The sequence below is a fragment of the Solanum lycopersicum genome, chromosome 1, assembly GCF_036512215.1.
Source record: "Solanum lycopersicum chromosome 1, SLM_r2.1".
NCBI lineage: Eukaryota > Viridiplantae > Streptophyta > Magnoliopsida > Solanales > Solanaceae > Solanum > Solanum lycopersicum.
In genome coordinates this window covers 72,132,128-72,204,216 of record NC_090800.1, presented here as the reverse complement: position 1 = coordinate 72,204,216, position 72,089 = coordinate 72,132,128, and the positions used below count along the sequence as shown (strand labels likewise).

The 72,089-nt window shown below is 33.9% G+C and overlaps 2 protein-coding genes across 2 annotated transcripts; one reads left to right on the top strand and one right to left on the bottom strand.

Moving 5' to 3' along the window:
* The first annotated feature begins 48,987 nt into the window (after positions 1-48,987).
* On the top strand, positions 48,988-59,044 carry LOC101245581 (serine/threonine-protein kinase PBL27). The gene is made up of 5 exons (XM_004229165.5): positions 48,988-49,581; positions 50,286-50,485; positions 50,695-50,884; positions 57,268-57,659; positions 57,870-59,044. The coding sequence occupies exons 1-5, from the start codon at positions 49,455-49,457 to the stop codon at positions 58,494-58,496; spliced, it is 1,536 nt and encodes a 511-aa protein (XP_004229213.1). The 5' UTR covers positions 48,988-49,454; the 3' UTR covers positions 58,497-59,044.
* A 1,452-nt stretch (positions 59,045-60,496) lies between these two features.
* LOC101245879 (ISWI chromatin-remodeling complex ATPase CHR11) lies at positions 60,497-71,613 on the bottom strand. The gene is made up of 25 exons (XM_004229166.5): positions 71,147-71,613; positions 70,386-70,511; positions 70,179-70,285; positions 69,441-69,547; positions 66,408-66,505; positions 66,127-66,306; positions 65,824-66,045; positions 65,244-65,378; positions 64,769-65,051; positions 64,602-64,675; positions 64,278-64,498; positions 64,105-64,192; positions 63,878-63,971; positions 63,601-63,789; positions 63,443-63,474; positions 63,265-63,341; positions 63,090-63,179; positions 62,871-62,940; positions 62,722-62,776; positions 62,541-62,599; positions 62,064-62,229; positions 61,386-61,564; positions 61,087-61,302; positions 60,911-61,012; positions 60,497-60,814 (listed from the first exon to the last, which is right to left on the bottom strand). Exons 1-25 carry the CDS (start codon positions 71,342-71,344, stop codon positions 60,785-60,787), a joined length of 3,198 nt encoding a protein of 1,065 aa, XP_004229214.1. The 5' UTR covers positions 71,345-71,613; the 3' UTR covers positions 60,497-60,784.
* Positions 71,614-72,089: the final 476 nt, after the last annotated feature.

Here is a 72,089-nt window from a genome sequence, read left to right as displayed (position 1 = left end):
TCCATATTTGATCCGTACTTTACCCATAATATACCCATATTTTAATGAATAAAATATAAGTATAATCCCAAATATTATTTATATTCAAAATCACTCTTTCAACCTATATTTTATGGACTATTTAAACAATTCAATAAAAATTAAGCTTAAATTGCCAGCACGATTTACCATCAATCTCTAATGGGCAACTTTCACATATAGCAAACAAAAAAATCATATTTGTATAATATAGCAAACTTTGCATAATTGCGCTCCATAGCAAACATAAAAACTGTATATTCGCTATACATATAAAAGTGTATAATTCGCTGGCCTATTTCGCTACAATTGTATAATTAGCTTTGCATACAGTTGAATCGAATTAAAATGTATGTATATTGCATAATTATAAGTGTATAGCAAGAAGATATATGTTTTTCTCGCTTTATACAAAAACAGAAACACAATATATACACTTCTGTTGTATAAAGCTTGAAAAAATTGTATTTCACTGCAATTGTATAATTCACAATTGTATAATTCTTTGGCCTTTTTCTCTGCAATATTTGAAGTAAAATGTTTGTAAATTATATAATTAAGTGTATAACACGAAGATATACATTTTTGCATGTGTATATACAATTTTCTCTCGCTTTATACAAAACAGAAACAGAAATTATACACTTCTGTGTATAAAGCGAGAGAGGCGAGAATGGGAGAGTGGCGAGCGAGACTTCTGGGAGAGAGACGCCTGGCAAATTTTTGTCAATGTTTGATATGGAGCACAATTAAATCAAACCCTAGCTATTCAATTTAATTTAGGTTATTAGTTTGTTATTTTATACAATTTTCCCATCTCTAATTGCGATCGATATAAGCGGATATCTATTTTAGTTAGGCCTCATTGTAATAAAGACTTTATATAAGCCCACTTTTATTTGGATAAATTAGACAACATGTTATACTTCTTATATAAAAAAGTAGCACTTTTAAATAAGTCATTTATTAGGGAAATTTACACATATAAGTAACTATATATGAGTTAGTTAGTTTAAGTATACATATAGCTATAGTTTGCCTTAATTAAAATTCGCGATAAATTTTTAGTAATAATTACGTTGCTTAATTTTTTTAATTATGTATAATTCTTATATTTATATAATTCGAAATTGTATAATATTATTTGTATAACTTTTGTATAATTCAGAATTTGTATAATATAATTTGCATAATTGTTTATACTTCTGATGTCTGTAATTGTATAAATTTGTTATTTTGAGTTTATACAAAAGTAATTGAATTATACAAATGTACCCGAAAATTACGCAAAATTTGGCCTATCTTCATCTTCGTATTATTCTTCTACTTCTTCTTCTTGTTTTTTATTAATTCGTTTCTTTTCTTTCTTTAAGAAAAAGATTAATCTACCTCAAACGTGAATTATTTCACGAATTATATACTAAAAGGCTCGAAACATCGAGATGATTTCATATCTAAAATTTGAGACAATTTAAAAGTAATTTTGAGTTGGTCGAGATTGATAGTAAATATATGCTTCATATATATTCAATATATACTTCATGTATAGTTAAACTATGTTCAGTTTATCGTGTGTATCATAATATACCGTTAATGTATAATTCATATATAAATAAACTTTATTCTATAACCAGTCTCTATGTTTTATGACTTTTGATGAACCGTAACTTTTGACTATTTCTTATGCAAATAAACCATGAGTATATTTGTTATAAGTTAATTACTTTATTATACACAATATTTGAAACTAGCCCATTTTATTTTTGTTAGGTCTAATTGTCTACCTAATCTTGGGTCCATTCAACACATTCTAATATTAAAGACACAAATATATGTAAAGGACCTATAAAACTCAAAAGTAAAAGATATTGAATTTCAAAATAAATAAATTAGTCATATAAAAATACTTCATAACAAAAATAATTTCATACTCAAGAAAATTAAAATTTAAAATATTTAATTAAGAATATCATTTTATTACAACCCTAATTGATATAGTATGAGTCTATTACTTATTGGTATATATCTACTTAATTTGCATTCTACTATGTTTAGTATAAGAGGGTTTGCAAAGCGAGTGTAATGACTTATTAGGTGTCAGAGTTAGGTGACAAAAGATAATTAATAAATGTTTCAATTATGAATCTATTTATTTTATACCAACTTATATAAATGTAATTGAAATTTATGAATTGTTGTACTTTTTAAATACTTTCTCCATTCACTTTTAATTATTATTATGTATAGTTTTCTTTTTTAAAATAAATAATAAGAATTTTGACTAATATTTTACGATGTATCTTTTTATCATATTGATATATAGAAAATGACAATTCTACAGTATTTTTTATATAGTTTTTTGATATCTAGTTTTTTTTTTAAAAAAAATTATTGAAATATTTATACTAATGAACAGAAAATAAGGTTAGTAAAAGATGGAATTGTGTTTGACAATTAGTAAAAAAGGAAGAAGAAAAGTTACAAATTATATGAAAGCACACTACAAGCAACAAATTGAAAGGTTAGGTAATGAGAATATTAGAAATTAGAAACATAATAGAAAAATCATTATTCTTGTATAATTAGGCTTAACATTCATATTATGATTGAAAAATCATTATTCTTGTAACACAGATAATATTGTATTTATACATTCTAGGGCTAGTGGATAAGAAAAGGACAAACTAATAAATTATAGGTTAATTAACACCACTTATGAGTGACCCTAACCCAAAAATTTTCCACCAATATGACATACTTTAATCATTAAAACCTTGTGCATCTAGTCAAGGATAATTTTAAAATAAAAATATTTTTAAGTTTTCATTTCTTGAAGAAAAAAGATCACCGTAAAAACATTTTTCCTTTTTTAAATACTTTCCCATGCACTTTTATTTTTGGCAAATTACCACTAAACAATATCTAGTAGCCTTTTTTTAAATATAAAAAAATATCAATAGAAATAAATGCAAGCAAGAGGGTTAGGTCTTACCTTACTAATCCTAAAGAAATACCTAAGGTCTATTACCTAACAAGCATGAAGAAAATAAGAGTTAGAGAGAATTAGTATTTTCTGATCACCTCAAAGTTTGTAATACACTCCATGATGATATTACAAACGAGGATGCTTAAATAATGTAAAAATATGTTAATCAAGAAATAAGTTAGCGTGTATTCAGAGGAAATATTTTTTTAGAAAAATAAAAAAATGACTTCGCTAGCTACATCGAATGACATATTTCACATATCCTCTATATCCTCCTAAGACCATCTCCAATCCACCTCTATTTTACCCTCCATTCTCTTTATTTGGAGAGTAAAATAGAGAAGGGACACTCCAATCCATCTCTATGTCACTCTCTATTTTTCAAATATAGAGAGGTGAATAATAGTTCTCCGAATTTGGAGAACTACTATTCACTCTCTATTTTACTTTTTGACTATTTTAATTATTATTTTTATTACTTTCTAATTAACATATTATTTTACATATAATGTCATTAATTAAATATCTAATATTCATACTTCTTTTTAAATGTAATATAATATTTTAAAAAGCATATTATTTAATATATTGTACTTTCATCCCGAATTAATAGTATTTTAATTTTTTCTAATTTTCATAAATGATATAATTTGATTTATTATTAATTTTCACTATAAAGGATAAACACAATTAAAATGATAAGATGAAAATTTTAATTTAAAAATAAAATACATAATATGATAATTTAAATACAACATAACAATACAATACATAACATTATAATTTAATACAAGATAAAATACAACACATAACATAATAATAAATTCGGAATGAAGCAAGAATCATGCCGAAAAAATGTTGAACGTACATTTGGAGTTTTACAATCATGATTTGCAATTATTATAGGACCGTCACATTTTTGAGGAAATGAAGTGCTACATGAATAATAACTACATGTATTATAATGCACAACATGATAATTGAGGGTGAACATGATCTTAATGCACCAATTCAAGATGTCGTAAAGGTTTCAATTCCAACGACGAAAATGGTAGATGAAAATCTCTGATTTGAACAATTTTTAGTTATACATAAAAAAAAAATAAGGATGATAATGCTCATTTTGAACTCCATATGCATTAATAAAGCATTATAGAAGCAACGTTATAATTTCAAAAATTGAGTGCTTATGCAATTTTATTTCAATCTTATTAGAATTTGTCCATTAATTTGTATGTTATAGCATATTTTCTTCAAATTTATGTTATTTAAAAATTTAAATAAAATATCATTTTATATTGAATAAAATTTTTTGAAAAAATAAAATGTTGCATCACATGAAAATTATATAACGTAATTATTGGGAAAATAAATAAGGAGTTTATATTATGAAATAAGAAAATAAGAATGAAAAATAGAAATAATAATATAATATTGAGGAGAGAAAAAAAAGATTTCTTTTCTGAGAGTAAAATAGAGAATTTGGTTGGAGTTGCTTGTCTGAAAAAATAAATAACTCTATATTTGGAGAGTAAAATAGAGGGTAGGGTTGAAGATGCCCTAAACACCCCATTATCACACCACCCTAGGTCCAACACATAGGGCCGGCTCTATGCTATTGAAAATAAGGCTTTTGCCTTAGGCTCCAAATTTCGGGAGTCCCAAATTTTTGTCAAAAATAAATAATGTGTTAAAATTTTTATTGAAAAATTGATTATTTATGACAAAAAGTATTTTTTTTAAAGTATATCATCTGATCCTCTTTAACCTCTTTTGTGTTTTGTAAAAAATAAGAATTAATAGTGAAAAGTGTTAACAAATAGTGAATTACAATTTTTTTTTAATTTCTTTTTAAATATTAGTTTCAAACATTACTACAAGCATATTAAAATGAGGTATACCAAGTCATCAATTTCTTGAGTCAAATTCTATAATTCTAGCTCTTATCTTTATTTAATATTTGTCAACTTATTACTTGTGTCATTATGTTAACAACACATATAATAATTGTCTCACTGAAATGACTTTTTTTAATGTTGAGTTGATAAAATTTTACCTAAAACTAAAAAACTGAACAATATTATATACATATATTTTCATTTATATAGTGTAAGAAAAATAATTTTTGAATAAATATGTATATAAAGTTTATTTATATTTTAGGCCGCGAATTAAATTTTACTTTAGGCTCCAATTACGTTGACCCGCCCCTGCCAACACACATAATAACAGATAGTATTAAATAAATAGTATTAAATAATATTAGTATTTACTGTGTACTAAATCCTAGTCCTATTAGGATTAGTACTCCTTAATCCTAGTCCTATTAGGATTACTACTCCTTCCTATATCTCCTATATATATCTCCCATGTAGTCCCTTATTAGGTTAACACTTCAATACAATCAATATTCCTTCATGGTATCAAGAGCCAGAAAACCTAGATCTTCTTTTCTCTAGGTTTTTTTTTCTCTCTTTAGGGCACCGATCGTTCCCTCTCTTCTCTTGTGTAGCGGCAGCCATGACAATCGAGGTGGATCCTCTCGATTCACTTCCTTCTGGCGTTAAACTCCTTCTCAGGCATCTTCATGCCCTGATTCCCGAAAAATTATCAGACATAAATTACCCTACATGGAAAATCACCGTTCTTACAACCCTTGAGGCCAATTACCTTCTCACATACATCGATGGAAGCACAGAACCGCCGCCGACAGTCATCACCGCCACGGACAAATCAGAAAAAACCAATCCTGCCCATGCCGCCTGGAAAGTCGTGGATGGCCAGATCCGATCATGTTTGATTGCGGTCATCTCTCCCACGGTTCAGAAACACGTCCGATCCTACACAACTGCTTCAGCCCTGTGGACGGCCCTCGCAACACGCTATGCATCAATTTCCCACTCTCATATTTTTCAATTGCGTGATCGTCTCCACACAATTACCAAAGCCACGAAAACTATGGCAGAGTATTTATACGAGGTCTCCACCATCATCACAACCCTCGACATCGTGAACGAAATCATTCCCAAAAAAGATCTCGTCATGTCCGTCGTTCGGGGGCTCCCATCAGCTTACTTCTCCATTAAACAGGCGGTTCGCATCAGTCCAACGCTCGTTGACCTGGCTACTCTCTCCTCGTGGCTAAAAAGTGAAGAAATCAACGTGGATCTGGAGAGAAAACTTCTTCTCCGAGAAGCCGCTGTTATGGAGCCGACCACCGCCCTCACCGCAAGCCAGAACTATCGCGGGGGGCGTGGTGGCGGCCGGCGGGGGAGCCGCGGCGGCTACGGCATAAACAGCGGAGGCCGCGGGCGCGGCGGTCGGCAGGGCAGTCATCCGCCGTACGACGGTCAGCAGCACGACAGCAACAACAGCCTGCACTCCTTCGGCAGCGGCGGGCAGGGCACTTACGAGCGGGATCGTCCAACTTGTCAAATTTGTTAGAAAATAGGACACACCGCTGTTCGTTGCTGGTTTCGGTATGAGGAGAGCCGAAATAGTGATAATCGTGCCAATTATGCATCTCAAGCCGGCCCTTCCTCTGAATGGCTGTTGGATACTGGGGCCAACATGCACGTTACTTCTGATCTATCCAAGCTTAACGCTCCAAATCCATATCATGGCTCCAATGGTATTACTGTTGGCAACGGTGAGTCCCTTAATATTTCTCACACTGGCACGATACCATTAAAACCCCCACCGCTATCTTTCACCTAGGTAACCTTACCCACGTCCCTTCTATTAAAACCAATCTCCTTTCAGTTCACCAATTCACAAAAGACAATAATTGCTCACTCTTGTTCACCTCTAATGATTTTCAGATCCTAGACAATACTACCAAGAGGGTGATTTTTCAGGACCCCTGTAAGCATGGTCTGTACGTTCTTCCTGGCACAAGTTCGTATGCCTACCCAGTTTCAGAAAGCGTTCCTGTGGCTCCGGTGGCTCTTTCGGCTGATGGTCACAGTCTGTTGTGACACAATCGTCTGGGTCACCCGTCTACCCAGATAATAAATTCTTTAATGTCTCAATTAGGTTTTTCTTCCATTCATGTAAACAATTGTGACTCCTGTTCAATTGCTAAATCTCATAAATTACCTTTTACTTTATCCAAGAAGCGTACAACTGCACCTTTTCAACTTATTCATTCTGACCTATGGGGTCCTACTGCTGTTCCTTCATTACTGGTTTTCACTATTATATTTGTTTTGTGGATGATTTTACAAAATACACTTGGTTGTACCCACTAAAACACAAATCACAGGCATACACCACCTTTGTCACTTTTGAAAAAATGGTCAAAACACAATTCAATTCTCATGTTAAACTTTTTCGAAGTGACAATGGAAAGGAATATGTAAATAACATCTTTGGCCAGTTTCTGCAATCCCTGGGAATTATACATCAAACCTCATGTCCATACACTCCCGAACAGAATGGGGTAGCTGAGCGTAAGCATCGCCATCTCATTGAAACGGTGGTTACTCTTCTACATCAATCTCATCTCCCTGTCTCCTTTTGGGTAGAAGCTCTAGCCACCGCAAACTACCTTATTAACAGAATGCTCAGTCACACCCTCTCCAACAAATCACCCTATCAACTCCTTTACCAAGAACTTCCCAATTATACCAACATCCGCGTCTTTGGGTGTCTTGCCTACCCTTTGCTACGCCCTCATATTACTCACAAATTACAACCCCGATCCCGTCTTTATATTTTTTTGGGCTATCATCCTACCTCCAAAGGTTATTGCTGTCTTGACCCACAAACTCACAAAGTCTACATATCTCATCATGTCAAATTTATCGAAAATGAGTTTCCTTACGAGTCTATTTCCTCCTCCACAAATACATCATTCATTGGCGTCCTTTCCCTTTTTCCAACATACTCACAGGGTCCCTCACCACCTTCCCCCACACCTCCACCCACTACCCAACCACCCCTCATCACCCCTTCGACCGTCACCCACAATACACCCGCAACCACCACTCACACTCACAACCAATCCGAACCACCCCATACCCACAACATCTCCAGCCCGATCCGTTTTGGATCCTTTCCGGCCACACTCGAATCACCACCGCCCGTGCCACCCCCCAATACTCATCCCATGTTAACCCGTGGCAAAGCCGGTATCTTTAAACCCAAAACCTTTCAGGCTACTATACTACCAAATACACCCCTTCCCGATAGTGAACCAACAACCTACTCTGTTGCCTCAAAAATGCTTATTGGCGTCATGCTATGTATGACGAGTTTAAGGCTTTGACTGATCAGAAAACTTGGATTCTTGTACCTAAGCCCCATGGGAGGCACCTAGTGGGCTGTAAATGGGTGTACAAAATTAAACACAATGCAGATGACAGTATTTCCAGGTACAAGGCTCGTTTGCTTCTAAAGGCTACAATCAGGAGTATGGGCTTGATTACTCCGAGACATTCAGTCCTGTTATTTGGCAGGAAACCATTCGCCTGGTACTGTCACTCGCCGTGCGCAACAATTGGATCATCAATCAGTTGGATGTTTCCAATGCTTTTCTTCATGGCATGCTTGATGAAACTATCTACATGACGCAACCACTGGGCTATGTTGATTCCCGCTTCCCTCAACATGTTTGCAAACTCCAAAAGTCTCTGTATGGGCTCAAGCAAGCCCCCCGTGCTTGGTACACACGTCTAAAAATGTTCCTCCAGGGACTCGGCTTCACGTGTTGCGTACACGACACGAGTCTGTTTACTCGACATTCAGCACACGATACAGTCATTCTTCTTGTCTATGTAGATGATATCATTATTACAGGCTCTACTGCAACTCTCATTCAGGATGTCACTCGAGCTATGCATACTACCTTCAAAATGAAAGACCTTGGCCCGTTACATTATTTTTTGGGAATGGAGGTTTCTCGGACAGGCATCGGCTTGTTTCTTCATCAGTCAAAATATGCTCGAGATCTGTTGCAGAAAGCTGAACTGGAAAAATGCACCAGTCAACCAACACCGATTGCAGTCTCTTCATCTACGAATGGAGCCGACACCTCCTTTGCCGATATCACCCACTTCCGCAGCCTCATTGGGGCCCTACAGTATCTGGCCATTACCCGTCCTGACATCCAGTTTGCTGTCAACCGAGTTGCTCAGCACATGCATCAACCAAGTGAACATGATTACCATTGTCTAAAACGCATTCTCAGGTACATTTTTGGCACTCTTGGTCGTGATTTACTCATTCGACCCGGGGATTTGGAGCTTCAGGATTTCTCAGATTCAGGTTGGGCGAATGATAAAAATGACAGAAAATCTACATCGGGGTTTTTCGTTTTTTTGGGGCCGAACCTGATCTCCTGGTGTACAAAAAAACAACCCAAGGTCTCTCGGTCCTCGACTGAAGCTGAATACCGCGCCCTTGCTCTTCTTGCTGCTGAGACCATGTGGGTCACATATATTTTTCGCGAACTCCGCGCCACTCACACTGTTCCTGCTCTCTATTGTGACAACAAATCAACCATCTGTGTGGCCTAGAATTCCGTCCTACCCACCAGAATGAAGCATGTTGATACCGATTGTCTCTGTGTTCGCGATGAAGTTCAGGCCGACACCATGACTGTGCAGTATGTACCCACTGAAGAACAACCGGCTGATATTCTCACCAAGCCTCTCCCGAGACGACAACACGATTACCTCAGTTCCAAGCTTCCGTTCGCTTCCGCTCAGCTCAGCTTGAGGGGGGATAATAACAGATAGTATTAAATAAATAATATTAGTATTTACTGTGTACTAAATCCTAATCCTATTAGGATTAGTACTCCTTAATCCTAGTCCTATTAGGATTAGTACTCCTTCCTATATCTACCATGTATTTCCTTATTAGGTTAACACTTCAATACAATCAATATTCCTTCAACACACCAATCCACCCTCACATTTTATGACATTTTTCTAGATTATATAAGTTTACTTTTTTTAAGATAATATTCTATGTGTTTATACATCAAACACAAAAAATGAAAGAAAAAAAACGCACTTACGTTCATGAAAAGAAATAAAAAAACAAGAAGACATTTTTAATCGTACCAATCACACCCTTAGTAGTTAGTGTTATAATTATTAGAAGTACGAAAAACGACAATAACATTACCTTTCGAAATTAATTAATTAACGTACAATTTAAGGTGCTGTCTTTTCTAGTTATTTTGGAGTTATTTTGGAGTGCTGTTTTTAGTTTTTCAGATTAAAACACGTTTTTATTTGTACAGCCTAAAATGTAGGACCAGAATGTCCCTAACATAAGTTGCAGTCTTTTTCTAGTTAATTAATGTTTATGTTACTTTGCAAGTATGTGCAATATGAATTGTACAAGCGGATTATTGTCAATTCTCACGTCTAGAAAATGAGAGTAGCGAAAATAAAAATATTGAAATGTATCTGTACCATAGTTAGACGGAGTATAATTAGGAGCGAAGATATTCAAGATAATGTTAGAGTAGCTATTGAGGTAGATAAGATGCGGATCGAAATGAGATTGATATAGTTCATGCATGTGAAGAGAAGATGTAAAAATGTCTTCAAAAAGAGGTGTGAGAGGTTGATTATATATGGTAAATTTGAGGAAAAGTAAATTAAAGGTAGACCAAAAAAATATTGGGAAGAAATGATCAGACATGATACACGTTTAGCTTAATGAGAACATATGACCCTTGAAAGTTAGTAGATATGTATTTTAAAACTTGCTTTCAAATGGTTTGCTTGAATTGAGGGCTATCAAGAACAACTACCTTCACAAAATAAAAATAAAATTTGTGTACGTACCATCCTTAATCACTAGTATTTGTAAAATTATACTGAATATATTATTGTTATGGTGTTATTTTTAACAAATTGAAACCCCTCGATTGATTGTTGCTATACCACTAACAGATGATGCAGATCGATATTTAGTTAGAATTTTATTTCCCATTTTCCCATTATCCAATGTCAGAGCAGGAATTTTCAATAAGGGGGTTCAAAATTCATAGAAATAGACACACAGAATAGCCAAAGGGGGCACAACATCTACTATATATAAATAAAATATTATTTTAACCATATATAAATAATATAATTTTCTGTCGAAGAGAGTTCGGATGAACCACCTTGTACTAAGATGGCTCCGCCCCTGAGTTTACCCAATATAGTTATTACATAATGACTCAATAGTTCCTTTTCTAATAAGAAATTAAAAAAAATAATATATATATATATATATATATATATATATATATATATATATATATATATATATATATATATATATCACTATAACAAAAAAGATTATTAGCGGCAATTAATTCATAATTGTCGCTAAATATGTATTTTTAGCGGCAATTGTCACTCTATGTGTATATCCCTAAAGTCTTTAGCGATATTGGTTTTAAAACGTTAACACTCTTTATTAATGTCAATATTTAATGCCGCTAAAAATTATTTTTGTTGTAGTGTATATAGGCTCAACGAATTTTTATTGAATTTAATTAATTTTTTTTATTATTATTTGTTCATTTGTGATAGTAACTATATAAAGGTAGTTCAATCGATGGTCAAGTAGTTCATCTATAGAAAGTTAGATTTGTATGTACAATTTTTCTATAATTTTAGTTTTTGTGTCTTTAAAATCCTTAATATCAGTGCAATGCTTATAGGAGCTTTGCGTTTAATCTATGCTCTCTTATATTATATCACACAATAAGTGTTGCAATTATGTTGTTTCCGTTTTGTTACTTGGTTGTTAGTGGCATCATGACAATTGCATTTGCTAGAATCTAAATAATGTAATACTAATTACCTTTATCAAAGAAACAAGAATTATACAGAGAATTTAATAAAACTTTATTTGTGTGTAGAAAAGCTTGCATCAAGTTCTAACATTTTGATTTTCTTCTACATTATTTAAAAAAAAAAAACTATGTATATGCATACAATTTACCTGAAAATTGAGATTATTTAAACTTGATTTCAAAGTGAAGATTTTAAGCATAATTTTACTATATAAGCGAATTGTTGTCTTGAAATATCATTTAGTAACTTTAACCATATTTTTAAATCTTGAGAAACGATTAATGCACCTCTATTTATGAGATGGTGATTTTTAGAGAATTTCAACTAATACCTAGCTAGCGTGCATGTCGGTGACGTGTCATGTGAGGATGACATGAAAGTGAAACTAAATACACATATCATCCCTAAGAGATACAATTTTAGTATCTCTAATATTCAAGGCAATGGAAAGATCGATGATGGTGTCTAAATCATATAAGTGCCGGATAATAAAATGGAGGCTTACCTTGAAAGTCCTGCGATAAGAATGTACCACCAAACTTAAAGAAAATTTCAAATATAATGGCGGTTAGGTCAAATTTTTTCCAGTAGTAGACGTGGCATCTATCTCGAGTTGTCCTATCATACAACTTTTGTTATTCTTCGTTATTTATATTGGGCTTCAGTTATCACATTAGTTGATTATGGTTGTTGCTCCTTCTTGAAATATTATGTTATGTTTTATTTATTACTTTATTGTTAAGAGAGCTTATAAACTAAACATGTACTCTTTTAATATTTCAGTTTGTTAATTAGTTAGTTAGGTAGTTATTTAGTTAGTTAAATACAAGTTAGTTAAATAAAGTAGTTAGACTAAGTAGCTTCTTTAATACATAAATGTAATTGTATATATAAGGATGTAGGTTCATATGTACAGATTACACGGAAATATACAAATCTTCTTCATCATCATTCTCTCGTCTCTTCTTCATCTTCTTAAAGCTCATTGATTGAGATTTTCTTCATATGGTATCAGAGAACAGGAGAATTTGAATCTCTCTGTCAAGCTGTTCATAATCTGAAGACAAGAGGTTAAAGAATCTTGAATTGAAGATCAATTGTCTGTCTAAATCGAGAAATTGGGAGCTGTTAAACTCGATCAATCATGCATTCAACTGGAGATGGAGCTTCAAGTGAAGTTTAACAACAAACAGTTACAAATACAGCCAAAATCGATCACAATCATCCTCTCTTTATACATCCTTCAGATACTCAAGGTTCTGTTCTAATTTCAATTCAATTATTGGGTTCTGAAAATTATTCTTTGTGGAGCAAATCTTTAAAACTTGTGTTACTTGGAAAAAACAAGTTAGGATTTCTACTTGGAACATGTAAAAAGGAAATGTATTCTGAATGCTTACATGATGTATGGGATAGATGCAATGCAATTGTTCTTGGATGGATTATCAATACTGTGTCTAAAAGTTTGATTAGTACAGTAATCTATGGATCTGATGCTCATTCAGTGTGGGAAGATTTACGTGAAAGATTTGATAAAGTAAATGCATCTAGGGCCTTTTATCTTTACAAAGAATTAGTTACTATGTCACAAGGAACTTCTTCTGTGTCAATCTATTTTTCAAGACTAAGAGAGTTGTGGGATGAGGCTTAAACTTTGATTCCTTGTCCTTCATGTGCCTGTCCTGAGTCTAAACAATACATAGAGCATTTGCAATTTCAAAAGTTGTGGCAATTTCTGATGGGACTTAATGAGTCTTATGCTCATGCAAGAAGCCAAGTTCTTATGCAGATTCCAGTTCCAAGTGTAAATCAGACTTATGCTATGATTGTTAGTGTTGAGAGTCAAAGAATTCATGGTGCAGGAAATACATTTTCACCTGCAGAAGCTGTATCTGAAATAGCATTGATGAGTAATAGAATGCCTCTTAGTTCTTCTAATTCAGGAAATGGTGGATACTATAACAATAATACAACTTCCTCAGGAACAGGAAGAGGTGTTTCTAACTTCCAGAATAATGGATATAGAAATAAGGGGTATGGAGATGGAAGAACTAGTTACTCTGCAGGAAAGTCTCAACTCTACTGTGAATTTTGTCATTATAAAGGTCATACAAAAGAAACCTGTTATAAGCTTCATGGTTATCCAAAGAAGAAAGGAGGAGTATCTTCTTATGCAAATAATGCTTCTACTGGCAATGAGTCTGGAATGATTGTCTCAACTTCAGGTTCTAATGCTAGAACAAATGAGTCATCTAATGATACTACTTTAGGACAGGGTGTATCAATGTTTACTCAAGAACAATATTATGAGATCTTGCAGATGCTGAGAAAAGGGAAGAGTAAGGAAGTGGATATAATGGCCAATGTAGCTACTGCAGGTGTATCTGGAACATCAGGTAATTTTACAACTCTAATGTCAGATATGTCACATATTAACTGGATTATAGATATTGGTGCCTCCAATCATATGGTTCACTACTTTGGTTTAATGAGTCAGTCAACAAATCTTGATGTTCAGGGTGGTATGAGAGTTAATTTACCTACTGGTGATCATGTGTCTATTAGTCATATTGGTGAATCTTTGGTTCTTAAAGACAAAGTAGTAAAGGATGTGTTGTTTGTTCCAGAATTCAAGTATAATCTTCTATCAGTGTCACAACTAACAAAACAGTTGAAGTGTGCAGTAGTATTTTTTCCTGATTTTTGTATTTTTCAGGATCTCTTCAATGGAAGGGTCCTGGGGATTGGTAAAGAGAATCAAGGATTGTATATCCTAAAATACTGCTGTCACAACAAAGCCTTCAAATGATCAAGTATCTTCTGGAGAATGTGCAAAGGAAGCTGCATATAAAAGGATTAGGCCTATTAGTTTTAATTCTACTGCTGATTCTTTAAGTAGTCTATGGCATAAAAGACTTGGACATGCTCCTCTCAAAGTGTTAATTAGAATAAAGGAATTGAACATTGTATCTGTACATGAGCATCATTGTTCTATATGTCCAATTGTCAAGCAATCAAGACTGCCTTTTCCTACTAGTCATTCTCATTCAGTTTCAGTTTTTGACATTATACATGGTGATGTATGGGGACCTTACAGAGTGCCTAATCATGATGGTAAAAGATATTTTTTAACACTTGTGGATGATATGTCCAGGTATACTTGGATTTTTCTATTACACACTAAGTCTGATATTGTGGTAGTGTTAAAAGATTTTGTAAACCTGGTAAGAAATCAGTTTGGTGTAGGCATTAAGTGTATAAGAACAGACAATGGAACAGAGTTTGTTAATAATCAAATGGATGATTTATTCAAGGCTAATGGCATTATACATCAGAGTTCATGTGTGTATACTCCTCAACAGAATGGAGTAGTTGAGAGAAAACATAGGTCTATTCTTAACATGGCAAGAGCACTAAGGTTTCAGGCTGGTGTACCTCTACAGTTTTGGGGATTTTGTGTTACTACTGCGGTATACATACTAAATAGATTACCTACTGTGTTGTTACAAGGACAAAGTGCTTTTGAAAAATTATTTGGACAAGCTCCTAGTCTTCAGCATCTTAGAGTATTTGGGAGTCTATGCTATGCTACAGATCCTAAGATTCTAGACAAGTTTTCACCTAGAGCTGTTCCAGCTGTGCATATGGGGTACTCAATGAACAAGAAAGGTTATATCTTGTATAATTTGACTTGCAAATCCTTCTTTATAAGCAGAGACGTTGTGTTTAAAGAAGACATATTTCCTTTCAAGAATCTTAAATCCTTTCCAGACCATTTGTTTCCTATTTTGGATATTCATGATAGTTCATATACTGAGTCAGCTTCTGATAATATCTCTATTCAAGGTTCTAATCCTACAACTTCTATACAGCCTCAGACTTCCTCTAATATTACAGCACCATTAGTTCCTCTAAGAAGATCTTCTAGACAATCTAAGCCACCTATTTGGTTGGACTCATATGTGACTCAAAGTGCACAAAATGCATCTTTATATCCTATGTCACAATATGTTACTTATTCCAAACTAGCTCCTACATATAGAGCATCACTTGCTACATATTCTACTATCTCTGAACCTCATACATATAAAGAGGCATGTCAAGATACTCATTGGGTGAATGCTATGAGAGATGAGATTAATGCTCTAGAAGACAATAATACTTGGTCTATTGTTCCTCTACCTCCAACAAAAGTTCCTATTGGCTGTAAGTGGGTGTTTAAGGTTAAGTATAAAGCATCTAGAGAAGTTGAGAGATATAAAGCCAGGTTAGTGGCAAAAGGGTACAATCAAAAGGAAGACTTAGACTATACTGAGACATTCTCACCAGTAGCAAAAATGGTTACAGTAAGATCAGTAGTGGCTTTAGCTGCTTCATATGGCTGGTTTATATTTCAAATGGATGTACACAATGCTTTTCTTCAAGGAGATCTTCCTGAAGAAGTGTATATGCAGATTCCTGAAGGTTTTGCAAACCAGGGGGAGAAAATCATGGTTTGCAAGCATCATAAGTCCTTGTATGGACTGAAGCAGGCACCAAGGCAGTGGAACTTAAAGCTAACAGAAGCTTTAGTTGATATGGGATTTTCACAGTCACATTATGATTATTCACTCTTTACTAAGAACATAGGTAAAGATCTTCTAGTCATCTTGGTATATGTTGATGATCTCCTGGTTACTGGGAGCAGTTTACATCATATACAACAAATAAGAGAGGAGTTACAACAAAGGTTCAGAATGAAAGATCTTGGTGAGCTTAAATATTTTCTTGGAATTGAATTCTCCAAGTCTAAAGAAGGTATACTAATGAATCAAAGGAAGTATGCTTTAGGACTTGTGTCTGAGTTGGGATTAGCAGGTTGTAAGCCTTCTTCTACACCCTTGGAGTTCAATCACAAGCTAACTTCCACTGTGTTTGATGAATTCATTGGAAAAATGCTAATGCAGAAGACTTACTTCTTGATGACTTTGGAAAATATCAAAGGCTGATAGGGAAGTTATTATACTTAACCATGACTAGGCCTGAAATAGCCTTTGTAGTACAGGTACTCAGCCAATATATGCACTCACCAAAATCATCTCATATGGAAGCAGCACTCAGAGTAGTGAGATATATAAAAGGAACTGCAGGTCTTGGATTGTTTATGCCAAGTAACAAAGACAATGAAATGGTAGCCTATTGTGACTCAGACTGGGGGGCTTGTGTAGAAACAAAAAGATCAGTTACTGGCTATATGATTAAACTAGGAGGAGCACTAGTATCTTGAAAGTCAAAGAAACAAAGCACAGTATCAAGGAGCTCTGCAGAAGCAGAATTCAGGAGTATGGCCACTACAGTTGCTGAAATAGTGTGGTTGAAAGGCTTATTCAGAGAGTTAGGAATGAACATAAAGTTGCCATTAAAGGTATTTTGTGGTAACAAAGCTGCTATCCAAATAGCAGCACATCCAATTTTCCATGAAAGAACTAAACATTTTGACATAGATTGTCATTTTGTAAGAGAGAAGATACTTGAAGGGCTTATTCAGACATAACACTTAGGAACAAGATAACAACAAGCTGATATACTTACCAAAGGGTTGTGCAAACCTCAACATGAAGAACTGATTAACAAGCTAGGATGAAAAATGTATTTTTCAATTCTTAGCTTGAGGGGGAGTGTTAAGAGAGCTTATAAACTAAACATGTACTCTTTTAATATTTTAGTTTGTGAGTTAGTTAGTTAGGTAGTTAGTTAGTTAGTTAAATACAAGTTAGTTAAATAAAGTAGTTAGACTAAGTAGCTTCTTTAATACATAAATGTAATTGTATATATAAGGATGTAGGCTCATATGTACAGATTACACAGAAATATACAAATTTTCTTCTTCATCATTCTCTCGTCTCTTCTTCATCTTCTTAAAGCTCATTGATAGAGCTTTTCTTCACATTTATATACCTCATTACTTTTGTTGTTTTGTTATTCATTACTTGAGTTGAGGGTCTTTTAGAAATAGTGTCTCTACCTCATCGAGATAGTGATAAGATTTGTGTACACTCTACCCTTTCAAATCAATTTTTAGGACTATATTGATTTGTTGTTGTTGTTTCAACTAATAAGTCATGATTGGAATTATGTTTATTAGGCCTGTATGAGAAGCTTGTAAAAAAAATATTATTCGAGAAATGAATTAATGACCCTAATGAATTGCTCTTGGACCGACTCGCACAACCTTAAATGCGTCTCGTATAGCCTTAAATCTGTCCCGCCTCACATCTGCCCGCCCCATTGACATCTCTACTGTTGCAGCTGCCTTGAAATTCATAAGGAAAAATGGTCTTTGAGAATTGGTAAACCCCATGAATTTCTCTTGGATTTATGATTCACCTAATAAATCAGCATGATGGATTTGAAATTATCTTAAAATATAACACACGAAAATTTTATTTAACCATGAGTTAGCTTGATTTATTTATATCGCCTATGAGTTGGCAAGAATTAACTTGACTTGTATCTATTAAATGTCATCATCGACCATAGTAAACAAATATTGATTATTTCTCTTTTAAGTGTGGCTTTGCGGTATAGTTGGTTTTGAATCAGATTATTAGTTAGTCCACGTTATTGCTCATAGGACTCATTATATTATTGTGCAATTAAAATTTTCAATTGTATTCGATTTATTTATGGTTTCTTGGAGGTTATGTAGATAGAGATATCATATCATAAATTATTATATATAGTCATTATAGACTTATTAATTATGACACATTGTCACCGCTATGTATAGTTGAATTTACATTATTTATATACCATCTTTATTATTATTTCATTTAACTAATTGCTGTCTTAACTTATATATTTGTAATAACTATTACAATAAGTGGTAGGATAATTTTGTGAACTATCATATTATATTTATAAGAAATATATTTATAAAAAAATAAAACAAATTTACGTATAAAAAACAATATAAAGTTTTTTTTTTATGAATTACAAAATACCTTTAATATCTAAAACATGACTCTAGTCAATAAAAGTTTTCAGTGTCTTGTTTAATATTAGTAAATGTCGTCATTTATAAAGAATAAGGTTAAAAAAAAGAAGTTTGGTAGCCTCTTTTTGTTTTCATAAAGTCAATATAATTTTGGAATTATATGATCAAAGATTCATGGATCATGAGACTATTCTTTTTAGTTAAATTATTTATTCTTTTTTTAAAAAAAAAAGTGTAAAAGGGTGTCGGTAACTTATTATTTATTTATTTTTCATTTTTTATAATAAAAATAAAGTGAAATTAAACTGACTATTAATTAAGGTAATGTTGGAAAATAATTTATCCATTTTTCACGGCAGGATCCATTATTGACTGATTAATTAGATTTTGCAAGGCTGTCTAATTATTATACTTTCTATTGGTTTCCACCCCATATCCAATATCCATTTTGTGGTTCTTCAAGTGAAAATTTTCAAATGTCATAACATGTTTAATATTATCATTCAAGTCTTGTTTTCGTATTAAACTCTGCATTGAATCTAATTATTTAGCAAAAATTAAAATAAAAGTGCTAATATATATGTATGTAACTCTAAACGAGAAAAAGAAAGGAGAATGAACAGAAAAAAAAAATTGGGAGGTTATCAATAACGAAGAGTTCTTAAAAAATGAAGTAAATAATACTTTTGACTGGATATATTTTTCAACTTATTTTTGACTCTTTTCGTTTGGTTCACGTTCAATTATGTTAAAATTATAATATAGAGATAATTTATGCAGTAAATAATACTTTTGAAATGTTTATTTACTGTGAATTATAATGGATAAAAGTATAAGATGGAAATTAATAACTTAATTAATATGGTGTTTATCACTTTATATATTTTATCTCAATATTATTGATATAATAGATACAAGTGCTCGTGCTAGCACAGTCCAATATCTATTATTTTTTGTCTCACTTTATGTGATATAGATAAAATGTAGAGAGTCAATTAAATTTTGATATAATTTTAAAATATTTTAAATTGTTAATTGTTGTAAATTTTAATACTTTTTACGTAATTTTTAAATAATTTATGTCACTTCCCTTGTCCCAATATATGTAGCACAAATAGAATTTCAAGTATTAATATGTTGTTAATAATTGAGATTTATAATACTTTGTACATAGTTTTCAAATTAAAATAATAAATATTACTTTTTTTGTCTCATTTTATGTGACAAATAGATTAATTTTATAAATCAATCGAAATTTTTTATAAGCAATCAATTTTTTGATTAAATTTTAGATTGTCAATTAGCATTATTTTGTAGTATTTTTAAACACATTTTTTTGGATATATAAGAAAATTTTAAAATAGACAAACAAATTAATTCAAAAAAATAAATAAAAAAATATATATGTAAGTGTGAAACCACATTGGTGAAGCAGGCATGTCGATTGATGTCTTCGTTACTTTGAAATGTTTATTATTGTTTGTGATGAGATTTGATCCGATGGAAAATTCATGTGTTTTGACATTGCAACTCATGCATAAGGACATTGAAAATTGAGAAAGTAAAAAAGGTAAATACCTATAACGGATTACTTTGATATTCACATGATATAGGATTTGTTCTACATAGGGTAGTACTATATATTTAAAAGTGACTTTGCTACTCTTTATCTTAATTTTGAGTGTGATGTTGAAGTATATGTACTTGTTTTATATATATTGTTGTTGAAATTAGCTTAAAAATGAGTAGTGCATGTGATAATTATCGAATCGGAGCACTTTAAGATGATCCTTGTCATCGTTTAGAAATTGGATCAAACAACAATGATGTTGTTTATATGTTTCTTACTCATTCTTGTTTTGTTTTTTTTTGTTACTTCTATTGTGTATGTTTTGAGTTAAGAACGAGCAATTGGTATTTGTAGTGGATCAATCATTTCCGCAAGATTGTGAGGTAGTTATTTGGTTGATTTTGTTTGGAAAAATATTAAAATATTGATATTAGATTGAAATTATAAAGTAGTAAAGAGCTTATCACAAAAACTGTATCGTGGCAAGCCACTACCTTGAAAGGGATTTCGGCTCGACTCCGGTGCAAATCGCTACAGCCTCGCTCCCCAAGGTTCCACAGTTCTCTCAATCACGTGCACTCGTGGCTAAGAGTTTGGAGGTTGCTCAAATCAATTGCTCAAAAAATATTCTAAGGATAAGAAGAGGGAGGAAAATGTTTTTCTCTTCTTTTTATTTAAATTGATAGTGTATTTAATATGTTCCCCAAAGCCTCTTCTTATATAGGATTGCAAGAGAGGGAGTTGAAAAATAGAAGAGTTTAATATTCACAAACATACTGCCAAGGTTAATGACATTAAAAGTCATTACATCACTTTGGTTTTTGGAAGGATGTATCTTCTCATTTGAAACGTAATTTGCATTTGTCTTGTTGCATTACATTTAGTTAATAAAGTTAGAGTAATTAACTCAACATTAGTTAACTCAACAATCCCCCACTAATGCAAAGACAAATTAAAGGGTAAGAACAAATTTTGAACAAAAGGAAGGAACATGTACTTAAGTGTCAATATCTTTCAATTTGAATTGACACGTAGTGTTATGAGACAACAACTAATATCCACAAAGTGAAGTACTCTTGAACTGAGCAGATATGAATTGAGACCCTCATAACACATACCATATCCTTACATTTTAAGCAACCTCCGCGATACAAATAAAGTACTTTTATGGTCATGCACACACACCTTGGGTCTTATGAGTTCTCTAGAAAGACGATCCAAGTCTTTCATAAAAGGCGACCACACCTTTACACTCACATAGGTGACTCCATCAAGTCTATCTCAAATAAACCACCTTACGGCTATAGAATCATTAAGAGCAAAATAAACCCAACCTTATAAAACACTGCCTCACGCCATAGGGATGAAAAATGTGGTGTATATTGAGGCCCAACAGGTCCACCACATTACCTCAATCAATGGGCTTTAGCCCTATCCCCCTCGACGTTTCAAGGATTATTTTCCTTGTCAAGCCCTTGTTCATAGGATCCGCCAAATTTCTTTCGAACCTTACATATTCCAAGGAAATAACACTCTGTTTCAACAATTGTTTAACTGCACCATGTCTGATGTAAATGTCTCTTTTTTTCATTGTACACACTATTTTTAGCGATTCCAATTGCTGCCTGTGAGTCACAATGAAGAGAAACTGGTGAAGTTTGTCTTTCCCACAAAGGCGTATCTGCCAAAAGATTTCTCAGTCACTTAGCTTCTTGCACTGCCAACTTGAGAGCAATGAATTTTAATTCCATGGTAGAATGTGTTATACCAGTCTGTTTGGAAGACTTTCACGAAATAGCACCTGCACCCAAAGTAAACACATAGCCACTGGTGGAGCCAACTTCATCATTGTCAGTTACCAAGTTTGCATCACAAAAAACTTCTAAAACAGCAGGAAATTTGTTAAAATGCAAACACTAATTAATAATACCTCTCAAATACCTTAGCAACCGATGAAGAGCATTCCAGCGTTCACTACTGGGATTATGAGTATATCTACTCAATCTACTAACAACATAAGCTATATCAGGACGAGTATAGTTCATGAGAAACATTACACTCACAATTATTTTAGCATATTCAGTTTGAGAAACACTAGATTCTTTATTCTTCTTCAAGTGTATGCTAGGACCATAAGGATTTCTAACTAGAACTATATCAAAACAATCAAACTTTTTCAACATCTTTTCAATGTAATAAGACTGACCCAATGAGAAATCATTAGGAGTTCTTTTGATTTTAACTCCCAAAATCACATCAACTTCACCAAGGTCTTTCATTTCAAATTTATAGTCTCGTTAATAACATTCACATTAGGACCAAAGATTAACATGTCATCTACATATAAACATATAATTACACAATCTGAACCTATCATCTCTGAATAAACATATGTATCAGATGAATTTACAACAAAGTCATTATCCACCAATGTGATATTAAATTTTTCATACCATTACTTAGGTGCTTGTTTTAGTCCATACAAGGACTTTTTCAGTTTGCATACTTTATCCTCTTGTCCTGGAACCACAAAACCCTCAGGTTGAGTCATATAGATCTCTTCCTCTAAATCACCCTAGAAATGCTATTTTAACATCCATTTGATGTACCATTAAATCATGAATAGCGGCTAAAGCAATAAGAGTTTTAATGGTAGCTATTTTAGTCACAGGAGAATAAGTATCAAAGTAATCAACACCTTTCTTTTGGTTAAAACCCCTAATCACAAATCTAGCCTTACATTTATCAATTGTACCATCAGGTCTCAATTTTTTCTTAAATATCCACTTGCTACTTATGGGCTTACAATCTTCAGGTAAATCATACAAGTCCCAAGTGTGATTAGAAATTATAGAGTCTAATTCGCTTTTAATAGCCTATTTCTAAAATATGATATCTATTGATCTCATTGCTTCATCATAAGTCTTAGAGTCTTCTTCTATTAAATAGATAGACACTAATTCGTCATTTAAAATATTAATATCAAAATTTTTAGTTAAGAAAGTAGTGATAAAATCAGGATCAAAACTTGTCTCAATTCTATGTCTCTTACTTTTTCTAAGTTCATTTTTATGCTCATTACAAATAACCCTAGAAGAAGGTACAACATGAGAATTAATAGACATAGACATAGAATAATTATTTTGAACATCACTCGACACATTGTTTATCAAAGGAAAAATATGCTCAAAAAATTCCGCATCTCTAGATTCACAAATAGAATGATCATTTAGAGACAAATCTATATGCAGAACTATTTTGAGCATAACCAATAAAGATAGTATCAAAAGTCTTAGAACCAACATTTACTCGTTTAAAATCAGGTATACCAACCTTAGCCGAACACCCCCACACTTTCAGAAATTTCAAGTTAGGAGCAAACCCTTTCCACAACTCATATGAGATCTTGTCTAACTTCTTATGCGAGACTCTATTAAGAATATAACATGAAGAAAACATTGCTTCTCCCCACATATTGTGAGATAGACCAGAGCTTAAAATCATAGAGTTCATTATTTCTTTAAGGGTTCTATTTTTTCGTTCGGCTACACCATTTTGTTGGGGAGTATATGGAACACTAACCTCATGTATAATACCATTTTTCTCACAAAAGTCTTCTAGAGTTTTAGTACTATATTCACCACCCCTATCAGATCTAAACCTCTTGATTTTCCTGTCTAATTGATTTTTCACTTCTGTTTTGAATTTCAAAAACATGCTTTCAGCTCATCTTTAGACTTAAGAAGATATACCTTAGTGTATCTAAAAAAGTCATCAACAAAAGTAATGTAATACTTTTTTCCACCTTTGCTAACAGTGTTCCTAAAATCTGCTAAATCTAAATGTATTAGTTCAAGTAATTCAGACTTTCTACTAATAACATATTTTAAAGGTTTCTTGGCATGCTTTGCTTCTACACACACATGACATTTAGAAAAATCATCAGTTTTTATCATAGAAATTAATTCCATTTTTCTGAGTTTTTTAATAGAAGCAGTATTGACATGACCTAGTCTACGATGCCACAAATTGATAGACTCAACAATATAAGCATAATTTGAAATACTTTCATTATTGACAATCTATTGAACAATGTTCAGTACAAATAATCCTCCACTAAGATATCCCTTCCCAACAAAGTCTCCTCCACGAGAAATAATTATTTTATCAGCTTCAAAAACAAGTTTAAGGCCTACTTTGTCGAAAAGTGCTCCAAAAACTAAGTTTCTACGGAGGGAGGGAACATACAAAACATTGTTCAAAGATAATGTCTTTCCAGAAGATTATTTAAGTAAAACTTTTCCTTTATCCATTACTACAGCAGTAGTGGAGTTACCCATATATAGACACTCTTCATCAGTAGACTCCTCAAAGTCATGGAATAACTCTTTATTGGCACAGAAATACATTGAGGCGCCTATGTCTACCACCCAGTCAATTTTATTTGCCACCAGATTTGCCTCAACGACTACAGCAACAATCACTTCATTACCCTCAGCAAGATTGGCTTGGACATCACTTTGTCCTTCCTTCTTTGAGTCTTGCCCTTTTCTTTGATAGCACCTGGCAGCTCTGTGATCAACTTTTTCACAAACAAAATAAGAGCCCTTAAATTTTTGAATTTGACTCTCCAGCTTGTTGAATTGATTTTTATTCTATATAAGTTCCTTTTTTGAGACTTTCTTTTGTTTGCCTTTAAACTTGTGTTTCACAATAGTACCAGAAGATTCAACAAGATTAGCTTTAGAAGAATTAAGAGAAAGTTCTTTCATCTTATCTTTGAGACGGTTTGCCTCTTTATTTCTCATGTGACTAATAAGTTTTCGGAGGGTTACATTCTTTTTCTTATGTTTTAATTGATTTCTATAATCACTCCAAGATGGTGAAAATTTTTCAAGCAAAACATTAGCCTGAAATATCTCACATATCTTCATGTCCTCGTTGAGAACATCAACAGTCAAGTTCTCATATTCGTGAATTTATTCCATTATTGACTTATTATCAACCATTTGAAATTTAATTCATTGGCCAACAACATATGTTTTCTTTCCTGCATCATAAGCACCATATTTCTTTTCCAAACTATCCCATATTTCTTTGGCAGATTTATAGGTAATAAATAAATCAAATAAAGAATTGAAAAATATTTTTTTTCATTCTGAGCTTGCCAAGCAAAGCTTCATGTTGAGGTTTACACAACCCTTTAGTGAGTAAATTTGCTTCCTGATATTTGGTCCGTATATGCTGAGTCTGAATTAGTCCCATTAAGATTTTCTCCCTTACAAAGTGACAGGCCATATCAAAGTGCTTAGTTCTCTCACGAAAAATTGGATGATCTGCTATTTGAATGGTAGCTTTACTATCATAGAACAGTTTCACAGACATTCTGATTTCTATTCCCAACTCTTTGAACATCCTTTGTAACCAAACCATTTCAGCAACTGTGGTGGCCATGCTTCTAAAACTCTGATTCAGCAGAACTCCTTGATACAGTGCTTTGCTTATTTTATTTCCAGGAAATTACAGCATCTCCAAACTTTATTATGTATCCAGTAACTGCTTTTCTGGTCTCTACATAAGCCCCCCAGTCAAAGTCACAAAAAACTACAAGTTTAGACTCCTTTTTATTTGGCATAAACAGCCCAAGCCCTATTGTTCCTTTTACATATCTTACCACTCTTAATGCTGCTTCCATGTGTTTTGGTACATGCATATATTGACTCAAAACTTGCACCATAAATGATATATCAGGTTTGGTCATAGTCGAATATAACAGCCTCCCTATTAACCTTTGATACTTACTATAGTCCTCAAGTAGTTTGTCTTCAGCATTGCTTTTTATGCCTGTGCACTCATCAAACAGATTAGAAGTCAAATTGTTATTAAATTCTAATGGAGTAGCCACAGGTTTGCACCCTGCTAGTCCTAGTTCATACATTCTTTGATTCATGAGAATACTATCAGCAATCTTGGAAAACTTTATACCAAGAAAATACTTCAAATCTCCAAGGTCTTTCATCTCGAATCTATTTTGCAGATCTTTCCTGGTTTGTTGGATAAGACTAAGACTGCTTCCAGTGATCAAAGATCATCAACGTATACAAGAATAACAATAAGATCTTGTCCAACTTTTTTTGTGAACAATGAATAGTCATAATGAGATTGACAAAAACCCATCTTAATCAGTGCTTCAGTCAGTTTCAAGTTCCACTATCTTGGAGCTTGTTTTAGACCATATAAGGATTTATGAAGTTTGAAAACCATATGTTTCTCCTCTTAGTTGGCAAACCCATCAGCCACCTGCATGTAAACTTCTTCAAAAAGATCACCTTGAAAAAACGCATTGTGCACATCCATTGGAAACAAGAACCAACCATATGAAGCAGCAAGATCTACTGCAGACCTTACTGTGACCAATTTTTCCACAGGTGAAAAGGTCTCAGAATAATACAATCCCTCTTGTTGATTGTACCCTTTCACAACTAGCCTAGCCTTGTATCTCTCAACCTCTCCTGAGGCTTTATATTTGATTTTAAAAACCCACTTACACCCAATAGTTACTCTACCAGGAGGAAAAGGCAAACAGAAAAAGTAAAATTATCCTCAAGGGCAGTAATCTCAGCCTTCATGGCATCCACCAAATGAGAAACCTTACATGCCTCTAGATAAGAATTAGGTTCAAATAATGCAGAAAAAGTAGCAAGGGAAGCTCTGTATGAAGGAGACAATCTAGAGTATGAAACATAGTGAGATATAGGATATAGACAAGCACACTTGGCACTGGGAGTACTATAATTGTATAACAAAACAAGAGGCTTTGTGACTCTTGTAGACCTTCTTAGTGCAGTATCTGGGACACATTCACTAACTTGGCTTTGTTCATGAGGACCAAAAGTAGTTGTAGGAACATCTAATGCAATAGAAGAAGACTGATGTACAAAATCATTAGTCACAGTAAGAACTGGAAAAGAAGCAGTAGGAGAGGACTTTAGATCTTTGAAAGGAAATACATCTTCCTTAAAAACAGTATCTCTGCTGACAAAGAAAGTTCGGAAAAAGGCCTAAAATATCCTTAAAGTATTGAAAATGGTACAAAATTACCCTTCATCCACCTATTGGCTCCAAAATACCCTTTTCATCCACCTATTGGCTCCCAAATACCCTTGTCATCCACCTTTGGGTTCAAAATTGACCATTTTTTTTAATTGTTTTAAAATTAAACTCTTTATATATATTTTTAAAACACTTGGCATTCAACTATTGGTCATAATATAATTTATTAATATAATTTATAAGCTAACCCACTATCCACACATTATTAACTAAACCTCACCCAATTAATAATCCAATTATAATATCAAAATCGTCATAAACACTACTAAAACACGATGAAATTATAGATTCTTGAAAATGACATCCAAAATTATTCGAGTCTGAATCAAGCCCCAATTAAATTTAGGTTGAGCCGCTTATTTAGGAGGACACTTTCTTTCAAAATTAAATTAGAAATTTGTGATTAAAGGTAAAGAAGTAATACATCCCGAATTAATTCATGCACTTTTTTTAAATATAATTTTATAAATATTTATGATTCGTTTTAAAACCTTTAGTATATTATTTTGATAAAAAAAGTTACCTGTGAACTAACATCACATAATTGAGATGTAAGAATATTTATGATGAACATAGTCAGACTTTTAAGTTTATCGGTAATTTTTATTTAGACACTTGAATGTATGATAATTTACTTCTGTAGATATTTTCGCCTCAAATTTTTAAACACTCAATTGGCAGTAGCTAATCTGTTGTTGCATTAATAATATGACATGTTTATTAATTTAGAGGGGTTTAATTATTAATGGGTGGGTAGTGGATTGATTTATAAATTATACTAATAAGTTAAGTTATAACAAATAGTTGAGTGTCACGTATTTTAAAAAATATTTAAAGAGTTTAAATATAAATCCGTTAAATAAGTGGTCAATTTTGAACCAAAAGGTGGATGACAAGGGTATTTTGGACTCAATAGGTGAGTGGGAAGGGTATTTTGGAGCCAATAGGTGGATGGAGGGTAATTTTGTACCATTTTCAATATTTTGAGGGTATTTTAGGCCCTTTAATTTTGAGACTCAAATCATACAAGACATATCCTTTTTTATATGAAGAATATCTCATATGTACAGCAGGAACAGCTCTAGGAGCAAACTTATCTAGATGTCTTGGATTAGTAGCATAGCATAGAACACTCTCATATGGTGAAGTGTAGGAGGTTGACCATAAAGTTTTTCAAAGGGAAAGAAACCTTGTAAAACCACAGTAGGCAGTCTATTTAATAAATACACTGCTATAGACACCGAAACCCCAAAATTTCAAAGGAACACATGCATGAAACCTCAATGATCGAACCATGTCACGAATAGACCTGTGTTTTCACTCAACAACACTATTCTGTTGAGGAGAGTAAACACAAGAACTTTGTTGTATTATTCCATACTCCTTGAACATATCAGCTACTTGAGAATTAATAAACTCTGAACCATTATCTGACCTCACACATTCTATACTTACCCCAAACTGAGTTTTTATCATACACACAAAATTCTTCAGTATAACAAGGAATCAGCCTTATTGTGCATTAAAAAAATCCAAGTGTATCTGGATAAATCATCTATCAAAGTAAGGAAATACCTCTTGCCATCATAATTTTGAACTCTGTAAGAACCCCATACATCAGCATGTACAATATCATAGACTCAGATGTAGACAAACTATGAAGAAATGGTAACATTGGCTGTTTAGCAAGTGGACATACAATACAACTAAAATCTTTCAAAGAGATATTATGAGTACACTTTATTCTATTAAGAACTTTCAGAGGGGCATGTCCCAGTCTCTTATGCCAAAGTCCAGTCGAACATACACTTGTAGACAAAGAGGAAGTAAAACTAGTGGAACTATGGGCGTTATGAAAATTGCTATTTTGACTATTACATGAGAAAGAGCATGCAGCAGTAGAAACTGATCTTGGTTTGATGTCTGAAGTAAGCAAATATAGACCTTGATCTTCTTTACCAATCCCCAGGACCCTCCCATTGAAGAGATCCTAAAATACACAAAAGTCAGGGAAAAATACCACATCGCAGTTGAGTTGTTTTGTCAATCGTGATACTGACAAAAGATTGTATTTGAACTCTGGAATAAAAAGAACATCATCTACTACTTTATCCTTGAGAACTAATGATGTACCAATATGACTTATTAAAGCTTGACCACCAGTAGGTAAGTTAATACCAGAACTTGTACACTTAGTCAATAAATCTAGATGATGAACCATGTGATTTGATGCGCCAGTATCAATAATCCAATTATAACTACTCGTAGAAGGCATGAAGGTTGTGAGTGTACCTGATGTGCTAGTAGTAGCAACATTGGCTACATTATCCACGTCTTTTCCCTTGTTAATCATATGAAGAATTTGGGAATATTGTTCAGGGTGAACAATGACTGGCCATGTACACCTGAAGCATTACCCATGTTACCAAAAGATTCAGATGAACCAATATTAGGAATATGAGTTCCACCATAGCAGCAACATTATGAGCTTAAGAAGATGGTCCTCCTCATTTCCTCTTGGGATATTTATGCAGTTTATAGTATGTTTCTCTAGTATGACCTCTGATATGACAAAAATCACAATAAACAATAGATTTTCCATTATTTTGACCAGGCCTTCTATCAAAATACCTCTGCCTGAATCCTCCATTATTACCATTACCAGAAAAGAAACTCTGACTACTTCCTACTCCAGTTGAGTGGCCACTATTACTACTAGCAAAAGATTGCATTCTATTGCTCATAAGAGCAGTTTCTGATTATGTGTCATTAGAGGAAGAACCCATGCCACCACCATTTAGTCTTTGACTTTCCACATTCAATATCATTGCATAAGTATGATTCACATTTGGCACCAGAACTGTCATTAACACTTGAGACTTAGTATGTGGATAAGACTCATTTAATCCCATTAGGAACTGCCATAATATTTGTAATTGAAAATGTTCACTAAATTGTTTAGACTCAGGTAAAAAAACAAGATTCAAAAGGAATGAGAGTTCGAGTTCATCCCATAGCTTTCTTGACCGAGAGAAATAGCTAGATACAGACATAGTCCCTTGGCACATAGTAACAATCTCTTTGTGCAGATAAAAGGCTCTAGAGGTATTAATCTTATCAAACCTCTCACGCAAATCTTCCCAAACACTATAATCATCTGACCCATAGATTACAATGCTAACTAAGTCCTTAGACACAGAATTCATGATCCAACCAAGAACAATTGCATTACATCTTTTCCACAGATCATGCACAGGCACAGGATATTTATCCTTTCTACATGTTCCTAGTAGAAATCCTAGCTTATTCTTTCTAAGTAAAACCAGTTTCAAGGACTTTCTCCATAGAGAATAATTTTCAGAACCTACAAGTTGGATCGAGATAAGAGATGAACCTTGAGTATCTGATGGATGAATGTAAAGGGGATAATTGTGATCTACTGTTTGTACTACAACTGGTTGATTCTAAGTAACCTTTGGGATTCCATTTATGATGAACCCACACTTCAAGATACATAAACCACTCAAGATCCACACATCAAGTAATGAGCAAGATTGAGATCTGTGATGACCTTATCGATCTATACACCTGAAAGTTCCTAAAGCACTGATACCATGTTGAAAGACTCCATTAATGGAAGCAAGAAGCATAATTATGAAATTTGTAGAGAGAAAATAGAAAACATGTGAACCCTCTCTTATCAAAAAGTATTTCTATATATCCTTAAGATCTCTTTGTAAATATATATATATAGTTACATATCTGACTACTTTAAAAGATTCTATATAACTAACTAACAATTTTGTTGATGTGTACAATTAGTTAGTTATGGCATATAGGTTCTCAACACGTTCATTCGCCCAGACTCTATGTCAAAGGACTATGCATGCAATCTTCCTAAAATATATACAAGGTATTATGCAATTAAATACAAGTCTAACTATTCTTTTAAGCCTAGTCAAAAAAATTTAACTCATCAATTTGGTATTTTGTTACCTAATTTCTTTTACAAATAGTTCTCCCTTAATGATTGAAAGGGTCGTTACAATAGATATAAATTTATCCATCATTCATCCAGGAATGATCTAACATAAAAAGGGAGCTAAATCAAGAAAAGGTTAGTATCTGAATCCTCAAGAAGGTGAGGGTACTTGTCCAGCATGTCCTTCTCAATTTCTCAAATAATTTCTTCAACTAGACAATGCTTTAATTGAACTTTGACAGACATTGTATCTCTTCAATATGGATATGTGGAAAAGTAAATGGATCCAGACAAATTGGACGACAATGCTAATTTATAAGCTATCCATCCCACACTATCATGTACTTTGCCTAGTGATCTCTATACTCTTTTCACAGCTTGGTTCGAATAACCCTCACCTTTTCCTGGGCTTTCCATACCAAGTCGACGCATAGGGGATTCGCATTTCCTACCTTAAACCATCATATGGAAAATCTATGTACCCTCTCAAAAAGTCTCTGGAATGGTGTCATGTCTATATTGGACCGATAATTGTTGTTGTATGATAAATTCACACAACAATAACAACTAATCCCAATAACCCTAATTGAATAGTACTTCCATAAACTTTTAGGAAGACCAGTACAAAGTTCATGACTAACCTTTACTAGTTCCACTCAGGTATAGGCATTCCTGGAGTAATAATATTGTCCTCTACTGCTCATATTTTACTTGCTGACAATTTCTGAAACTTAAACACATATTTCTCCATGTCCCTTTTCATCCCACGCCACCAACAAATTTGTCTCAAGTTCTGGTACATTTTGCTTATACCTAGATAAATCGAGTACTACAAACTATGGATTTATTCCAACACATTCTAAAGCAAATCATCGACTTGTATGACAAAAATCTTCCCCCCAAAATAGAACAACCCACGTGCATTGAGTGTGGTGCTAGCGGCCTCCCTAGACACCACCTTGTTCCGCAACTCGTTCAATTGCTCATCTTAAAATTGTTTGGCTTTGATTTCTTCCGAAAGTTTTCATAACATCATTTTATCCCCATCTTACCTGAATTTCATTTTCCCATGGTTCTTAATCAATCTTGACTTGACTAAATTGGAATTATCACACAGTCACAATCTATTTTGTCCCTTTACCGGTGGTAAATACATGCACGCAATTTGACACAAACTTTATAGTTTAAATCTTAAGCATTTTATCACTAACCTATCACATATAACCAAGTTACAATCGTACCTTAACCACCACTTCACAATAATACAGTCAAATTATACACTTGCACTTATTCAGACAATACCACACACTAATCATAATCATCAAGCTTTGTCACCAAATCAAATCATATTCGTAACATTTATTTGCAGCATAGATTAATAGTACCTGATAATCCATATATTTACATGACCTTTAAGGCTAGGTAAACATTGGAACCTTCATGGTTCCAACTTTCATCACTTTGTCCTTTTTAGTCGTGACTACGACATCCAATTTACATTGTTTGAGATAACAATTAGAATCTAGAGATATCAAGTGCACTTAATCCATATCACAAGTGATAGGTTGTCAAAAAGGAGCAAAGAAGTGATACAACTTTCTAGAATGCTTAACAGCTCCCTGAAGATTAAATGAAGAAGTCAACAAACCGATTCTCAAACTTGTACTAGAAGATTGGTAATTCAGGCTTTGATACCAAAATTGTAGTGACTCAAACCATTGGACCATCTGAGATCTCTACACCCAATACGAAATAAGTAATGTGGAAGTGAACAATTATAAACCAATCACCCTCCTTTAGATATATAAATACTCTTGAATTTGATTAAAACTAAGGTACTTTAGAGAAATATAAGAACCGTTCAGAAAACTATTCTAATTAAGTACAAGATCTTCCAAGAGAATACACAATTTAAAAATAATAAAATATAAGTTCTACTATAACAGAAGAGAGCTAGAAAATTGTCGAGATCATCTTCGTATTCGTTTAAGAAAATCACTGATTCTACACTAAGATTATCATAAGTGGCATAAAAAAGAGTAGTATAAGTACAAACAACATGTACTAGTAAACATTATCAATCGATTTGAATCCACCACATAATTTCATGCAAATAATCAAGGAAATATGAAACACGGATATACACTTATAACGATTTTCTCACTCACCACCCCTATAATTACTTTTATAATCAAGCAATGCTACCTTTGAACTCATACCCTCTATTTCAAGACACCACCTCACCATTTAGGTCATTCCACCCTAAATTAGATCATATTATAACCTTTCTATCACATAAAGAATTTTGGAGACCACTTATTCTACCAACACCAGACTTTTTCTATTGTTTCCATTCTTAAATCCAAGTTTACCACTAAGTATGTTGAGTTGTTAGTACTCTCCCTTAAGCTATCATGCCAACACCTTGACCCTTGACCAACTTAGTTAACCACATACAATAAATCTTACTACAACACATTGACTCAACAACCACATATGATGTGCCAAACCCACAAATGAACACATTTTTCAAGTAACCAAGACTGCCCAAGAATCCCTAAGACATCACTTGCTATGTTTAATCTATACTCCGATCACAAGAACCTCTTCAACACCTAAGAACAATTCCTTGTCATCATGGACCAACATATAGCTATCACATTACGAAGGAGTGATAGTTCACCCATGGAACCCACACATAAAGAATCACATTATACCACGCATGGTATCCGACTCAACTATTAGTAACTTGTCTCAGCGTGGTATCCCAGTCAATCATATCGATATCACATATCAGGTAAGCTATCCAAGTCAATTAAATACATACATTGTGTGGTACCCAAGCCAACTAAGAAATATCATGTGCCATACATGATGTTTGAGTCAATTATTAGCATGCACTAGGTGTGGTACTAGATCTAATTGACAATCACGCATCACAAGCACAATGAATAAAATTACACTTGCACACCCAAGTTACACATTCATTGCATGAAATTGACACAAGCTAACCTTTCAATTTTCACCTGTTTTATCTCCCAAACAAGCATTAAACATGTAATACTAATGATTAAAGTATACTATATCTTCGATCTAGATATTATTTTCATTTTGAATACATGAGTTCTCATGAGACATAACTATAGTAGCAGTTAAATAATGCAAACAAATGCAAATGCTTCTAGAAAACATCTACTCACCTAAAATGATTACAAAACAATTAAATTCATAAAGAATCTGAGGAAAAACTTGCACAAACAAAGATCTTGTAACATATCACAATTCTAGATAGTGAGTAAGAAGCTAAGAACTAGAAATAGCCATTTTTGGAAGTAACAAAAAAATCTGGAAATTTGTTTAAGTTAGAAAAAAAGTTGAGTTTTGGTCAACTTCAAACGACCATAACTTCTATATCGGAATAAATTAAATACACTACCAGATATAGTTGGAAAGATCTTTGGATAATCATTCAAACACTACCAAGTTTGCGCGATTCTGAATCGTATGAGTGTTATAACCTTTGGAAGTTGTGCTGTTAGAATAAGGAAAGTCTGAAAGCCGGATTTTAGAAGGGTAGTTTGATCTTTTTTTACCCAACTTAATTAAGACAAAAAAGGAAAAATGTACCCTCAAACTATCGTAAATGGTATTCAGATATCCTCTGTCATACTTTGGGACATTGGTGCTCTTGTTGTCCATAAACTAGAGCATATATGTCATTCACTCTAACAGAAGACTAAATAGGGACATGTGGCACAATTTTATTCGTTGATAACTATCAAATCGGTGGATAAGATTATGACATGTAAACATCCACTAGTATAAAAGGTATATATGCTCTAGTTTTTGGACGGAAGGGGCACCAATGTCCCAAAAGTATGACGGAGGGTATTTGAATACCATTTACGATAGTTCGGGGGTAAATCTGTCCTTTTGCTCCTTAATTAATTCATTTTTAGGAGTTTAATTGGGGAAAGGTCAGATTTTAGTCGGTTTAGAAAAGCGTATTTCACACTAGGGCTTGGAGAGAAGAGAAAAGAGGAGAAAAGGGAAGAAAATTCAAAATTCGTCAAGAACGTTCAAGAATCGCTTGTGGATTTCGTCAAGGGGTGATCCCTAAGAGGTATGTGAGCTTCCATAGTATTGAGTTCATTAATCCACACACCAATCATGATTTATTCAGCGTAGTTTTGTTCTTGAAATTTAAGGATTTAAGTTCTTGATAAGTGTTCTTGAAGTTTCCTCATCGATTAAGTTTTGATGTAAGATTCTACTTGGGTAAAATTAAGACGGTTATATCTCTTAGAATATAAGGAGTTACGTGAGCCATAACCTATCCAATGAAAGGTAATTTAATATACTTTCTGACACCACCTATTTTGCATCAATCCAATTTTTGAGTAAAAAGTTATGACTACTTTAGTAACCTATGTAGTTCTGTTATGAATTAGCCGATGGGAAAACATGAAAAAGAGTTGTTTTTGTTTTCTTACCTGCAAGAAAATCCTAAATGAATTTCTTGACTAATAAAAGGTTCAAAACAATCATATTTTCATCTTTACTAATGAATATCATAATTCTTGGCCATAGAGATTTTAAGAAAGTAATTTAAGAATGGTTTTTCTTGATCATTTACCTTCAAACTAGGGTTTTCAAGGATTTTATTCAAGTTCTTATACAAGATTCTTCAAGAACCTTGTTCTTTCTGTCTAAAATTATTCCTAAATATTATGAGATCTTTCCTATCACAAATCCTTGAATTCATAATTCAATTCAAGGATCGGTAAAGAGTTAAGTCAAGATCAGTTTAGAGTCAAGTTAAGATCACTTAAGTGTCAAGTCGAGATCAATTCATAGTCAAGTGAGATCAGTTAAGAGTCAAGTCAAGATCAGTTAAGAGTCAAGTCAATAGAAATTAAGAGTCAAGTCAAGATCAATTAAGAGTCAAGTCAAGAGCAGTTAAGATCAAAGTCAAGAGAAGTCACGAGTCAAGTAAGAGAGGTTCATTTCAAGTTTTTAGAAGTCTTTTACAAATGTTTTAACTTCGTTTTAAGATTAAGTTTTGAGTTCAGTACAGGGTAAAGTTGAAGACTTTTCTTCAAAGAAGTATATGAGGACTAAGTATTCCCAAAGAGGTATAAAAATATTTTCACATTAAATAAGAATGGAAACTGAGATTTTCGAAGAGCCTTCGGGCTAGTTTTCATAAAAGAGTAATAGCTTTCTAAATGAAGCAGCAGGAAACTGAGATTTCCAAGATAACCTTTGAGATAAGTTTTGAGCACTAATCTCAAATCACAGACGAAGTATATTTTAAAAACATAAGAGGCAATATATTTTGGGAGTAATATTGAGCACCGAACTGAGGACGAGCATGAGTTCAAATAATTCACGTCTCCATAAAACCATGTAGCCACCATGGATAGAAAAGTGTCATACTTTTTAAATGAATCCTTTTCACATTAGACAACTGATCCATTAGGCGATTCAGGTCCTACACCTTTGGCCGGATATAGGATATGCTGGCAGCATGAGGTAGATCGATGCATCATCAATATAACTCTTATGTGATGGTTGTCGGTTAGAGAAACTCCCACAGCAGGACTTTGTATATGAATTAGATGAATTTGTATTTTCATATACAAACAGAGTTCATATTGTATTTTTGCATACATAGAGAGTTATTGTATTTCCAAATACATAGAGTTGAAAATCATGTTTTTAAATTTGTCTTTATATTGCACTTGTTTTAAACTTCTTTATATTAACATGAGTTCAGTTATGTTGAGTTGATCCAGGTAAGTTCTTCAATTTCTTTCATATTCTTTTCAAGCCTATGTTATGTTTAGCATTCCAACTCGCATACTCGTTCATTCAATGTACTAATGTCAATTGGCCTGCATCATCTTATGATGCAGACGCATGTAACTTTTATCAGCATCTGGCGCATCGTTGATCTAGTGAGCAGTTCAGAGTATGTTGGTGAGCCTCTTCGCATTCCGTAGGACTCCATTTACTGCTTTCAGTCTTATTTTCAGTTCATCAGGATGTTGTGGGGTTTGTACCAACATCCATCTTAGTTGTTTTAGAGACTTCATAAATAGCCAGTAAGTTGGATGTTTCTTTTGCTATAAGACTTGTGTAGCCGTTTTGGCCAGTTGGATGTTTCTTTTAAGATATTCTCAGTTTATTTCACAAGTTCTTTATATAGACTATTCTTTATGCTTAAAATCTTCTGCTGAATAAGTAAGCCAGGTCAAGAATTCGCTTGGAGCAACAATGATTTTTGAGTGCTAGTCCCATCCAGGGTATAGGCTCCTAGAAAGGAAATAATGAAAGTTTTTCTAAATTTCCATTATTCAAACTGGAAATTCACATTTTGTCACAATGAGAATCTTAAATATTTTGTCACATAAAAAATAGATTAAAAAAAACATATTGACATTCTTATAGCCACAAGTTTCTAGACCATAAAAATTAAAAGTTCATAGCAAGTTTCAACAAAAATGTAAACCTTTTGCATAAGTCATTTACCTAAAATCTAAACACTAAGGTATAAACATGTATTTTACCAAGTAAAAGGCGACGCAATATATCATGCATGGTAACATATTCAATATTAAACTAAACTTCGATCAATGAGAAAGGGGTTCCAAACAGAGAAGTATAATCATAACAAATTTTAAAAAATTGAGCATGTTTTTAGTCATATTGGAATCATAGAAATTGTTTTAAGTAGTTGATAGAAACAATACTTGGATATGATTTTAAGAAAATAATTAGCACACTCTTCAAGTGTTCATAACATAACACACTATACATTGTAAGTTATTTTAATCACAGGGCTAAATCTCTAATGTAATTTTTAAGATATAAAGGTGAAAAGAAATTACTTAAACTAATAAACATGAATGTTTTTGAGTGTACTTCAACACTTGGTTCCTATGATGTGATTATTATGTCAAACTAATCCAAAATTTAATAGAACAGACTCAGAAATTAATATTTTTGCTTGACACTAGTAAACTTGTAGTTATTAAGTAGCAAGAAAAAAAAAGAATTTGACACCAAGCTAATTCAAAGACTTAATCAAAACTTAATACATGAAAAGTATGCATACTATAAAACAAACAAACTTTATATGGTGTCTAACGTCGAGTTTTAAAAATATTGAATTTAAACTTGCGATATAAATAAGAAACAAATTGTTTGGCATATAACAATAAGTAACTATAGTTAATAATAACTAAAAAAAACAAGATAATATGAACACAGAAGTAAGACGAGCAGTAAAGATTAGACACATAATCAACAAGTTGAGTCAATTGCTCTTTTTCTGATATAAAAATATAAGATGAAATTAATATTGTTAATAAATATTAAATTTTGTATGAAATATATTGTAATTTTACTAGATAAAAATAGTTGACTTAACTGTGATTATGATATTTGTTAATATAATATAATCTTGACCTTTAAACTTTAAATAAGACATGTATCGCTTATCTAGGGGTGCACTTGACGAAATAAAGGAAAGGGGTAATGGAGGGGAGTCGGATCCAAGGAATAATATTGAATCCTAACAAGTTTGTAACTATGTAGTAAGATCCATGGAAGTTATACTTCCATGGATGATTGTGCAGACAAGAAGGTTTAGACTTGAAAAGAAGAGTATATTTCTTAATACTGAATTATTGAATACAATGAAGCAGATGATTTCTATATATAGAAGTGTACATCAGTAGAAAAAATGTGCTAACTAATTCTGTTATAACTAACTTCTAACAACTTCCTCCAACACACTTTCTGCTAACACTCACACTCACTTAGCTATTTCTCAATATTCCCCCTCAAGCTGCAGTCTGAATATAAATTGAAGACTCCAAGCTTGGATAGTAACATATAATGAGAAGCTGCTCCTAGACCCTTTGTAAGTAAATCAGCTGGTTGTTGTTTTGTATTGATATATGTAGGCAGTATCAACCCACTCTTGATTCTTTCCCTCACAAAGTGACAGTCAATTTCTATATGCTTAGTCCTCTTATGGAAAATGGGATTGGCAGCAATTTGTATTGATGCTTTGCTATCACAATATAATTGCACAGGTGTAGTAATGGCAACATTCAATTCTTTCAGTAATCCTTTTAGCTAAACCACTTCTGCCACAACACTTGCCATACTCCTATATTCAGCTTCTGCAGAGCTTCTGCTTACTGTGTGTTGTTTCTTGGATTTCTAGGATATAAGAGAGTCCCCTAGCTTCACCATGTAACCAGTTACAGACCTCCTAGTTTTAGAACACGCAACCCAGTCTGCATCACAGAATGCCTCCAGTTGTAAACACCTTTTACTGCTTAATAGTATGCCTTGACCAGGGCTTCTTTTGATGTATCTTACCAATCTCAAAGCTTCTTCCCAGTGTGACACCTTAGGTTGCTGCATAAACTGAGATAGAACCTGAACTGCAAAGCTGATATCAGGCCTAGTGATTGTAAGATACAATAATCTACCAACCAACCTCTGATAGCTTGTAACATCCTTAAGTACAGAATCATCAGTAACCCCTAGTAGTTCATCATGCTCTACTGTGGTGAGTTTAATATTAGCTTCTAGAGGTGTATTTGCTGGTTTTGCACCACTAAGCCCAGTATCTGAGATTAGTTCAAGTGCATATTTTCTTTGATTAAGTAATATGCCTGTTTTGGATCTCAAGATCTCAATGCCTAAAAAATATTTGAGATCACCAAGATTTTTCATCTTGAATCTACTATGCAGAGAGTCTTTTAACTCTTGTATCAACTGATGACTGTTTCCTGTCAAAAGTAGATCATCTACATAGATGAGGATCACAGCAATGTCATGACCATTACTTTTAGTGAAAAGTGAATGATCATGTGAACTTTGTGTAAAACCAGTATCCAACAATACTTCAGTAAGCTTTATATTCCACTGCCTAGAAGCTTGTTTCAAACCATACAAGGACTTCAACAACTTACACACCTTTTGTTCCCCCTTCCTTCGAAATCCCTGTGGTATTTCCATGTACACCTCTTCATTGAGATCACCTTGTAAGAAGGCATTATGGACATCCATTTGGTAAAGTGGCCAGTTGTGTGAGGCTGCTACACTAATAACAGTCTTGACTGTGACCATTTTTGCAACAGGTGCAAAGGTTTCATGATAGTCTAGTCCTGCTTGTTGATGATAACCTTTGGCTACCAACCTTGCTTTATATCTTTCCACTTCACATGTGGCCTTAAGCTTGATTTTATACACCCATTTAGATCCAATAGCCTGTTTTCCTGGTGGCAAATTCACAATGGACCATGTCTTGTTGAGTTCTAGGGCAGCAATCTCTTCTTGCATGGCATGCACCCAATGTGGACTTGTGGAGGCTTCCTTGAATGTATGAGGCTCATCAACATTTGAAAGAGAAGTTAGAAAAACCTTGTAGGAACCATTCAGATTGGAATAATCAACATAATCACTAATAGGATAAAGACATGTATTATGAGCCTGTTTAGAAGTTGTAGACATAAGATAATCCTTGTGCCAAATTGGAGGCTTAACAGACCTATTTGGTCTTGCAATAGGATTATTAGATGTCACTACAATAGGCGGAATAGGAGGACTAATATCTGCATTGGTACACTCTTCATCACCTAAAAATATGTCCTCAGAATCAGGCATAATGATGTTGTTCTCTACTTCTGATGGAGAAGATACATTAGAGGGATCATAATCAGCAGGGATGGCTTGTATAGTAAGAGGATGGTCCTCATTACAATTATATGAATCTGGTGCTGATGGAATAGAGGTCTCTGCAACTTTATCACTTTTGAAAGGAAAACATTTTTCTTCAAATGTGATATCCCTGCTAATATGAATAGAGTTAAACTCTAAATCAAGCACCCTATACCCTTTTTGAGTTTCTGCATATCCAAGCAATACACCCTTCTTTGCCCTTGCAGCAAATTTATCAGATCTAGGCAACACAGAGGTGAAACAAAGACATCCAAACACTCTCAAGTGTGTTAGTTGAGGTGTGATGCCATACAACATCTCATGAGGAGACTTCCCATTCAAGACTGCTGATGGAATTTTGTTGATCAAATAAACTGCTGTTTTTACACAATGACCCCAATACTTAATGGGAACATTAGACTGTAGTCTTAGTGCTCTAGCAGTATTTAATATATGTCCATGTTTTCTCTCAACCACCCCATTCTGCTGGGGTGTATATGCACATGAAGTTTGATGAACAATTCCAAGAGAATCAAATAATTCTTTACAATTAATATTCATAAATTCAGTGTCATTGTCAGATCTTAACACTTTCACCTTAACTCCAAATTGTGTATTCACCATTAACAAAAAATTCTTCAATACAGAGAAGACCTCAGCCTTTGATGAGATCAAGCAGGCCCAAGTGAATCTGCTGTAATCATACACTATTGTAACAAAATAATATTTTCTATCATAGGTAGGAGTTCTATAGGGACCCCATTCATCTGCATGAATCAACTGAAAAATAACACTAGACTTATACAAACTATCAGGAAATTTAAGCCTTTTCTGCTTGGCTTGTGGACATATATGACAATTAGTATGATCTACAGGTTGCATACCAATATCAATAATGTGTTTCATAGCCTGAAAGGAAGGATGTCCTAGTCACAAATGCCATAGAGTGGTTAAATCATCATCTTTTAATGCAGCACTAGCTACTACCTTGAATGTATCTTTGAGTAAGTATAATCCATGATACTCCTTACCAGTCCCAATCACCTTCCCATTGGAGAGTGCCTGCAACATACAAAAGTTAGGAAAGAAATTGACACTGCACTGGAGTTCTTTGGTTAACTTGGCAACTGATAATAAGTTGAACTTGAAGTCTGGTACATGCAGTACATCCTGTACTCTATGACTTCCCAACACAATAGAATTTCCTGTTCCTGTAATGTGAGCCTTATTTCCTGTAGGTAACTGAACTGTACTAGATCTCTGATTATAACTTCCATCATCAGCTAATACATCCTTAGAGAATGCAACATGATGAGTAGCACCTGAATCAATAATCCAAGTATGTGCAGAGAATTTAGATGCAGGTGTAGATGTTATTGACACATTACCTGCTAGATTTGCCTTGTATTCACCTTCATCTCTGGCTGCAGATAAAGTTGAATTGATTCTGAGATTCTGTACATGATTATATTCCTCTTCAGTGAGCTGAAAATCACTCTGTCTTTCATTAGCAGCATAGTTAGCATAGGGCCTGAAACTAGTTCCTGCATTTTGAGTGTTTGAATTTTGAGCTGAATTTTGAGTGAGATTATTTGATCTATAACCATTGTTGTTGCCTCCAGGAGAAGGATGTAATCCTTGTTTTCTTTTACTCTTGAAATCTGCAGGATAACCTATGAGTCTATAGCAATCCTTGGATAAGTGATTTTTGTAACCACAGTGTTCACAAGCAATATCCAGCAACTTCTTTCCTCTAAATCCTTGTCTTCTATTAATCAGCATAGTAAGAGGATCCCTGTTGATGTCTATCACTCCTAGTAACCTCTGGCTCTCCTCTTGTATTACTGTAGCATACGCTTGATTAACAGTAGGAACAACTGGTTTAAGTAGAATGTCACTACTCACATGACTGTACGACTCATTCAAGCCCATGAGAAACATTAGCAATCTCTACTGACTTAAGTGTTCAATGTAGGGCTTAGCTACATCACAATTACACAAAGGAGCTGGTACTAAGACATCCAATTCGTCCCATAGATCTCTTAATTTCGAATAATAAATTGTGACAGAATCAGTACCTTGTTTTATAGAAGATACATCTGCCCACAATTGATACACTCTTGTGAGATTAGATTTATCAAATCTCTCCTTGAAATCATCCCATACACGTTTAGCATTCGAAGCATACACAATTGTTGTAATTAGTTCTGGTGCTACAGTACTACTAATCCATGAAAGCACCAGAGCATTACATCTCTCCCATTGAGTAGCTAAATCACCTTTGAAAGCACTTTTTAAGCAAGTTCCGTCCACAAAACCAAGCTTGTTTTTCACCAACAATGCCAACCTTAGCGATCTACTCCATAGGCCATAATTTTCTGGACCTGTAAGTTTTGTCGCAATTAGAGCTGCACCTGGCGTATCTGAAGCTTGAAGATAGAGTGGATGATTGTGCTCTAACGTGGCTACTGTTAAATCTCCCATGACTGAAGCTTCAATTTCGATTTACTTGCAGCAAATTGTTCCAGTTTCGCTGCTCTGATACCATAACATGTTTGTAACTATGTAGTAAGATCCATGGAAGTTATACATCCATGGATGATTGTGCAGACAAGAAGGTTTAGACTTGAAAAGAAGAGTATATTTCTTAATACTGAATTATTGAATACAATGAAGCAGGTGACTTCTATATATAAAAGTGTACATCAGTAGAAAAAATGTGCTAACTAATTCTGTTGTAACTAATTTGTGCTAACTAATTCTGTTATAACTAACTTCTAACAACTTCCTCCAACACACTTTCTGCTAACACTCACACTCACTTAGCTATTTCTCAATAACTCCCTTAAATATACTTTCTAATAAATTATAAGAAACACTTAAAACACAATACTTGTAAGTATACCTATTATAGATGTCGAAGCATAAAATATAAATGTAATCATTGTGAAAGGCAATAACCAAAAAGAAAAAAAGGTGGTTAACTCCAACTTAATTCTAAACTTGTGTGTGAGTGTATATATAACTCGGTTTTTTGTTTTTTAATTTTTTTAATTTGAAATCAAACCAAAAAACCAAACAAAGTAATTTACAAATCCAAAATCAATCCGAAAAAAAACAAAAACCGATCCAAATAAAATTTTGGTTTGATTTGATTTTGTTTTTCGATTAACTTGAACGGTGCACACCCCTAAGCTCAATATTGATTTAATAAAAGAGTTTTTTTTTTCAAATATAAGAGTTAGTATTTTTAAAAATATTGATTATAGTAGCCGGAAAATAAAATTAATTTTAAACTAAAAACTATTGTAATATTTTAAAATATCATTCCAACTACTACAATCGGTAACTGGTCAACTATTTTTTTGATTTTATTTGACAAAAATTTACACTTCAGTAATCAAAATCATAATCGAGTAACATTATGAAAATTTAGAAAAATATAAATTTTAATTCGCAAATTACAGTATTCGAAAAAATATCTAATATATTAATTGCACATTTATAGTCGACAATTGTAATAGAAAAATAGCTTATTTCTACTAGTGAGCCTATAACATAAACAAGGAAACAAAACCACCATCACCTACTCCAAATGATTCTTCTCATACAATTTTAATTACCCACAAATAACCACCCCTCGAATAACACTTAGCAACGATCATAAGTTCAACATCACAATCACATACTTTACCATCGTAAACAATCATAAATACACGTTTGTTCGTTCAGACTCTGTATGAAGACTTATATATACAATCATTTTATAATTTATAAGGTATTATATAATTAAAAATAGATTTAACTATTCAGTAAAGTTTATCCTAAATTTTTAATTATTCAACTCGAAAGTTTTTTCATCCAATTTTTTTTACAAATAGTTTGTTCATAACGATCAAAAGGATCGTCACGCTATGTTGTTTTATTAATTTTTTTTAATATTATAAAGTTTAAGACTGTATTTTTAGATTTATAGAGGATTGTACTAGTGAAACCTACTTTAGGGGAGCCTTATCTATTTATGCATTTTCATCTATGTTTTTTATTAAAAAAATGTTAAATTATTTCTTATTTTTATTTTAAGTATTATATTTGTGTATTTGATAATTCATTATGCTTTTATATATTTTGTTTATCTTATAAATTGATGGATGGAATAGGTGTCATCATTTCCCAATTTTTATGTCACGATAGAGATTGATCTCAGCAACTCATAAACACTATGGGTTACAAATCAAACATACATACAAATAGAAACTCATCATATAAATTTGTAAAAAAAAAAAAAAAACATTAAATCATGAATATGAATCCATTTAATAAAATATTCGATCTCGATAAATTACCATCTCTTAAATTACTAGTTTTGATTTTTAAGTGTTTCAAAATGCACTCGAGCTCATCAAAATTCATGTCACTCATACCCCCAAATTATGTAACATTAAATAAACCATCAAAAGTTATAGACATAATTTTTAAAAAAAAAAACTCAAAAAAATCGAACAAGCGTTACATGTGTCAACTTAAACCAACTCATAAGCCACAAATAATTATGAGCAACTTTCACATATAGCAAATAAAAAATTCATATTTGTATGCTATAGCAAAGTTTGCATATTGCGCTCGATAGGAAAGATAGAAAATGTATAATTCGCTATACATATAGAGTTGAAGCGAATTGTATAAAACAAGAAAGAGAAAGATATTTGGACAGACAACTGTATAAAAACGAAGTGTATAAAACGAATTGTATTATTATAAGTGTATAGAACGATTATATACTATTTGAATTAGTATAAAATGAGAAAGAGAGAAAGACAAAAGAGACTTGACAAGGAATATACAATTGAATCGAATTGTATAAAATGAAAAAGAGGGAATTAGATACGAGAAAGAGAGAAAGGCAAAACAAACTGGGCAGGGGAGTATTTTTATTGTATAATTATAAGTGTATAGGACGAAAATATATATACTTGCATGTGTATATACAATTTTCTCACGCTTTATACAAACAAAAACGCAATTTATACATTTCGCTTCTATTTGTATAAGTGAGAAAGGCGAGGGTGGCGAGCGAGATTTGGGAGAGTGGCGAGCGAGATCTGGAAGAGGGGAGAGAGGGGAACAAAAATATATGTATTTATACAATTTTCTCTGAAATTTATACAATTAGAAACAATTTTTATACATTTGTGTTTGTATAAAAAGTGTGCATGGAAGCGAGCGAGAGATTGAAGGAGAGTGGCGAGCGAGATATTGGCAGAGAGGCGTCTGACAATTTTTTACAAACATTTGCTATGGAGTACAATTAAATTAAACTCTACCTACTCTATTTATTTTAGGTTATTAGTTTGCTATTATATACAATTTTCCAATAATTATACCAACTTGCAAACAAGCGCAAGTAAAACTTAATTATCCAAATTGAGGAGTCAGTCGTATTTTTCATATATTTATTTCGTTAAAAAAAAAAGGCTTTTAAAAAAATTATTCATTTATGTTTTTTCTATTTTATTTCCTTTTTTTGTTTTTCTCTTCTTTTGTTATCAACAATCTCTATTTCTTGTTCATAAGTCATTATTTCTGGTTATTCATCTTTTCCAGTCTAGTTATCTTTCTTTTTTTAGTTTGAAATTTATTATAATTATTATTTAACTACTTATTATAATTTTATTTATCTTGATTTCTTGTTTAAGTATGTAAATAAAATAATATATTTCTCTTTATTTTATATTTTATTTTTCTAAATTATGGTGAACTCATATCAGTCCATTCGCTCTTATTAATATTTAATACTAATTTTTTTTGTTAAAGTGAATGTCGAATGGCCATTTCATTGGAAATTTTCTATTTTGATATTATTAAAATTTGTAACCTTTACTCATCATCTACATATTTATAATCTACATATTATAAGGTAAGAGTTGAGGTAACGTCTTTTTTTATTTCAATCTTGATATATAAGATAAAAATTGTAGAGGTTATCCCCCACCCCCACCCCCACCCATTTTTCTCACACTATAATTTAATCAATAATTTATTACTTCGTCAAAGTCTGATGTTAGAAGTTGTTAATAATTTTTTCACTTATCTACTCTCAAGCTAAAGTTATGATCTGATTTTAATTTTATTTAAATAGAAAATAAATTTTTTAAGATAATTGTAATGGTGACTATAGATATGAAGTTGATGATATGGCGGAGAAAATGATGAAAAAGCAAAAGAAAATGAAAGAAATAAGAGTAAAAGAAATATTGTTAATAATGAAGGAAAAAGGTTAAATATATTTTTAACCAATTTAAAATGAATCAGTTTTGTTCTTTATTATGTTTTGATTAAAAATATATTCGCTGCTATATTTTTGGCTCAAAATTTTCGCAAACTACTATTAGTTTAAAAATATCTTTCTGGTAAACGGATACTCCAAAATAAAGAAAAATAAATCGCCCTTCAATTATTTAAAATAGGGCAGTATTGTCCTCCAATTAGATTTTGGAACATGTGCACTTAATTGTAAATACTAGAGTAAAAATTTATATCGGAAATTACGAGATTAGCTTGACTATTTTAAATGGTAACTTTTTATATAATGTCAATTTAATATTTTATATAAAATTTAGTTATTTACATTATTTATATTATTCTATTATTTTTTTTAATATTATTTTATTAACGCTGAAACTCGATTAAAAGTTATAAGAATTAATATAATGTATCAAGGTATATTTGAATTTGATACTTTTTACCATATTATTCTTAGAATTAGTAAAATGAATCCATTATTATTTATGTAATAAAATAGTTTTAAAATATTTATGTAAAAAAAAGCTTTTGTGATATCATATTTAGAAACATAAATTCATACCTACTATAAAAGGAAGAGGAAGAAAAAAATTATGTAAATCATTTTTATTTTGTTAAAATCAGAAGTGCATTTTTCACACATTACCACCCCCTTCCAAAAAAATTTTAAAAAAAATTAGAACAGCAAAGGCAAATTATCGTATTTTGAATTGTTCAAGAGTAAAATTGACCATAGTTTTTAAAGCAATCGTTTGATAAATAATATTTTTTAACAATTTAACTAGATGAAGGATATTTTTATACCATAAATATAATAATAGTGATATTTTAAAAAAATAATAAAACAAAGAATGAAATTTACTAATTTTAAATGATTAAGAATATTATTTGATAAATAAGGTAATAAAAGTGGTATTAATGCCCTTGTGAACAAATTTAAGATAACAACACTAGAAAACTTAAATTATCTTTTTTTTAAAAAAAAATCATAGCTCATTTAGTTCTTTATTACTCCATTTAAATACTCCTTCCGTCCAGTAATATATTGGTTAATCACTTTTTATCTTGTGCAACGCTCAAGAAATTATACATAAAAAGATAATTTTACTAATTCATTCCTTGAAAAACTTTTTGGAAATTTTATAAACAAAGGTGAATACTTTAAAAAAAATATTATTTACAAAAATAATATAGAAAAAAATTAATTAATATTTTTTAATTTAATAAAGTGAACAACTAATATAAAAAATTATATTAATATAATGATCAACTAATATGAGACGTATGAAGTATTTGTTTAAGAAAAAAATGTATGAAGCTTTTTTTTTTATATATATAAGAGGAAAGAAAATATAGTAAATACAACCACAACAAAGACAAAAATAACAAATATTAAAACAAGTATTTCCAAAAGTTACGTCAACTTTTTCTTACCTAACAAAAGCAATTAACTCTATAGTTATATGTATAAAATATAAAATAAGTAATTTATAATTCACTTTTGCCCCTAAATTTCCTCCATTATCCTAGTTATGCCCATAGAAGATCATTTTTAAACAAGATAAAGATTCACCTAATCAATTTTTATTTTTTTTACTGTATCAACAATAAATTTATTTTATTTTATTTCCTTATATATATATATATCACCATAAAATCCAATTTATATTATTTTATTTATAAAATAATAAAGCCAAAGATTTTGCCTTTGGTTCAGCTTTTCTTTAAGCTTCAATTTTCTTGGATTTGTTGATCTACTTTGTCTGAAGTTGGAAGGTGTTGATCTTTGTTGTTGTTAAGTTCTCATTTGGGTCACTAATGAGTGGCTCATGGATGAAGAATATCTATTGGAAAATTCTAGTGAAATGGTGAAGATAACAACAAGTAGTAGAAAGTTTGATTGTATATAGAATTTTGTGAAGTGGGTTTTGTTTGATTTCTGTAGATTTGATATGGGTGGGTGTTTTCCTTGCTTTGGATCATCAAACAAGGAAACTGGAAAAGATGAGGTAAAAAAAGAGTCTTTCAAGGATGCTTCTTCTGCTGCTCAATCTATCCATTTAACTAAAGTTAATTCAGGTGTGAACTCTATTTTTTTTGCTTTGGTTATGTTGAATTGAGTGTGGGCTCTCTGTTATAGACTTGATCTGAGTTTTTTGTGGTGTTTTAGCTAATGGGTTGTTGTAGATTTGGTTGATTCTTCATGAAATGAATTTGGTTCTTTTTATATGTTTCTTTCTTGTTTATTGTTTCAGTAATGCTGATGTAGATCTGTCACTTGTTCTAATTGTTTAAAAATTTGTTTCCCCTATTAAATTGTTTGAATTAGTCAGAAATATTGTAAACTATGAAAAATGGACTCTAATTGACACATTTTGACTGCAAAAGTAGACATTTTTGCTTCCTTTTTAGGGTCTATCGGAACCGCCTTTCTACCTTAACAAAGGAAGGGGTAAGGTCTGTGTAGATCCTACCATCCCTAGACTTGACTTCACTTGTGTGATTATACTTGGTATGTTGTGGTTGTGGGTGGGTGGTGGGGTGGGGGAGAGGGCTTTCGAGTAGATGAAACTTGTGTTAACTTCACACACAATTTTAACTTGGAGAACTCTTGGATTGCTAATTGGGAGGAGAAGTTCAATCTTAAACCACGGTATGTCAAATTTTTTATGGTCCATCTCTTATCAACAATGAAGATTATGTGTCAATAAGAATGCTACGAAATGACTTGTTTATTTTTCTTCTTTATTGGTATTGGCTTAATGTTTGTTTCTTATATACAGATAAATCAAAGTCTCGTGGAAGTCATGATCCTAAGAAAGATCCAGCCATTGCAAAAGATGGACCAACAGCACATATTGCTGCGCAGACATTCACATTTCGTGAGCTTGCTGCTGCAACAAAGAACTTTAGGCCTGAGTCTTTGCTTGGTGAAGGTGGATTTGGGCGTGTTTATAAGGGTCGGCTGGAAAGCACCGGACAGGTAGGTGTTTTTATATAACAATGTGATTCTGTAGTGCAGAAGCAAATCGTAAGCCAACTTTTAGCAAAGGTCTAGCAAATGTTAGAATAGGATTACTATTTAGAGAGAAATATGTTAGCTTAGGAAAGAGAATGTTAAATGTTAGAATATTCAATTGGACACCGATTTACAATTTCACTCTTGGTTGCGTCGGAACGGTCTCTTTGCAGGTGGTTGCTGTTAAACAGCTTGATCGCAATGGTCTTCAAGGGAATAGGGAGTTCCTGGTGGAGGTTCTGATGCTTAGCCTACTACATCATCCAAATCTTGTAAATCTGATTGGTTATTGTGCAGATGGGGACCAACGCCTCCTTGTTTACGAGTTTATGCCATTGGGTTCTTTAGAGGATCATTTACATGGTTAGTACATTTATGGCAATTTATATAGTGATTTGCACAATGCAATTATAATTTGGTTCATCATGAATAGCTATTTATGCACTAGAATCTTGCCCTTTTTCCCTATAAGAAAAGTGTAGCCAAATGTACTTGTTAAATAGACCTGGGGCCTAACTCAACCCCAAAGCTAGCTGATGAAGGGGGGATTTCCCAAGACAATATAGAGAGTCCCAATTCTTCTCATCTCACTGATGTGGGACTCACAGTACTGAAGACCCTCTATTCGTGGGGTTGGGGAAAGGGTTGGACCACATTGCGTCTATTATATGCAGCCTTACCTTGTATTCTGCAAGAGTTTGTTTCCACGGCTTTAACCTGTGAGATAGCTCTTACTGTTCACCAAGGCTCCTCTTCTCCCTATAGAAATGTTTAAAGAGAGGGGGGTTCAAATGAATACATGATGCCTTGGAATGGGTTAGACTATTACAGTTCATATACAGAGCGCTTATGAAAGTCTTACATCTGAATATAGCTTTTTAGTAACACTACTTCCAAGTTCTAACTTAGCTAAATGATGAATGGACTAAGCATGGTCTGAACATACCAATTGGGCTTCTCAAGATTAACTGACCAAATCAAAACAACTGCAACATTCTACAACATAAGAAATTAGATGAGACGGTGCTTGCCAATTTGTGTTACATTGGTGCTTTTTTTTTTGTTTTATTTTACCATTCCTTTTGATACCCTTGGTTTTGTGGCACCTCACTTGGGTCTTCTATTTATTTGTGAACATTCCAATGAAGAGGTTTTAATATGGATAAAGCTGGTGACAGTGGAATAATTTACACAGAAATATGGTAGATATTGCAATCTAATTTGAGCAACATTAGAGTATTACATGAATTACCGATGCCGTCTCAACAAGAGTTGGCTATTGTACGAACGTTCGATTATGGTTGGTTACTAAAATAATCTGTGCAAGACACTGCATAAGTGATTATCAATAAATGTATGTCGTTTGAACATCTACAAGCAGTGATTAGTCTTTACTGTGGAAAAGGAATATTTCCTTTGGTTGAAGAGTTGTTCTTGCTGGAGAAGAAATTTATAATGCAAGTTAATGAAATAAACATAGAAATTTATTTGGCATCTGCCTGCTATATGAACAAGCATTAGCATGATAATGACTGGCACCAGCATAGTATTCATCATTGTAATTGTATTCAGCAATTTTCTGTTGCATATAGTTGTTTCAGTTAACATTGCCCTCACATTGAAGGGTATTATATTTCTGAACTTATTTGCTCTAAATCATCCTATACACAGTGAATTCCATGTTCTTTTCACTGTTGTGTGGTTAGTAGGTGTTATTGTTGGAGATTGATAAATTATATATTATTTTTTAAAGAAGTTAAATTTTGATAACTGGTGTCCTGTTAACCATTTGAAAAATTGAATTTACATAAGTAGATTCATATAAGATCTAACTGTTAAGAGACCTAAACGACCTTTGGCCCCCATTTTCCAGCTTTAATGTGGGACCGTTCAAGTGAATGATATCACTATTCTGCTGTAACATTTTGGTACTCGTGCTTGATAATGCGTCTGCTACCGGTGCTGGAAATTTCACTTGGGAACCCAAAGAAAGCGTGCAAAATTATCTCACCAATGTTGTTGGTTTAGGAGACAGTGAGAGAGCCAAGGAATCATGCAAATATTCAGCAAACCCTTTGCCATATGACGGCAGCCTACTGCCACGTGCAAGTCTTTAACACTCCTTATATTTATATTTGTCAAAAACACATCAAGAAGTCAAAAATTGTCTTAAAAGTAGGTCTGACAAACTTTTAAGTCAATCCAAACACCCTCTAAATGTGTCTGATGTAAATTTCTCTCTATAAAAAAATTAACCGATAATTTTCCAAATATATGTATAGTTAAAAATAGACCACCTAACATGTCATGGTTAGTGAAGGTTGGGGGTTAGCATTGGGAAAGTTATTTGGGAGTTGTAAGTAACTTGAATAGAAATAGCATGTCTTATTCTCTGAAGTTCCCAGACTTAAGTTCTTTGCATAATTTACATGAATGTGTGCATTTAGCATGTCTAGGATACAAGACTTGACTTCCTTTAGTTCATTTCTCCTCTCCTTGTTGTCGATCTAAGCAAACAGGAATAGGAAATATCCCTCTTACCAGTGGGAGGCTGTGTAGAGATTTTTCAAATATTTGGTGCTGAAATCTGATATAGCCACATAATAGAATTTCTCTTTTGAAGATTGATGTCTTTCCAGTGCACTTATCAAGAGAATTGAGTGAAAAAGATCATCATTTGAGTTCTCTTAAACCAGGGAAGGGAGAGGAAGAATGTGGTTTCCGGCTAGGTTCTTTTCCAAATTTGCCGTTTTCCACTTACGTACAGACGAGCCAATGTATAATGTATCAAACTGTTTTTGTTTCAACATTTAGTGTATGTATCTGAATATTCAATGTCTTTTTAATTCATAATGTCACAAATTCTATAGTCCTAAACTTAAGGTAAGCAAACAGGCAAGTCTTGGTCACTGTCCTAGATATATCAAGCAATAGTGATAGCTGCACAAAAATTAATTTAATCACATTGATATTGGGGAATAAAAAATACTCCATGCACCAATATACTTGTGACAGTGTCTGGGTGATATGCTTTACCTTTGCATTTTTTTACGTCATAAGTAAACAGTTCTATTAATATGAAAAATCTCTGGTATACCAAGCAATTACCTAAAAAGTATAGAATATACTGCAAAAATTGATTGTCTATCTACGACACTCAATCTTCTAAACAAACTAGCACCTCATGGGTGTACCGAAAAGAAACTATGAATGAGATGCCATCTCTTTTTTTAATGACGGTGGTGTCCATGCCAACTTGAAGTCTCTCTCTTTTTTTTCCTCCCACGGAATCCATGTTAGTGCTAGTAGTGCAACAACCTAGGATTTTCAACCTTTCGTCCTTCTAGGTTCTTGGTTGGAGAATGCTTCCTTCATAGTGAAGGGCATTGCCAAATCATCCCAGACCATCTCAAGATTTCACACCACAAGCAAGTTGCAATGGATAATGTAAACGGAGGTGTTCCGCATCTTCACTTAGAGATTTGCACATGAAGCACACATGTATAGTTTACTTTTTCCTCAAATTCTCAATTGTCAATATTGTTTTCTTTGCTACCAACCAAATGAAACGACACATTTTATATGGTGTCATGTGAATCTAACTGCACAAATGTGGAAAATTCTACTACCCCCTTAAGAAGAGCTTATGATAACGTGAATTTTATTGAAAACACGTCATCTCTTGTCCCCTCCCTCTGTCCCACCTCCATAAATCTTGTCTAGCATGTGATGTACTTTACTAGTGAAGTAATTCAATTAGACCTTCAACCACAACATACCTAGTGAAATTCCACAAAGTGGGATCTTGGGAGAGTAGAGTGCAAGCACACCACTTGTACCTCTTTGGGGTAGAGAATCTGTTTTTGAAACACCTTTTGCTCAAGTGAAGCAAATGAAACCATAACATCAACAACAAGGTGCGATCACCTAAACATAGTAAACAACAAATGATAATAGGCACCAAAAGTCAAAAGACTACATGATTAGGCTAGTACTTCAAAATGCATGGTGCTAAGACTACCACCAAGCCAAAGACTCCATGAATTGGCTAATGCCAAGAAAATGCTTGACTACCAACTAACTTTTGACCCTTCTCTACAACCTCCACACCCTTTTACCTTCGACCCTCATCTGAAGATGCATTATATCTTGTGTAATCACCTTTTTCCAATACTTCATCAGCCTATCTCGGCCTTTCTTCATCCCTACTATCTCCAACCTCTCACACCTCGTCATTACAACCTCCACACAACTCTTCTTCACATGCCCAAACTATCTCATTTCCTCTTCCTTCATCTTGGTCACAACAAGGGCACTCCCATTGTTTCAGATATCCTCATTCCTAGTCCTTATGCTCCTATATGCCAATGCATCCATCTTAACATCCTCATTTCTGCCACTTGCATTTTATTAATTGGCTAGCACTTCACACCATGCAACAAAGTCGGGTAACCATCACTCTATCTTGAAGTTCTGGTGATACTTTTTTGTCAAACATTACTCTTGATGCAAGCTTAACTTCATCCATGTCGCACCAATATATCTCCTGGGACAACTTCTCACTTCCATGCCTGCCTCATGTGTCACATCACTGAATTTATACTCCAAATACTCTATTTTGGTCTTGCTTAACTTGAATCCTTTAGACTCTAACCTATTGTTAACTCCACAACGAGTCTCCTCAATCAAAACAATTCAATTAGACCTTGAATCAATTATGGTTAACTCCACAACGAGTCTCCTCAATCAAAACAATTCAATTAGACCTTGAATCAATTATTTCCCCATCCCAAAGGTTCCTCCTCAGAAGGCTCCTCTGGACCTTTACGTCCCAATTAATTCACCTTATTGTAACTTTTGAATCTGTTGTATTATCATCTTCTACTATGAGTATTTGGGAATGTGAGTCACAATGTCTCTTCACACTAAATGTAACTTCAAAATATTATTACTCTTCTATCCCCTTATGTTAGCGGTTATGCTTAAACATAAAAATGGTTGCTCAAATGGATTACCAAGGGATGTCAATGAACTTCTTGAGGGAAGGAAACTTAAGGAGGTAAATCAATGGTGAAAAAAATCAAGGGTGTGGCTTAGTAGTCAAAAAAATTGATCGAGAACCATGAGGTCACTTAATGCTTTTTCCTCTACTAGGATTTTTACTAGTCGAGTTGCAATGCAAGTTGGCCTGAACACCGCCATTTAAAAGAAACGTGGAATATCATCCTTTTTGCATATGGTGGACAATGTGGAGAGAAGAAAGGAAGGTTTTTTGAAGATAGTTGGTTTCCTTACGAAGATCAAGTTCAATTGCATACTTGCTTTCCGCTTTTTCTGTAAAAAGGATACTTTAGATGGTGCATTATTGAATCTTTAATAGCTATCATAGATCCCCTGTAAGTATATAAATGGGACAATTTTTTTGCTTTTTGCTTATAATACCTGTAAAGAACAAAAAACTCTTAGGGGCTGTTTGGTTGCTGGTTAGAGTTACACAAGTATTAGTAATGCTAGGAATAGTTATGCCATCTTCTATACTGCATAAAATAAAAGGTATATTCCCTTGTAACCTATGCATGTATTAGTCTTGCAGAAAATGTAAACATGAACCAAACATTGTATGAACAATGTTATGTTTTATGTGAACATGAACCAAACATTGTATAAAGTTAATACATGGATAATCTGCAGTCCTCTAACCAGCAACCAAACAACCCAATAGTGTTGTAGTAGTAAACTCTTCATTATTCAAGAATATTTTCTTCAGAATCTGCAGCCAAAAGGAAAGTGTGATATCTTAGACTTCTCCAATAATTCAACCTTTCGCTCTAACTTCCCTCTGTTGGTCTTTCTCCTTTTTTTTTTTGAGAAGGTAACAACTTGTATTCTATTCCAAAACCTGCCACTAAGTTCCTAATTACAATTGTGGAGAGTAGCAGGAAGATCTTTTATCGTATAGCAAAATTTAGAAGTACCCTAAAACATTTGTAACTGATTCTAGATCTACCATGTACTCCTGTTTACACCAAATAAGAAACAAAACTAAACAGTTCATCTTAATCTTCTGGTTGGAATAACTCTTGTTTTGGAAGCATCTGAGATTTCTTTCTTTCCACACAGACCACCAGATGCAAGCTGGAATGTTTTTCTATCTTTCTTTATGCCCGGTAATGCTTGCATGACTGCTCCATAACTTCAGAGTCTGCGTAACTATCCTAGGCATAACCCATTTCATGCCCTTCTGATTGATAAAAATATTCCACAAAATGTTGGTTATTCCCATTTTTCGAATCACATGAGAATGATGTAGGTTCTTTTGTAGATTTCATTGGCTCTCTGAGCCTGGCTCAATATCCCTCTTTTGCTTTTGATTCGCTCCCTTTGCTTTAAGGCCTACTGTTATTGGAGCTGACATATCTTTTGCAACTTTGCGTCTTCTTGATGCCAGCTATGCATAGCCTTACTTCATCAGTGAAAAAAAGTTCCCTTTTTGCCTTTCCATTTTATCGGCAACACTTGATGGTGTGTAGCAATGACATAATGTATGTAACGATGCTCGATTATATTTATATCCCTCCATTTGATTAGTTTCTCTCTACATTATTCTGGTACAATTAAATGAAAGTTTCCATGAGCTGAATAGATCTGTAATGTTGATTGTTTTGTGTTGTGTTGATACTTCTGTAATAGAAACAATGCAGATTACACAGTGGGACCTAATCCTTCTCTTTGGAGTATGTATGCAGATCTTCCACCTGATAAAGAACCATTGGACTGGAATACAAGGATGAAGATTGCAGCTGGTGCAGCAAAAGGCTTAGAATATCTGCATGACAAAGCCAACCCTCCTGTAATATATCGAGACTTAAAATCTTCCAACATACTTCTTGATGAAGGGTATCACCCTAAATTATCAGATTTTGGGCTTGCTAAACTGGGCCCTGTTGGTGACAAGACTCATGTATCTACACGTGTGATGGGCACATATGGTTACTGTGCTCCTGAATATGCAATGACAGGTCAACTCACATTGAAATCTGATGTGTACAGTTTTGGGGTTGTCTTCCTTGAGCTAATAACAGGCCGCAAAGCAATTGATAATACTCGGAGTCATGGGGAGCATAATCTTGTTGCCTGGGTATGTCCTCCTCTCTGCTATTGTATTTGATCATTATGATTTGTGTCCTCTATTTCTTAGATTTCTTTGACATTTTTGACACTAGTAACATTAGATTTATTTGACATTTGATGTGCAGAAGATCTGTTTTTCCTTTAGTTCATTTTTAAACCTTCTAAAGGTAGGGTATATCTTATGCTATGTTTTATACATTGAGAAATGTGTTTGCAGGCTCGACCACTTTTCAAGGATCGGAGAAAGTTTCCAAAAATGGCAGATCCACTATTGCAAGGTCGTTACCCAATGCGAGGACTTTACCAAGCACTGGCTGTGGCAGCAATGTGCTTGCAAGAACAAGCATCTACTAGACCTTTAATTGGGGATGTTGTGACAGCTTTAACATATTTAGCCTCTCAAACTTATGACCCTAATGCAGTTGGTGCACAAAGTAACCGTGTTGGTTCATCCACTCCAAGGAGCAGAGAGGATAGACTGCACTCGGTGGATGGAGTAGATAGCCCTGAATATACCAGTGCTCACCATGGTTCTCCTTCCATCCAGAGGAATTCTCCTGATTCCAGGAAAAGAGATTCCGCTAGGGATTTCAATACTGGGATAGAGTTGAGGAAAATTGCAACTAGTGGTGGATCTGGTCGTAAATGGGGTGTGGATGAATCAGAACGTCCTGATTCTCAAAGGAACAGCCCTGTCAGTGCAGGTAGAACTAGAGAAACCCCAAGGAATCGAGATCTAGACAGGGAACGTGCAGTTGCTGAAGCAAAGGTATGGGGCGAAAATTGGAGAGAGAAAAAGAAGACAAATGCAAGGGGTAGCAGTTTTGATGGGATAAATGATTGATTTACGCAACAATATATGTTGCAAGGATTTCTAGGTATATAGGTGTTGATCGTCATGATGCAAACACAACATACTGCCATTGCATAATCGTTGAGTTCTTGGTTTTCCATTCTCAGCTTGAAAGTAATAGTCCTGTCCTACTTTCTGTGTTTACTCATTGAAGGTTATTCACTGCTGTTCAATGTAAACTTAGATGTTTCAGGTGTTGTGGTCGAAGGAAACCACTGTTAAAATGAAAGGGAAATGAGGTTGATGGTGCAATGTGGGACTAGAGTTGGGGGTGGGGGGAGGGGTAAATGGTAGCTGCATTGTGGGAACATGTTAATCCTACGTGTTATGGGGTTTGTTGTAGACTGTAGAGTTTATGGTACAGGAGAAGTGGGGAACCTATCTAACTTTCTCTTCTTATGTGTTCTTTGTATGAAGGATCTTGGTGGATATGGTTTCGAATGTCCATTGTTGCACCTTGTATTCTGTTGTAGTTTCCATCTGTAAGGATTTTCCGAGTCTTGCGTCTTGGCTGTTATAGAAAAGGGGTTTGAGTATAATCATATCATGTCTCATGAGATAAACGGTTGTATATTTTGTATAACCAGACCAGCTTAGAGGTTTCAAACTACAAGTTGATCTGCTGATTTATGAACTCAAGACCCAACAGCAGCCCATTCCAGTTGATGCTCAACCAATTTAATTGTCAACTATAAATTCAAAAATCTCAGCAGCCAAATTGAATGTCATCAAATAGTCCATTAGTTTTCCCAAAATGTGTGGTAGCATAAATCAAATGCACATATCAAGTTTCAATATCAACATACTTTAACCACACTAAAAGGGGTTTTAATCAAACTAGAATTTTGACAATGCAAAATGATGAACATGTTTCCATGCAGTGTTAAAAGACATTTTACAGACGATCAAGAAATTTTAAATGTTCAAAACACACAAAAAGAATGTCTTATTAGGCTAATTATCTTTAAAATGTGGCACTAGAAATAAAAGGATGAGCCAAAGGACTAGTGATCAAAGAAAAAGGACAATGGCGTGCCCACATTTTATATTATCACATGGATAGCCAATTATCAAGAAATAACAAATAACACACAAGACTTGTGTGATTAACCATTTATAATACAAACTAACATTAATTATTTATTCAACTTATTAAATCTCAAAATGAGTTAACTAACAAAAAACTAATGTTTAATTAACCACACAAAAAAAAATCATGTAATAAGTGAAATAGAATTGATATCATATTCATTTTCATTATCAAACAAATATTTATCAAGTTGCTGATTCACAGAATTGGTACTATATCTATATGGTAAACTGATAATATATATTAATAGAAACACAATTTATCTTTTAAATAATCTGTCAAGTTGCACGCATCCTAATGTAAGCTTGGGATAATCTTGAAGGCTGTCCATGACATTAGCATGGCTAACTGATCAAACTCACTTTTTTCATTCAATGTGCAAAGGTTAACTCAATATTCTGTGTAGCACTAGACAACTTACTCATTCTTTTGCAATTTTACAAGTTCAAATAAACCATTTAAAGCTAAACCACTACGAAAATACAAAGAAAAACTTAATATTTTAAAAGATAGTTTTATACTACTAAAAAGATTGCTTGCTTCTGATGCTGCAACGCAATTTGAATTAGTATCAAAAGTAAGTACTAAATGAAAACTAAATTACAAATAAAATTTATTTTACAATTTCCTCTAATAATTACACCTTGATTCCTCTCTAGAACTCTCTACATGTTCTAGAATATTCCAAAGTATCAAGGATTTCTAGCGACTAAGGAAAGTTACAGGAAAATTTAGATTGTTCCACTAACCACTCTACAACTCTAGGCGCTTCCTCCCTTCTTCCCGTGCAAAATTTGACTGAAATGGCGGGACATGACACTAGCGTTATTAAACAAGCAAGGTTCTTTTTCTTTTCATATGAAAAATGCATATGCGTATAAATGTGCACCAAACAAGAGCATAGTAGCGAGCTGGCAAATTCATAAATTTGGCAAGTTGATCTATTAAGTTACATATTAGTGTCGCACCACATTGTTCAAGACTACTAGCCTAAATAGAATTCTATTGTGATTATGTACAATAAACCTACACATCATATCTGAATACATTGGTGGGGTTTTCCTCTGTAGCACTTGACAGAATTGCAATTTGCAATGCCCAACACATTGCATAGTTAGTGTCCTGGATGACCAACCTGGTTAAACGAAAAACACAAGAGAGGATCTAAACCACAAAAAGAAAAGCCTGTCTAGGTTGTACCATCACTTCTTCTCTTGGCCTGTAAAAAGAGGAAATAGTCATGCACAATATAAAGTCACAACTCACAAGTGAGCTGAAACCAAAACAAACATAGAATCATTGCACAAATATTTACCGAGCTCACAAAATCATCCATTGATGACTGCTTCCGTTTCTTTGAGGTGGGAGGGCTTTTGGCTGCTTGTCTTGCCACAGCGCGCTTTGATGGTGTCGCGTTCTGTCAATACAAAACACTTTTAGCACTAAGTATCGTTTTACGCTACAAACAGCACACAGAACACCCAGGTATACCTTAGCAAGTTTCTTTTCTTTGCGTGCCTGTCTCTCCCTCTCATCAAATTCTTGGTTTTCCCTCTCCACCAAACGAATAAGTGTATCACATCTTCTGGCAAGTTCTTGAGTTGTCCGAGACTTCACAAACCAATCAAACCGAAACAAAGGAGCTGTTCGGAATGCAGCCTTTAGCTCATCCCAGTTTCCATAGCCAAGCTTGTGAACCATACATATCTACAAAAGAGAAGATCACCATATACATGAATCACAAAGATAAATAGTAAAAGATTAAAGCCCCGAGAGTTAAGTCTGCTTACCATGAAACGATCACACTCCTCATTGTACAATTTTCCTTTGTTCTGACCATACTGAATCTTCAACTCCAACCATGGATTCTTGTAGCGGTCCAACTTCTTCCCAATTGCTTTCATGATCTCATCTTTTCGTGAAATTCTAGCCTCTCCTCTTTCAATATTCTTTATAATCCTATCATAATCTGCAAGCACTCCATCCATTAGATTTAACTGCTCAAATGTCAAGCATGCCAAACGCTATCTAGTGCAAAATTAACCACAAGAAGGAACTAATTCTGCCTGAACATCCAGAACTTATTTGTCTGCTCATCTTTTTCTAGTTTTCCAATGTTAACAAGTATGGCCTAAGGGATTTAACATAGTGCTGAAGACACAACATATGATGTAAAAGTTAGGTGCATGTCACAAGTTCGAATCTGTCGTAGACAAAAACTAGGCATTTTAGTAAAGATAGGTGTAGGCCTATTATCAACCATCCAGCAACACAATGTATGCTCCCGCAATCTCAATTTATAGATTATGATGCCGATTTGACTTCTATATATCACTAGCAAGTTGAAAAGTATGTTCAATAGCAGTAACATCATTTGGTTGATTGTATCATATAATAATTGGATGTTCAATGTGGATTGGAGATTGAGACATAGTTCTTTCTGTATTTGCAAATTAACCAGCACTTACCATTTAGCTCTTTGTATCTTTCTTTGAAAACATTTGCGTATCTTTCAACCTCCTCCTCTGTCTTTCCTTCCATTTCAGCAGCAATACTTTCTATGTCATTCCGACCATACTTCTCACATGCCCTGATAAAAGTATTGAAATCTCTCCTACTCCATGTTGAAAATCCCTGCACGTACAAATCATTAATTCTGATACATAAAACTACTCCCTTTGTCCTAATTTATGAGGCACAGTTCGAATTTCAAGAGTTAATCGGTTTGAATTTGACCATGTGTTTTGAAATAAAATCAATATATTGGGAAACTACGTAGAATGTACAAATCATAATAATTCCCAATTCAAAATTTTGAAAAAAAAATAAATGAAAAATACAATCAAAGATGGACTAGTTTGAATCTTGATATTCGAATAGTGTCATATAAATTGAACCAGAGGGAGTACATATAACATCCAATGACGAGTTATTAATCTACTTACTTCTTCTAATAATTTGTCCTTCTCTTCCTGCTCGTCGGCAGTTAAAGGATCTCCGACATCTACAATGCACCAATCGTTAGCATATATTCACAAAGCAAATTGCATCCTGGTTTGTCCCTATATCCAATTCTATAAATAAAAAAAGAACAGACAGCTACTTCAAAAGGAAAAGAGGTTATACCTTCGGGCTCTTCCACTTCAATGCTATCTTTTAATTGATTTTTCTGGTGAGCTTGCTGGAATGAATAAGAAATTAAGATATCAAACAAATAAAAAAACATATGAAGGTGGAAATAGAAGAAATCTGGCACATCCGAAGGCATAACTTACCATGAGAAAACGAACTTCCTTCTCGTACAGCTCACTTAGCCTCTGGGTATTAAAGAACTGAAAGTCGTGCCTATAAATGGCAAGACATGTCAATACACAGAATTTGACAAATAAAAAAAAGACCTACTTGCAAAAAGTAACTCAGAGAAATCAGTTTTGCTTATGGCACAACAAAACTGGGAGGAGAAAATTTAAGAATGGTTTGCAATGATGACTTACAGCTGAGGCATCCTAGGAATCCTGGGCTCTTTAGGTCTAGCAGGACCACTTGGTCGCATGGTTTGCTTGAAATATTCAGACTCCGAGTAACTGACACAAAGAAAAGTCATTTAAAATGGTGATAATTTAGACTGTCAATACATTAAAGGTGAACTGAGCAACTTAAGAATCATACTTGCGCTTTCTCTCCCTTCTTGGAGGTTCTATCCAATTGTCACCAGCAATTTTCTTGAAATGTGCCTTGTTTTCATCCTTCATCAACAAAAATGTATAGCATAAAAAGGAAGATAAGCACACCAAAGATGTGAAACATGGAATTGTTAAGACAACTAAAATAAAAAAATTGCACTTACCTTCTCGTCTTCAAAGTCATACAAATCAGCAGCTGTAAAAAGCAGTCAATCCACAGTAAAAGCCCATATCTTTCAAAAACAGCAGAAGAGCAAAACAAGATATATAGAGACAAAAGATACAATGCACAAGCCAAAAGGAAGAGGAGCAGAGTGCATACTATCGTCCATTTTAAATTTGATAGCATCTTCTGTAAACTTCTTCATCTTGGCATCAAGTGCTGCTGTTGCCTCTTCTCCTTTGGCAATGATTCTATCAATATCCTCATCTGTTATAGTGCTATCTTTGGAACTGAAAACCATTTCAGCACCAAACCGCACCATCTGCAGCAGTTCATCCTTATTAACAGCTGCATGAACAACCAACCAATGATCAAATTCATGTATACCCTAATATCTAAAATATAATCAAGGCAATAAAAGAAAATAAAAGCTAACCTTTTTGCTCAGCCAGTCGTCCCTGTTGGATGACCAGTGCATCAAGTGCCAGCTTCTTATAAGCCCTTTCAATCACTTTCTCCTCAATTGTATACTGTTGGAATTAATTAAAATAAGAACTTTCTCAACAAAAAAGTGAAACTGAAATAACCTATGTGCCGACCATCAAATGAGAGACTAGAGTGGCATATTTTCAGTACAGTAACACAGTTAGAAAGGAAACAAACCTCAGTGCAGAAACGGAATACTTGGACTTCCTTCTTCTGTCCAATCCTATGGGCGCGGTCCTGAGCCTGCAAATCAACCTGTGGATTCCTGTAATACAATGAGAAGAAACCCAAGAGAATCAGATATCACTTTATTCTCCGGACTCTGTAAACTAGACTTAGAAGATCCTCACCAGTCACTGTCATAAAGAATAACAATATCTGCCGTAGCAAGATTGATACCAAGACCACCAGCTCTGGTTGACAATAAGAAGGCAAATTTTTCACTCCCTGGTCTGTTATATGCTTCAATAGAAGCATCACGATCTTCTCCACCAGTGTTTCCATCAATCCGACAATACTGGTGACCTCGATACATCAGGTAATCTTCAAGGATGTCCAGTAGCCGTGTCATCTAATGACAACATTGAGATGAAGCGTTTAGCCCAAAAAATCATACATTAGCTAATTAGACAAGGCATAGTAGGACATAAGATCAAAAGCAAAAGAGAAAAAACCTGCGAAAATATTAAAACCCTTGAGCCTCGTTCCTTCAGCTTAGGAAGCAACTTATCAAGAAGAACCATTTTGCCTGCAGAGAGAACGTGCTTTATATTTTTTTTAAAAAAATTACAACCACAATAGATTAGAAATTCCTATTCATTCATAGAAGTCAAAACACTACCAGCATTTTCTATGAGATGCTCTCCGGTTGTATATGGAGGTCCTGGCTCAGCTCCTTGGAAAAGATATGGATGATTACAACATTTTCGGAGCTGCATTGCTATATTAAGAAGACGCTTGCGCTCTCCTCCAGAATTAACAACCTCAAAATCTTTCTGCAACAAAGCCCGATAGTAGTTTTTCTGCATCTGAGACATACCGACCTTGAGAATTGTTTCCTTCTTTGGAGGCAGACCTTTCTCAACATCAGACTTCAGTCTCCTAAGAAGGAATGGACGAAGGACCTGATTCAGAGCAGAAACTAGAATATCAGTGTATTTATTCTCAATGGGGTGTCAAAGTTTCAGAATATGAGAATCATGTCTACTGGAAGCTCTCGCACATGTAGTTGGTCTTATCTTTGTCACTTCAACCTGAACATTGTATCCTATGGCATAGCTCAAGTATTAATGATACAAACTACAAGACAATTTTACCTTATGAAGCTGTTGGACCACCTCCTGCTGGTCATTCTCACCGGATATTTGAAACCACTCATCAAATGTCTCAGCCGAGCTAAAGATCTCTGGTAGCAAAAAGTTCAGAAGCGCCCAGAGCTCATGAAGATTATTCTGTGCAATTCGCATAGAACCCAGCACATCAATTGACAACAGTCTGAGACTATAGAGGTTCATACAAGAGAACAGTACAAGATGCCAAAACATAACAAAGGTAAAGACATAACAACTAGCATTTTACAGTCACAAAATAGAAGATAAAGTTTAACCAACAGAAAAAATAAGAGACGGTTTAAAATCTGTGATATGGGAGATCTAATATAATGAAGCATCTAAAATGTTAAAAGGAAAAATAAATCAATTTGCTATAGAGATACCCCACAGAAATTATTAAATATAACATCATACCATATTCAATTATAGAATTGCGATAGGTAAATATGCATTTCATGAAAGGGTCAGGTTATTTGGTACATAGGTTTATAAGAGGTCAGATATACTTTCCGATAAAAGGACTACTTGCTAAACAAAAAGGAAATCATCAAAGAGAATTATTCACCTGAAGTGGCGTCCCTGTGATCAACAGCCTATAATTAGTGCTGTAGAGCCTCATGGTTTTGGAAAGAAGAGAATTTTCATTCTTGATTCTATGAGCCTCATCAATGATGATGTAACGCCAATTAAAGCGTCGTAAAGCAGACTTCTCTTTGATAGCCATCTCAAAACTTGTGACACACACATCAAACTTCCCAGCAACTAGCAAATCCTCTCGAATGTATCTCTATAAAAGGAAATGCCAGCAGAGTCAGAAGTGATGAGCTATGTACATAAGGGGACGAAAGAGAATCCCTTATCTGCTTACCCTTTCTTCAGGGTTCCCAAGGAACTTTACAGCACGTATGATAGGACAAAAACGTTTGATTTCATTCATCCAATTGCCTAGTGTGGATTTTGGAGCAACAACCATGTGAGGACCAGTAATCCCTCTAAATTCATGCAGGTACGCCAGCAAAGAGATGGTTTGTAAGGTCTTACCAAGACCCTGTGCAAATACAGGAATAATTTAGTAAAGCTGCTTCTCTCAAAAACACGAATCACAGAATGAAAAGGAATGTCTAAAAAATTTCAAGTGACAACACTGACCATTTCATCAGCAAGTATCCCATTTATGCCGTTCTCATATAGCCGTATCATCCAGTTCAAACCAGCAAGTTGATAATCCCTCATCTTTCCCTGAATACCTGACAAACACGCATGTGTGATTCTTACATCCTTAAAGAGACAAGGAAATGAGAGCATCAACATAAACAATTTTTCCAACATCGAAGCACTATTAATCACAATACAATTCACACTTCCACTACTCAATTAGAGTTCTTCCACCAGAAAGCACACCCACAAGGCCAAGGCTACCAGTAATTAGCATCTTCATGTAAATGTTAGTAGTGGAAGACTTCAGTATTTTATGAACCAGAATATCACAAAATTCAAAAGTATTGCAGATCAGACACATTAATTTAATAATTTTAGATCTACTCACACCCTTTCTACATAGGCCAGGTTTTTTTCTAGGCTAAGAACACAGGAAAAAAGTTGATAGATGGCAGCAGACTAAAATTCAGGATGAATTCCCTGCATGTTCCAATACTAGGTTGAAATGTGTGAAGCACCTAAACTACAAGCTTGAGCTATTCAAGAGGAGTCAAATTTATTTATTTATTTTAGGTTGGTTGTAATGTGCTTTTACATCGAGATATTTTCTATACTCAGTGTCCTAAGTAAACGCGTTGTCCCTAAAGCTTCATCAATTTCAAAAATGACTTCTTAAAAAGTAAAGACTACACAACTCAAAAGGTATTTCTGAGATACAACTATAGAGAGGGAACTTAAGATCTTTGCAACTGTGCACACATTATCATATAAGCTTATAGTATCACCTTCAAGCATAGTGCATTTACAGGGCAAACGGAACTACGTATGCACCTCTAGGAACTTAACCTAGCACATTACATATGATACAGCAGGACCATTCAAAGTTCTAAGGCAATGTCATCTAACATCAAGGTTGCTTTAGTTGGTTGTATAGGAATTGCCTTGCAATTTTGATAAATAACCTATAACCAGATTTGCAGGAACGGGGCTTATATAAAGAACAGCAAGACGTAATGATTTCTCCAATAGTGGAGAATTCCAAGGGTCCGTTTAGTTGGGAACGAGTTATACCAGGATAAGTTATCCTAGGATAACTTGTCCCACCATGTATAAGGGATAACCTATCCCTCACTATGGTATAATTGGTGGGATATGAAGAAAATAAGTACAGCCACCCATACTATACCCGAAACACCCTGAACTTTACAAAGGTCCTATTTACCCCTAAGCTATTTTAAATGGAACAAATACCACCTTGAATGCTGACATGGCATATAGACTAAAAAGTGTGCACACACTCTTGAAGCCAAGTGAAGGTTGCAAAAATAATTTTAGATGTAATTAACAGGTACAAGTGTCATATTTTAATTGGACATTACACAATTAATTACATCTATACCATCAAAGTGCAATGGATACAGATCTAAGCAATAACAACTTTCACCTCATATTTGGAAGAGAAAAATTATATTTGAAGTAGGTACTTTTAATGTTGTTCAGAGTTTCTTCACATTTTCGACTCAAACAGTCAAAACTGAGTCAATTAATCATTGTTTCAGCTTTGAATTAAGCTCCACAATACTCGCTATTTTCAGATTTAGATACCCAACCTGAAGGTCGAAGAGTCTCTTGTTTCACTTTGAAACTTTTCAAAACTGGAAGCCTTTAAACTCCTTCTCCAGATTTTACTTTGAAACCTTTCAAAGTTGCAGTATAACTCGCGGAAAAACCAATGAAAACATCTCTGTAAACTATTTTTGTTGAATTGCCTTGAAAGGACTGAAACTTTCAATTAGAACAATACGAAAGCTAAAATTTGTGCAATCCAAGATTTTGAAGTGTTTCAACAACACCCAGAACATAGGAAACTCACAAAGCATACTCAATTTCCATTCACTTTAAACAAAGGTCCAAGCCCCACCTTGCCAGAAGAACTCATCACAGCATTCTTGTAAAGGTTCCAGTGAAATAACTCTTACAGTTCAAGTGTGTTTCAAAATTTTGTTTGCATTCATTTCTAGCCCTGAATTTGTCAAACCCATCCTAGTGTGTCTGCTAAGGACTACACCGACTATATATCTCTGTTACAGTTAGAGAGATTTTGGGAAAGATTAGCTTTTACTCCAATAAAATTAGGTCCGAGTGGGTTTGAATAAAATGAAGGAATGATTTAACTGATCCAAGGGCAGCCCCAGTTGTCTTTTAGAAAAGAGAGAGAGAGAGAGAGAGAAGAGATTCAGAAATTAAGAAAGAGAAAAACAGATTTTAATGGGGAAAAAAAATTTAATGCTTTAAAAGAATGTGAAGCACGTGTAATAGACACACAGAATATTTCATTATGTTATCTATGTCATGTTTAGCATTTAAGGTGGCATTCGTTCCATTTCAAAAGAGATCATGGGGTATGAGGAACCCCCCCCCCCCCGGGTAAAGTTTAGATGTGTCTCCAAAATTGCGGGTATAATTGTGGGGTACATGTGTCTTATCCCAAACATTTTAACCTTATAAAAACTGTTGTAGAAGATAATTTAAATAATTTTTAATAGCAGTGGTGTTGAGGCCAACTTGCATGCGCTTCAACTCATTCCACAAGATGCATGTCACCTCCCACCAACAATAGATACGACATACAAGAGTGTTGCTATAAGGTAACAAATTATGTTCACCAAGACTCAGACAAACACAAAAAAATCTCACCTAGGGATTGTGTCCCAGCATAACTCATGGTTCACAACCCACAGAAGTGACCACTAAGTCATACCCTTGGGTGCTTACCAAAACCACGTCTCTCACACTAGTATCTATTGTTTGAAGGCACTATTCAAGTAACATTTTTCTAGTTTGTTGCACTTAGAAACGTCAATGGTTAAATTGTAAAAGAGAAGATGATAAAGGCCAAAGCGAATCATTAAACAAAGAATATTGAATATCAAGAAAGGAGGGCCATATTTGATCAGCTAGGAGATCAACAATTCAGGATATATTTGTGTGTTGGGTTTGTGGGGGTGGGGTCGGGGATCTTACAAGAAGGTTGTGCCAATAGCCGTGTATTCCCGGACAGCCCACCATCTTCTTCTTTGAGATACTCCTCATCTTCTTCCTCTTCGGTTATCTTTGACGCATGACGGCCCCTGGGAAAAAAAGATTAATCATTTGTCTTAGACAAAAACGTTCATACATATATGAAAGTAGTGCAATGAATCACAATAGTGAAGCTTCTCCATATAACATAGTGCTTCTTCATATAACATAGTAACATCAACTGGACATAACACTCAATTCTAATATAAGCAATATACAATAATTTTTGGGAGGTAGGCCAGCCTGCCTGCCTGCCTGCGAAGGAGACAATAGTCCCTTGTCACCAATACAAGAAGAGGAAGGTACTTGAAACCCAACCTAACAAAGTGAATAGTCCCAATCAAGCTACACAAATAACATTACTAATATTTAGGATGTCTCTATTTCAATTTTCCAAATACACTTACCAAACATGAACAGATGCCTAACAATAATTCCCCTTAAAAAGGTTAAGAAAATTACTCGTGTCCTTTGTGTATGAGCAAAATTGCTCTTTATGTTAAAAGGAGGAAAATATAAACATAGACCTCAAAGAGGTTTAACGTTTTCATTCTTCCTTTTTCCCCATTCGATTTCACTACCACTAACACCCAAAGAGTACATGGTCCTATACTAGCTAGAGATCTTTCAAACTGGAGTCCTACATATCAGGGAAAGCAACAAAGACTACATTATGTGTACCTTCCTTTTGTCTTCTTTTCTGAAGTCGATTGATCGCCTTTTGCAAAATGTGCAAATAACTCTGTCTGCTCCAAAAGATACTTAAGACGCCCCTTCCCCTTGTTACTCTGTCAATGATAAAATAGCCATAACGCACACCACCTTCACAAGGAACTAATGAAAAGAGGAGAGCCCAAAATCTCTCAGAAGTTAGTCTAAGTAAGATACCATGTCAGCTTCTATTGCAGCATTCTGCGCATCCAACATTTCCTGTATCTTTTGCTTCTTACGCCTCTGCATATCTTTTAACCGTGCCTTTTCACGCTTGGAGATTTCATTAGCTGCAATGTCTTCCTACAGGTAGCATAGCGAAACAAACTTAAACAACTGAAGTAACGCTCATTCATACGTCGAATCAACTAAGTAATCATCATTTTCACTTCACAAATACTACATATTGAATAATTCACACTAATTGGCTATCAAAAATATGTTTTCTATCGAAGACGTGAACTTCTATATCAGTGGTGAAATAATCTTTCCTTTCCTTTATCCCATTAGAAATGCACTTGAAATATTAACTCTAAACTAAAAACCCTACTATGTCCACTAATTAGGTAAAAGCTGGGCCGTAATTGGTAATAATCACCCAAAAATATACTCTTGACCAGAAACAAGAGCTTCTATTTCAACAGAAAATTCATATTAATATTCCTTTCTGCCATTTCTACACCTCCTGGAACTTCACGTATACTGACACATAATAATGAGCTTGAAAAATGCGCTGAACAGCTGAATTACTCACATTTTTTCCTCCTACTCTGAAATTTCACCTAAAAAATCATTCTAAACTATAACACTGACATATCCACTCATTATTCAGTCAAAACACCAAACAAAAAGGGATTTCATTATAAACTCAGATCTACCACTACCAATAGCAGCTAAAAGATAAAACAGAAACTAAACAAAACCTCCAATAAACACACCTCCTCATCTTCATCATCATCACCGTCTTCTCTATCAGCAACAGCTTCGTCATCGCCGTCATCATCTGCTGACCTAGCGACAGCTTCAAGCTCCTCCTCATCTTCCTCATCGTTGACTAGATCGTTGACTTGCTCCTCCTCTGAACCGTCCGATAATGGCTCCGACGACGAGGATTTCGCTCTCGTGTTTCTCGCCATCGCTATGATTCAGAAGGGGGGGAAAAACGTAAATTTGAGGGTTTCTCTGGTGAAGTAGTGGTACTGTAATATGGACCGACCGACTCTAAAGTCTAAACCGGTTTATTACATTAACGTATTTATAGCAACCCGTTTAGACTAACAAAATGGGAACCTTCTATTCCCGCCACTTATTGGATGATGAAATATGATTTCCCGCCTATGGATTGGGTTTCAGATTTGTTTGGGCCTCTGCCTCCTGATTTGGTTCTTGGGTCTGTGTTGTGTTCAAGAGGTATTTGTTGTATTGGAGATGAATAAGAGATCACATTTTGATTGATTTTTTAGCATTTTTATTTCAAACGTAGAAACCGTTTAGTGAGTAATTTTGTCTTTACTCCGACAGGCGACTCTAAACACTATTGAAAACGAAAGTGGTTTAAACATTCATGCACATCAGGAATGAGTTTATTAGTAGTCGAGATCACCAAAAGTTTAGAAGTTTAAAGCGTGTTTCTGACAGTTTTACAAGATATTGCATCGATTTATATATATTTTTCAAAATTCAAAAAAAAATTGTATTAGAAAGTCAACTAACAAAAAATTTTCTTTTATAAAATTCAGCAATGTATCAAATGAGAGAAAAAAAATGATTCTTTTTGTGTTTTCTGATGTCTAAGATTGGCATAACATTTGTATAAAACCAAGGAAAACAATGTGAGTATCAATGTCCATTCACATTTTCACATAGTAATAAAATTTATTA

Coding starts and splice junctions, on each gene's coding strand:
- LOC101245581 (XM_004229165.5), top strand. CDS start 49,455: ATGGGTGGGTGTTTTCCTTGCTTTGGATCATCAAACAAGGAAACTGGA. Junction 50,486..50,694: donor GGCTGGAAAGCACCGGACAG/GTAGGTGTTTTT, acceptor GTCTCTTTGCAG/GTGGTTGCTGTTAAACAGCT. Junction 50,885..57,267: donor TTTAGAGGATCATTTACATG/GTTAGTACATTT, acceptor GTATGTATGCAG/ATCTTCCACCTGATAAAGAA.
- LOC101245879 (XM_004229166.5), bottom strand. CDS start 71,344: ATGGCGAGAAACACGAGAGCGAAATCCTCGTCGTCGGAGCCATTATCG. Junction 70,512..71,146: donor ATGATGATGAAGATGAGGAG/GTGTGTTTATTG, acceptor TGCTACCTGTAG/GAAGACATTGCAGCTAATGA. Junction 63,342..63,442: donor ATGACTTTGAAGACGAGAAG/GTAAGTGCAATT, acceptor TTGTTGATGAAG/GATGAAAACAAGGCACATTT.